At 38.9% G+C, this 72089-nt stretch overlaps 2 protein-coding genes and 1 long non-coding RNA gene across 4 annotated transcripts in view; all 3 read left to right on the top strand.

Annotated features, from left to right (window-relative positions):
- LOC144454151 (kinesin-like protein KIF15) overlaps positions 1-1236 on the top strand; it is a 4197-nt gene extending 2961 nt beyond the window's left edge. The window contains exon 4 of the mRNA XM_078150141.1: positions 1075-1236. Within this exon, the coding sequence (XP_078006267.1) occupies positions 1075-1220 (146 nt within the window). The 3' untranslated portion in view covers positions 1221-1236. The remainder of the gene's footprint in view (positions 1-1074) is intronic.
- Positions 1237-17559: 16323 nt separating this feature from the next.
- On the top strand, positions 17560-35269 carry LOC110203305 (uncharacterized). Its single transcript, XR_013487393.1, has 11 exons — positions 17560-17661; positions 18396-18518; positions 21633-22401; positions 23078-23596; positions 28864-28970; positions 29575-29650; positions 31427-31464; positions 32377-32445; positions 33592-33757; positions 34037-34168; positions 34538-35269. It is a non-coding gene; the product is annotated as an uncharacterized LOC110203305 (long non-coding RNA).
- Positions 35270-42178: 6909 nt separating this feature from the next.
- Positions 42179-47660, top strand: LOC110203306 (uncharacterized). Of its 2 annotated transcripts, XM_020979764.1 has the most exons (3): positions 42179-42476; positions 43494-43604; positions 45596-47660. In XM_020979764.1, the coding sequence occupies exons 1-3, from the start codon at positions 42287-42289 to the stop codon at positions 45979-45981; spliced, it is 687 nt and encodes a 228-aa protein (XP_020835423.1). In that variant the 5' UTR covers positions 42179-42286; the 3' UTR covers positions 45982-47660. The 2 variants fall into 2 exon arrangements, with proteins under 2 accessions (XP_020835423.1, XP_020835424.1); XM_020979765.1 differs by lacking the exon at positions 43494-43604.
- The last annotated feature ends 24429 nt before the right edge of the window (positions 47661-72089 follow it).

The raw sequence follows: 72089 nt of genomic DNA, 5'->3' as shown, positions 1-72089 counted from the left end.
GACCATCCTAGATTAGACTGATGAGCCAGTTAGCTGGATGACAGTGTGCAGACATGACCTTCCCAGCACTTGTCCTTTTGTTGTCAGGCTTAAAACAGCCCAACCCCTTTGGGCATTCCTCAGAATAACCTGTTAAGTAGCTATCTGCTATGAAATTGCTTAAGCTTTTTTTGAATTATATGTGTATTTTCTTGCTTGTAGCATCCCCTCAGATAACAAGTTCCATAGGTTTATTTCCACACTAGATGGTGGTAATTTATATTAAAACTATTTCTTTCGACCCTTAAAAGATATCCTTTAATGTTCTAGAGTTTGATTGAAGTTTGAATTTACTTTTTAATGATGAGATTTTATGAGAAATTCTAATATTTTTAATCTTATTCCACAAATCCTGTGTACCCTTGATCATTTTAAGTTCTCTTTGTAGACTTTTGTAAATCCATGCTAAGGTACAGGTCAAAATCACACACAGTATTTCAGCTAAATACAAACTGCGCTTTTGTGAACGTCATAAATATTTTGTTTCCAGTGACCTTTCTTGTCCTGTATTTTGTTGGCCTTAAAAGCACATTGGACAAATTGGGGAATGTAATAACCCATAGCTCCTGTTTGAAGCTTGCTGATAAATGCTTTTGACCCATACTTTAAATCGAAGTGCTTCCAACACTGATCCCTGGGTGACAAATTTTGTTAATAGTTCTCCGTTCAGAGGAATGCCTATTTAGCTATGTTTTTTGTTCCCTATCTGAGGTGATGTCATCTAGCCATGACCAAGTATTTCCCATCCTATGTCATCTCAGCTTGTATTGCCTGTTACTTTTAAACACATTGGGTATATTCTGGGCCTCCAATTAGATTATAAACTCCTCAGTCAGAAATGTGCTTTCTGATTTTACCTCTCCCCCCTCATGCTTCCACTTCAGCACAGGATGTATAATGCCCAGTATGCTACAGTTAGGGAGTGATCGATACATTTTGTTGGCTGGATGGCCGACGGAAGTATTGAAAATGTTGTATATTGACCAACAGTTTAGTAGTTAAGAGTTTCTGTGCTTTTGCTCTGTTGTTACTCAGGTAAGCAAGGACATCCTCTGATGACTTCCTCAGAGTCGAGCACGTTGGCCTCTGTCGAGAAGCTAAGAACACAGCTGGTACAAACGCTGGGTGAATTGAGTACTTCAAAGCAAGAGTATGAGGGATTCAAAGAGCCCTCCAAGTAAGGGGTACCTCTAAACAAACCATGTTGCCGCACCTCCAGCCAATGGATTTTTAATAAGGAGTCCCTTCTTCTAATACTGATGTATGTCAGCAATTTTAATGTCGACTCCTTTGGACTTAAGATCATGTATCTGAGTGTTAATCATGTTCACCAGCAAGCAGCCGTGGCCACGGTTTTATGTCTTACCAGATATAAATGGACTGACTAATTTCTAACTTTCACTCTACAGAATAGGCCAGCCCAGTCTTTACAAGTCTGATGAATGCATTAGCAATTATACTGTTCTTGAATTTAAGATTTTAAACCTTTATATGGTCCTAAAATGCTATTTATATAAAGTGTTATATTTTTAATTTTAAAAAAATGTTGAATTTGTATGTTAAAATCAACTTGTTTCAATTATTTTCAATCATTTCAACTATAGAAACTGTAGATTTTCAGACTTAGGACCTAATTCCATTTTGTAAAGGAAAACTGTGACTAAAAAAATTAATCAGCACAGAGCCAATTTTATTTCTTTTCTTCTCGTTGGTCATAGAAACCACAATAAAATAAACATGTTAATATTTTGGTGATATATAAACAGGAAGAAGCAGCTGGAACTGGAGTCGGAGCTTCAATCTTTACGCAAAGCACACCAGAGCCTGGAAGCATCTTAGAGGCCACCAGAGTGTCCATGCGCCAGCAAGTGTCTCAGCTGAATAAGGCAGGGGCAGGGTTGGGAGAGCAGGAGCTGCTGAAGTCACCCTTTCATCCTCAGTCACTCAGTGCCTCGTCCTCCTGGCTACATCGCTAATCTACAACCACTCACCGCATGCGTTCATTCCAGCCTGGTCAGTGCACTGACTCTCTCTGGTTGTGTGCCTTTCCAGAGACTAAGTATTATTTCAAACTATTTTTTAGTTGTTCCCAAGTAGAATGTAAGCTCCTTCAGGTCAGGCATCGGTTCCTATTTTTCTAAATTCTTGGTGCCCAGCACAATGGCTAACAACACCTGGTAGGTCCTTGTCGAATGCTTTTTGAATTGAAATCAGTTCACATCACATTATGCACAAGAAAGTGGCCTTGCTAAAGTCTTTCTAAAATATAGCCCTAAAATTTTGAATGTGGGAGATGTGAGTGACTAGTGTAGCCACAGACAGAAATTGCAAAGGAAAAAGAAACATGAATTGAGTTAAGTCTTGAGCATGTTGAGCTCAAGAGGAAAGTCAAGATCACAAGCATCAATGGGTATCGGTCATGTGTAAGAGTTGGCCATTGAAGCCATGGGAAGAGAAAAGAAGGGTTAAAGGCAAAAATTTTTGGGACACCTGTCCAGAGGGGTCGATGAAAGGAGATCACCTTAGAAGACCAAGGAGGATTGGTCAGACGGGAAGAGGACAAACAGAAGGAAACAGAGACCCTAAGACAAAAGGCAGGCTTCCAAAGTGTGGGTGATGGTTGACAGTGTCACTGCAAAGAGGTCGAGAAGGAGGAAGAAAAGGCCAATGATTTTCAAGACTTGCCACACACACTGTCTATAAATCAAGTTTTTTTTCTTAGAGCCTACTCTAGCCCAAGAAATTTAGAGTATGATTTCTTGCCTTCATCTGATGTACCTCACCATGAGACATACATCTCTCCTCACACGGTTTTAAATAATTATATTAAAATCTACTAATGTTACATTTTATAATCATTTTTGCAACAGCTAACTACTCCAACAAAGACTTATCAGCTTCGGTCTCAATTAGTACCTCCACTAAGTCCTGAAATCTTGGGTGCTAATATCAATGAGCCAGTTCCTCCAGAGATAAATGAACAAGCTGGTGAAGCCATTTCTGAGGAGCTCAAAGTAGTTCAGGTAACTTGTTGCCAAAAGAAAGGAGATTAATGCTGTTCCCTGTTTTATTCCTTTCTTTATCTTGAATCTTAGCTGTTTAATTTCCTACAGTATTAAAATCGATTTTGTATTTAAAGGTTATCTTAAATGTGGTGTAATTAGAAGGTAGTGGTTATGCAGTTTCCCATAAAGGGATTGCTTTGGCTCTTAGTTTTAATAAAAACTTAAGGTTTGCTGGTATCTATTTGCTTATACTCTAATAACTTGAATCTAAAATCAATTGCCACAGAAACTTTTAGATGTTGTTCCCTTCCTGTTCCAGAGAAGGAACTTCTAGAAAACTCTATAGATTAATCCAAAGTTTTAATTAGTAGTTTTTTAAATTGATGTTTTGCCAAGTTAACAGATGCTGAAAAAGTCTAACAGTGATCCTGAAACACATTGGAGTTTTCCTGCCACGAGGTGGACCTTTGCCTCCATTGGGCTTTTTAGTAGATTTTTGTGGCATTTGAGGTTGTGCCTGGCACAACAAAGGAGTATTTATTAATACCATGTGCAGAGCTCCAAACTACACACCAGTAGAAAAAGGAGGGCCACTCCTGCTCTTGGGGAGCTCACACTGTAATTTGGATGACAGCATGTATAGAAAGGGTCAGCTGAGGAACAGGTGATAAGTCACAGAGGACCAAGGCTAAGGGTAAGGCCTTGGCTGCCATGTTACATAGTTGGTCCCTGCAACGATGGAAAAGGGGGAGTGGAGGAGCAGCTGAGTGGTGCAGTGGATAGAGCACCACCAGCCCTGGATTCAGGAGGACCTGAGTTCAAATCTAGCCTCAGACACATAACACTTACTAGCTGTGTGACTCTGGGCAAGTCACTTAACCCCAATGCCTAGCCCAAAAAAAGGGGGGGGGAGTGGGCTAAGTGGGGCTCTGAGTTTACCTCTGGTGAGGAGGAGCTAGGGGGTGGTGTCAGCATCCAGGCAGAGAGAGCTGAGCAGTGGAAACTAGGGAGAGAAAGGCTTCCATGTAGGGTTGGTACCTGTTGGGCCCTTGGATGTCCCTTTGGGATCTGGGCAGTTCATAGGTATCCCTCCAGGCCTGCTCTTGCCGAGGGTAATAGGAAAGAAGGAAGAAAACAAGCACTTATTAAGCACCTACTGTGTGCCAGGTACTGTGCTAAGTGCTTTACAAATATTATCTCATTTGATCCTTAAACAACACTGAGAAGTAGGTGCTGCTATTATCATCCCCATTTTACAGATGAGGAAAGTGAAGCAGACAGCAGTGAAGTCACATGCCCAGAGTCACCCAGCTAGTAAATGTCTGAGACTGGATTTGAACTTTGAAGGCTTTCTGACTCCAGGCCCTGTGTTCTGTGCACTATGATGCCACCTAGCCGCCTGGTCATAGTAGTGCCACCATTTGTGTTCATTGTAAAAATACCTTCATCTCTGAGTGGACCTTTTGTCACTTTTTCAGGAACAGCTGACTGTTCTTCAGACAAAGCTGGATGAAGAAGAAAGTAAAAATATGAAGCTTCAGTATATTGATAAATTAGAGCATCATTCCACACAAACACAGGAGGTACAACAGTGTAGAAAACAGATTCTAACATAAGAATGTCAAGTAAGAAAGAATATCATGCCTGACTTAGGTACTAAAGGAGAAAACAAAGAAATAGACATCTGAAATTTTATGAAATAAATATCTGGCTACTAGAATGAATTCTAACTTACTGCAAATTATCAGATAATGCTAATGATTTTTGCCCCCCATCTTTTTTCCATAAATATTCAAGACAAGAAAAATGTGAATCATTGGTAATTCAAACGTAATTAACATCCAGATTTTTTCTTATTACTCAGAAGACCTTAAAAAATGACTCTTTAAATAATGAATTACCTTAGATATGGTTTGATATGCCTTTCTTCGCTTTTTAACTTTGATCCTTTTTTCTAAGCTCTTCTCTTCAGAAAAAACTGATTGGCACAAACAGCAGCAGGGCTATCTCACACAGCTGAATTCCCTTGAAAAACAGCTTCAAGATGCTCACGGCAAGAATGAGTGTGAGTGTCCATAATTTGGTGCTTGGTGAAGCTGGCCTTCTTTTATATGGTATCCTTCAGGTCTTGTGAGTTTTTGTCTCTTGCTACTGGGAATAATACTCTTCGTGGTCTGTTTGTGGTTTTTGCTGAGGCTGGATTACTTATATTTTGATTGTAGCAAGTGTAGTAATCATAGTACATCCTTTGAAGCAATTTTCACAAATATTTATAACATTTAAAGAAAATAACATTGTCACAATTTAAAATGTTTATGCTGCCTTGGAAAGTGCCAATTGTGTGTAAATTCTTGAGTCTTTTACTTCTTTCTTCCTGTGCTTGCATCTGCAATATCATTGATGTGAGTACTCCCTCCAGTGGCACAGAGTGTTACCTGTCTGTGCTTTCTTGTCCTATGGCTCGTCCACATTATCTTGTGGGTCTTGAAGGGCTTCCATCCAACATATTGGCAGCTGCCCTTGAGCTCTCTTGACATGGCATGGATACCAGGAGAGCAAGTGGGCACTTATCAGTTACTCCTCATTTTCACTAAAAAGCCATCTCACCCCTTTTGCTGTTTATAAATCTCCCTGATAATATCCTTTACACCATTTCTTTGGTGCAGTTCCTTTTTGGTCATGTGTTAGAGCCTACCCATTCCTGCCATGTGCCTCTGCATTGTTCTTTGGGCGATCCAAAGGTTAATTTGGGTAATTCCATGACTCACAGCCATACAGCTCACTGAAAGAAGGTCCATATTAAAAAAAAAAAAAGATGAACCTTTGTTTCAGGGAGAAGCTTGGGATTATTAAAATTTTCCAAATGCAAATCAAACCTACTATCTCCTTTTCATTTCTGGGCCTAGTTAAGTTTTCAATTGAATTTTTAAAAAATCAAGTGTTTTATTTTTTTCACCTCCTGTCTGTCCCTCCCTGTGGAAGGGGGAAAAAGCCCAACCCTTACAAGAAATATATGTATCAAACAAAACAAATTCCTATATTGGATACTTCCAGAAATTTGTTTCTCTTTCTGCACGTTAGTCCAGGGTCTTCATTATGGGTCCTCTGAAATCTTGATTGCTGTATTGGTCAGAGCTCTTAAGTCTACATAATTGTTCATTTTTACAGTGTTGATGTTACAGTATGAAATCATTCTCCTGATTTTGCTCAGTTCACTCTTTGTCACTCCATACAAATCTTTCCAGCTTTCACTGAAAATCTTTTTTCATTTCTTACAGAATAATATTTCATTATATTCACATTGTCATTGTTGTTTAGTCATGTCCTCCAACTCTTCATGACCCCATTTGGGGTTTTCTTGGCAAAGATACTGGAGTGGTTTTCCATTTCCTTCTCCAGCTCATTTTACAGATAAGGAAATTAAGGCAAACATAATTAAGTGACTTGCCCAGTGTCAAACAGCTAATAAGTGTCCTAAGGCTGGATTTGAACTCAGGAACATGAATCTTCTTGACTACAGGCAGGATGCTCTATCCATTGCACCACCTGGCTGCCCTACAGTCATATACCTTAGATTATTCAGCCATTCTGTAGTTGATGGACATCCCACATCTTTGTCATAAGAAGCTGCTCTAAATATTTTTGTACATTCAGAACCTTTTCTTTCTTTGAGCTCCTGGGATCACAGGCCTAGTAGTGGTCTTGCTGCATCAAAGGGTATGCACAATTTGGTAACTCTGGAGACAGTTCCAAACCACTCACCAGAATAGCCAGTGGGGCATCAGTGTGTGTACTTTCCTGTAGTGCTTTGTCATTTCTGTTTTTTTGTCAGCCATCCCAACTTTCTTCATTTTCCATGTATCATATCTCTTCCAAGGTTTATGCATGTCTTAGTCTGGACACTAGGCCTTCTTTTTCAGCCTAGTTTTTCCTGTACAGATAGTTTGACTGAACTCATTTGTTATGTGGTTGTGGACCTCATTTAGGAGGTACTTGGAAGGCCCAGAACTGGTCAAATCCGAGAGTATGAAGGACGTCACCTGATGCCTGCAACAATTCCCATGTGATCCTCAGGGCTCCAGTTTGTCATGGCCAAACCAGGCTTCAGGAAAGTCAGCTTGTATTGGAGTGGGTAGAGAGGTGAGACTGGAGACCAATAGATTTGGAGTCTGAAGGACCTGAGTTTGATTCAGGATTTCATCATTTACTGTGGCTGTGACATTTGTCAGGTCCATAACCTCTCTGATCCTCAGTTTCTTCAAGAGAAAGTGATAACAGATGCTTATACTGTGTCCCTCATAGAATTGGCATTAGGGCCAGATGAGTGATATTGGATGCGTGCTGTTTTCTAATTACTCCCTTCCACATACTCTGTGATCCATGGATTTTGGCCTCCCTGCCATTTCTCTCGCAAGATAACTCCATCTCCCAGTTCCCTCCATTATCACTGGCTAGGCCTCATTTCTAGAATGCTCTCCTTTCTCATTTCTGCCTCTTGACTTCAAGTCTCAGTTCAAATCCAGCTTTATGTAAGAAACCTTTCCTGATCCCCCTTGATTTCAGTGCCTGCCTTCTGAGCCTGTCCTCAGTTTATCCTGTCCATACCTTATCTGTACAGGGTTGTTTGCTTGCTGCCTCTCCCATCAGACTTTGAGCTTTTGGAGAGCAGGGGCTGTTTTCTATTTTTGTAGTCCCAGTGCTTAGCACAGTGGTACATAGTAAGTTCTTAATAAATGCTAATAAAACACGTAGGCTTTATCTCTTTAAAAATAAACAGTATTTACAAAAGAAATCCTGCATAAAATCACAGGCCCAGAAGTAGAGGAAGAGGAATATTTGGAATTCTCAAGTGTACTAGGTTATTAATGGCTTAATTATCCAATTTCTTGACTTCAAATTCAGCAAAGACAATACTTACAGAAGGTTTTGTTTTGCTTTGCTGACATCCTGATTTGTGGCATGATGAGTTAAATTTGAGTTCATTTTATTACTTCAAGAATATGTGATTTTCATGGGAGACATATGGTTGCTTCCTCTACCAAAGGAGATCAAAAGCTCTTCACACCATAGTATGTGGTAGTAGTTGACACACCCTTGATGAGTCCCTCTGACATTCTGCTAGTTCTCAGATTATAGGCACACAGTCAGGATTGTGTAGCACCTTATGAGTTTATATTCCACTGGTACTGTCTTGGAGAATCCATGGGTCTTTAAAAACACCTTTCTCGGGGATCTCTGCTTTGCCCTGATTCAGGAATCTCTACCTCCTGACTTCCCCTGGTTTCCTTCAAATCCAGCTCAAATCCCACTTTCTATAAGAAGACTTTTCTTTGAAATTATCTTCACTTTTTTCTCGTTTGCACATAGTTGTTTACATGTTTTTGTCTATATCCCTAGGCTTAATGAGTGCCTTAGTAGGCACTTAATAAATGCTGATTGACCATTGGCTGTCACATCCATGCCACACTGTAGCATCAAAATAGATTTTTTAGTAGACATAAATTCACTTATCTTAAAAAAATTAATATTGTTTTTCAGTCATGACAAGTGAAATACGTGACCTGCATATAGCTCTTCAGTCTGCAGATACGGAGCTGATTTCAGTGAAATTGGAATACAGTTCATTAAGGGAAAATCAGGAAAAGGAGCTCAGTCAACTTTCCCAAAAACACCTGGATGTACAGCTCCAGCTGGATAATGTCAGGTAGTGCATTCTTATTATGGATAAAGTTGCCTGATAATTCACATGACTGATTATCCAGAGTTTATCATATAGATTGTGTATCAAATAGAGTTTTGTCTATAAATGACTTGAACATTAACTTCAAGTTGTTCATGTCATAGCTTACTGTCATAAGCAGTGTTTTCTGTCTTGTCATTGTCTCTTACATCCACTCCCTGTCTTACTTTGAAGAAATAACACAAGTACCAATGCTTTGAGCCAACTTGGGGTGGAAAGATGCCTGGTTTTAGAGTATGAAAGGCCTAGATTTGATTTGCAGCTCTTGCACTTCCTGCCTGGGTGCTCTTGGAACCTCTGTGAAATGGGGAGACTCTCACTGCGTGACATTGGAATAAGGTGGCATTTCTGACTTGGCAGAGTACTCAGTGTAAATCCAAGAGTATGTTTCTCATTCATCAAGCTCTTCTTTTTCACCAACTCTGTTCTAGGTACTGTACCTGAAAAGTAGAGGCAATGGGAGAGTAGGTACCTTTGACCTGGAAAGGCAGATGGGAGCAGGCTGAGAAGGGCTTTAAAAGCCAAGCAGAGGAATGTGTATTTTATTCTAGAGGCAAAAGGAAGTTGCTGGAGCTTCCTGAGAAGCAGGGGGCGATGTGGTCAAAGCTGTGCTTTAGGGGAAAGATGTCAGTCTGGCAGCTGTGTGGAGGATCCATTGGAAAGTGGAGAAACTGGAAGCAGGAAGACCCAGTAAGACCTGGTGTTACAATAGTCCGTGTGAAAGACCTAAACTAGAACGGTGATTCTATGGGCAAAGGGAAGGAAAAGGATGGGAGATGTATTGTGGGACAGAATTTATTTGTGATCGTTTTGCATTTTGTTGGGTTGGTATTTTCCCTCCCCCACAGATGCCACATATATAAATTAAACCTAGTACCTGGCTACCTTCTGTGGCCTTTTATACCCCTTATTCATTGTACATATTTTGCTTAAAGAAACATAAAGGGAATTTTATTTTGATAACTGTAAATCTGGGCTTATCACTGAATGGAACAGGTCTGATTTTTTTTTTTAAAGAGATATAACAGTTATGTTTAGTTTATTTACACCACAGTGGATTTAATACACTTAAAGCAAAATTTGCTTCACTTTTTAAAGTGTGTCCTATTCACTGTTAGAGGCCTATCGTAAATCAGTGCATTCCCATAGAACTCAAATCAGAGCATTCTTATGATGACACTCACTGGAAATCCAATAGAACCTGAAAAAAATGTTCACACACAACTAAGCAGTGAGGTAGAAAGTGCAAGTTTTATCGCCATTTTACAGTTTGGGAAACATGCTGAGAGGTTAGACAATGTGCACCAATTTACTCAGTGAGTATCTGTCAGAGGTGGAACTCCTCAAACCCAGGTTCCTGGTTCTTAGTCCTGTACACTTTTAGTATGAAAAAATGTATACAATCGCCACTCTCCATAAGCTGAAGAATAGTGAAGATTCCTTGGAGTTTTCTAATATTTAAAGACAATACCAACCACCACATCCTTTCTTCCTTGTGTGTACTGAATTTGATGTCAGAGGCTCTGGGATGAGTCCTGGCTCTGTCACCTAATATACCAGTGTGAACTTGGCTCTGTAAAAGACTCTAGAAGGGTTGGGCTAAGCTCATCAGTTGCTCAGGTCCTTTCCTACTCTGTATCTATGATCCTGTTATGCCGGCAGAGTAAAAAGCATGCAGAATTTGGAAGACCTATATCTGAATGAATGCTCACTTTTCCACTTCCTACTGGAGTGGCCTTGGGGCAAGCCCCTTACCTCTCTGTGCCTTGGTTTCCTCTTCTGTAAAATGAGGATCAAGTGGACCTCCAAGGTCCTTTCAAATTCTAAGTCTGTGATCCTGTGACCTATGACTTCTGTTCCATCTTATCAGCCTAAATGCAGATGAGTTCTCCTTTAAGAGTGCATTGGATGCTGGAGCTTACTCTTAGGTTTAAATCAAACAAACATTGTATTAATGATTTTGATTAAGTATCATCTATCTTCTTGCTGTAACTCTTAAGCAGAGTACACAACACAATTTAAAGCAACCTTTGCTTGATGACTCAGGATCATATTATGGAAATCAGTTGTGATACTATGCCATAACACAGTAATATCCTCACGGCCTATTGCGATTCACAAGCTTCTTCGCTCCTATGTTAAATGACCCCATAGTGTTGTGCTTTTTAAAATGGCGTCTGCTTTTTTTGTCTGCTCTTTTTGTAATTTTTTCATCACCATCTCTATTTATCTTTCAGGTGTCACTTCATGCTATTGTCATTTTGTTTTTCTTTAGCAGAACTCTCCTTTTTTTTTCTTCTAATGTTCATTGTTAGAATAAGTCAGAAAAAAAAAATCAAACCACAGCCTTATTAGAAACATATCAGAACAAGGAGGTTCTGAATGAAGAAGCGAAGGGCTCTGTGGGGAAATTTGGGATTGTATCTTGGTTGGTTAAAGGCTGTTTTAAGCTAAGGGAACTCCAGATAAGTGAGTAAATGAAACCATTGTTCCAGTGTATTAATTTTGAGTAACAAAAAATCTTTTGTTTCACCCAGGACTCTCTTTTAAGTAGTGAGCTTAGTATGCTTAATGATTTAATTTTAAAAACAGAATTTTTTTTTTTACAAACCTAGTTATTTTGTAAAGCAAGTCCTACCTGTAATGAAACCACACTGGAGACTGCCTAGGAGGTAGTGAAGAAGCTGGCTTTCTCAGCTAACCTCCTTGCTCATCCTCTTCCTGGGATGCAGTGGAAATAGCTTTCTCTCAAAATGAGTCAAGCTGTCTCCTCTCAAATCTTCCTGGCACAGTAATTGAATGGAGTTGAGATAGTTTTAAAATTGTAATTCAAATGAAATTATTAGGTGCCTTCCAACTTGAATTGTGTTTGCTGTGGAGCAATTACATTGCAATTAAATTAAACTCCCCTAAGTAATCTGAGTAACTAAAATACATCGAATGTCCCTATTTAACATTGTCAAAATATTTTCACAATGAAGGCTAGAGCATGAAAAGATACTTGAAACAAAAGCCTGCCTGCAGGACTCCTACGATAACCTTCAGGAAGTGATGAAGTTTGAGACAAGTGGGCTTTCCAAGGAGCTCCAGGATAGCCAAGAAGCAAATGAGATGCTGCAAGCCAAACTCGGAGTAAGGCTTGTGCTTTTGTTTTTCATTATGGCCTCTGATGACGAGATCACAGTCTCTAATGCTCAGCCTCATTCACACTTCTCCCTTGTCCTTGAATGGTATTGCCAGTTTGGCTTTTAGACTAACTTGACAACTAGTTATCCCAACCAGGGTTGATGTTGAATGAACCATGGGCCATACTTCTACTCAAGGAAAGATCATTCATTCCCTTTTATTGCCCTCTAGCAGCTCAGAGAGAGGTCAGAGAGCATTGCAGACACTTGCTAAAAAGTGCTTACCTATCTTAGCCTCTGTTTTCACCCCATCCCAGATCCCTTCCCTCAGGACGTGGGTATTCATAGCACACTACAGGGGGTTTGAGTTAGAAGGATATTCCATGCATCTTGGAATTTCAGAGACACTAGGGAGTACAGATTGGGAGAGATAAGGAAACCTAATAGCTGTCTTATTTGCAATAGGAAGGACCTGTTATCTTTTTACTCATGGGGTTTATTGGCATAGAAATTAAAAATAAAATATTTTATCTGTTAGACTTTTTTTCTGTTTTAGGAAAGGGGAAATGTTGACTGATGACTAAGAAATTTGATGTATACCAAAGGCATTAGTAGCAGTTTTAGTAAACCTTTGAAATCTGAAAAAAAAATGCACTTATTAACTGAAGAGTGTTATTAAAGTTAAGTCTCGTCAACTTACAGTTTTACTGAAGCATCCCCTCCAAAATGTTCAAAGCTGAAGCCTTGCCTTGTGCTAAGGTTCTTAAGGGTAAATCATCTTAGAGATCTCTTCTAGATGATAGTGATGGTTGTAGCTACTATATTCATTTAGGGGTCATTAAGCATTGCCATACACACAAATGCCATGGTTTTGTGTTTTGGTGGGTTTTTTTGTTTGTTTTTTAAACTAAATTCTTACAACAAATTTAAATTCTATGTAAAATTGCCTTGGAAGATTTGGAAAATGAATAGAACTGTTACTGTTGTATGGAAAGATTTGTCAAGTTGTGCTGTATATTTTTAACTGCCATTAAGAAGGTAACATGATGACTGAGTTGAAAATGGACCTAAGATGGCCTTCTAAATAAGGTTCTCATGTGCTGATTTCTTGCTCTCTCATCTTTGAAGTGCTTGAATGCGTGATGGTTTCAAGGAAAGGAAAACATGGTGCATACATGTATTGTCTTTGTTATGTCTTCCTGCTTACAGGGGTTAGACTTGTCTGTTAATAACTATAATTTAACAAATGTTTGTTAGGGACCTAGTGTGTGTCAGGCCCTGGGGGTGCAAAGATTGAAATGAGAGAGGCCTTGCCCTAAAAGACCTGAGGGTCTGTTGATAGTATAGCAACATGTCCATGAAGGATTAAAATACAAACTATATACGAGGTGGTTTCCTCAAGGAAAGCACTAGCGCCTTTGGGACTTGGAATAGACTTCCTATAGGCAATAGCATTTTAGATGAGCTTTGAAGGAATTCTGGGGTCCTAAAGTGGAGGGGAGGAGGAAGTGCATTCCACACATTGGGATTAGCCAGTGTGAAGGCACAAAGGCAGAAGATGGAATATTTGGTCGTGTGCTGCCAAAAAGCCTGTTTAATTCTAACATGGAGAATGTGAAGGGGAGCTTGAAAAAGTGGCTGGAGCCAGCTGATTTAGGGCTTTAAAAGCCAAACAGGGGTTTATCATTTATCCTAGAAACACTATGGAGCCCTGAGAGCTTCCTGAGCCGCAGAGTCAGAATTGTGCATTGGGAATATCAGTTTGACAGTTGTGTGGAGTGCAGTGCATTAAGGAAGGGAGAGTTGAAAGGCAAATAGAGACACAGATGAGCCTTAGCAGCTGATTAGATAGGAGAGTTGAAGATAAGGAAAGTCAAGTCCTGCTCCAAAGTCACAGGCTTGACTGACTGGGAAGATGGTGGTATCTTCAACAAAAAATAGGACAGTTAAGAAGAGGGGCAGTTTTGTTGGAGAAGATAAGTTCTAGTTTGGTCCTGGTGAGTTTGAGATGCCTACAGAACTTCAGTTAGAGATGTCCAATAGGCAGTCAATGCTACAAGACTGAGTTTAGGAAAGACTGTAGCTGGGTGTATAAATCTAAATTTAAGTTACTGAAATTTTCTTGAACTGAGGGACTAGATTTCATATAACATGTGACCGTTTTGATCATTTTATATCCTAGCTTGAAAACCTTCAGTGGCCCCATGGCTTAGACACCACCCATAGTGGCCCGTTGCTTATGAAAATAGTATCTGTTTTCTGTAACTAGACAGTTTTGGGTCTCCACTCTCAGGCCAGCTCACTCCCACCTTGAACTTTATTTTCCAAAGCTTCTTTTAGCAGCAGCCAGACTGCTTTACTCATTGTTTCTCAAATGGGGCATAGTGTTGCTCACACCATCTTCTTCCTATCTGGAAGTCCTTTCTTCCCACCTTCCACCATTTACCTGAATCCCTCGCCTGTGTTCAATGCCCATCTGAAGTCCCACTCAATAAAAAATATCTTATATCTGTTTTCCTCCTTGTCTAACATAGTTTTAACTTTGTACATGACAGGCGCCAGAAAATGAATAGGTGTTATTGGTATTAGTATGCCTATAATTAAACTTTATAAACTGTGTTCTTTAGAATGTGTTGGAGCTCTTAGAAACAGAAAAAGAGCGTAATAACAAGTTGATATCGCAGTTAGAAGAAGACAAAGAAAGTAATTCCAAGTGAGTACTGTTTAGTATTTTTTCTTCAGAATTATAGAATATTTTAAATTTAATACCTTTATTAAATTTTTATTTCTGATATTACATTGCAAACAATAGCTTTTTAAAAGTTTTCCAAATAAATATTAGGTCCTTTTTGTTAAATATTTAAAGTTTGAATAAACTTAATTTGTTAAATATTTGCCGTTTAGTCATTGTTGTTATCTTTCATTAAAAAGAAATTAAAAATTAAAAACCACGACCAAGATAAATAATTAGCTTCCAAGTATTCTAAGCTTCTCTAAAGTAATCAAAATGAATTTTAGGAAATTAAAAACAATTGTTATTAAAATGTCTATCTCTAACCCCACATCTTTATATGACCTGATATAAATTATGTCGTATTGTGTTAATGGGGATGTAACTTAAAATTAGCTCTTTAAGTCTTGATTGCTTAGATTCATAGAATATTTGTTTGAAGTGAGTCACCTATGAAATATATTTCTTCTCTTTCAGGAAATTCTTAGAAGTTCTTGATTCAGTACAACAGGAGAAACAGAAAGAGATTGCTAAGTGTGAGCAGCAGGTAACTAGCATATTATACCAATACTGGCAGTTTTGTAGTTCTTAATAGGGTTGTTGGGAGGACATTTTAGAAGTTTGGAAATGAAAATTTCTAGTCATTTGTTCTACTTTATTAAATTAGCTTCCTACCTTCAGTGATTGAGAGATACTGTGTAATGTGTGGCAGTGGTCTCTTAGATGGAATCCCCTCTGCACATTTGTCTGATCACAGCTGGGTCTCTGAACCCATATTCACTGTTTTATTTTCAGTTAACTTTGTAAAATAGATCTGAGTTCTAGAAAATATTGTTTGTATCTTTAAAATAGAATACAGTTGTGATGCTGTGTCTCCAGAGGAATATTTAAATTCTGAAAAGAACCCAGCTTTTCTCTCTTACTCCCCAGACAGTAAAAATAGAGAGACTAGAGCAGAGCTTGTTGGCAGCTGAGAAGACCATCGCCTCTCTGGAAAAGACTAAGGCTGCTGACCAAGTAAGAAGGTGGAAGGTTTTCTTACTCCATGAAAGTTGAAGGTGAATTTGTGTCCTGGTGAAATGCAAACCAGGGCCCTGTTTCCTCTTTTTCTAAAGTTTGACAAGTATTGAAACACTGCTACTTTATTTAGTATTCAGTAAAACAGGGACATGGAGTGGCTTTAGAAGGGGATGGAAGGAATCCAGTGTCTTCTGTCTACTTATGTCGAATAACGCGGTTGTTTGCTTGTCCTCTTCATCATCAGACCGTGAGCTTCTCAAGGATAGGAACTATCTTTTGCCTCTTTATATCCCTAAGCGCTTAGCAAAGCACCTAGCGCATAGTAGGCACTTAATACATGTTTGTTGACTAACTGTCACTTCATATGCTGTTAATAATGAGGATGTGATACCTTCCCTAATTTATGACGTGTTGAATGGCTACAGTTTAGTAGCTAAGAAACCAAAACAGAGAAAGAAAAAAAGCATAGACCAAAGTGCCTGGTTATTTCATTAGTTATGGCAGGGTGTACCTCCTTTCCTAATAACCTTTATTTTGTTCAGACTTTCAGCTTCTTGTTTTTATATGCTGAGAAACCATACAACTAAGCTTATTAAGAATTCTCTTTTAGATAAGAGTGGTCTTTAGAGCATATTTGATCTTAATGAGTAAAGTATGAGGGCCTTGTTATAATCATCAGAGATCATTTTCACAGCATTTGGTGATGTGTTCTAGAGGGATATGGTTGCTGGAAATCGCGATTATTGAGGCAATTCTCTAGTTCTGGCAATGGCCTCCAAACTGATGTGTTTTTCTCAAGAGTCTCCCTACTCCAACCCATCTCTCATCCTGCTGCTAAAGTGACTTTGCTTAAGTGTAGAATTGAAAAATGTCACACTTTTACTCCGTAAATTCCAGTGGCTCCGTCTTGCCCCAGAATCAAATATAAACACTTCTGTTCAGTTTTTAAAGCGTTTCACAGCCTTTTCCCAACATTTCTAGCCTCACTGTTAATTACTTCCCCTCCTTCATTGTGAATTCCAGCCCCATTAGCCTTCTCTGCTCCTCGAACACAGCACTCTCTCTGCCATGCATGCTTGGAACACACCACCTCAAAGAATCCCTCTTTTCCTTTAAGGCAAAGCCCAGGATGGCTTTACCATTGAACCCTTTCCTCAACCCCTCAACTGCTGGTATCCTCCCTCTTCCAACCACCTCATATTTCTACTTTGTGCTTATTCTTTAGTTTTTCTGGATACACATACATATGTACTTGTCAACCCTGCTAAAACATGCACTGCTTGGGAATAAGAATTATTTTATTTATTGTATTTGTATCCCCTGTGCCTGACGGATAGCAGGCACTTCATAAATGGTTGTTGATTAATTAATTGACAGAAGAAAATATTAGATATTCTATGTCTCCTCAAAACTGCCACCCTAGGTGTTGTGTTTTGAGGCCTGAGAGTAGTCAGTTTCCCAACCAGCACCTGCAGGTCATATGGCTTTACTCCTTTAAGCCAGTTTCACTGTTGTTGTGAGATCCCAGGGAGACTGACGGAGGAAGCAGTTTCCAAGGTTAGCTGTTCTCTTTACATCCAAGGATCAACATCTTGAATTGTACTAATAATGAAGTTGTCAGTGAGAGAAGTAGACAAATGCACTGGCTTTGGTGGTTGGGTAAGCTCTCCTGGTCTGTACAGTCTCTCACATCTAAGGAACTTCTATGAAACTTTACAGATCCCTTGGTACACAGCAGGGCACAATAGTGTGGAGCATAAGTGAGGTATAGATTAGAGTTGTCTCCTTTTAAATGAAAATGGACAAGCAAACCAGACTAGGAGTTCCTGGTCATTACCATTAACAAGTAATGATTAATTCATTTTCATAAAATGATATTTTTCTATGCTTTTTAGGAAGCTGTAACTGATCTCATGAGTCAGATCCAGGACCTGAAAGCATCTGTTAGTCAAGAAAAATGGAAATATAGATATGTTAACAAGAGAACTAGAGGACATAACAGTAAGTTCTATTGCTAACAAGACATTATCATTATGTAAAGTTGAATTGGATTTTTTCACTATGATTCTGTGCATAGAAAATTACCACTTATTATTTTCCATTATTTCCCTTATATTTCTTTGATAGTTCTATAACATCATTCATTCTTATAGCCTCTGTCCCCAGCAGTCTTCTCATCCTCTGCATTTCTTACCTGTTTCTTAACCAAAACTTTTTATCCATGGTTAACAATTAAACTTCACAAAGATCTGTAATTAAGATTTGGATTGCCATATTATGTGTCTCAAACAAGTAAGCTAGGAGAAAGCTGTAGCCATAGCCATCATATGGTAAAAATGAGAAACGGCCCTGTTGCAGGGTATGTAAATGGTATATAAGATAAAATAGACAAGATAACAGTATGTAGGTGTTGGCATTTAAGTACAGTAAAAGCCTCATTTGTAATCTGATTTCAGGAAAAGTTTACACCTGCATTGGCCTCCTATTTCCCCCTCTGTTGACTCTTCTGGGGTCTCTTCGTACCTGTGATGATTTGTATCACATTGCCTACTTGCCTTCAGTACGGAATGTCCCATTCTCTCACCACGTGTCTGTGAATTGTAAAGTTTTCTCTGTTTTCTAGATATATGGTGATCTAATGTCATCAGGCTGGGGTTTTATTACATGCTAAAATAACATTTTAATTTGCCTTGTGTTCAAATAAATAGCTTTTCTGATAACATTTTGTTCTTCAGTGCAAATATAACTCTACCTTGACTGAAAAAGATGACTGCAAGGCAGATCTAAAGAAACAAGAAGAACAGATTATGGAACTGAAACAAGCCCTTAATTTGAGAAAATTGTCTGGTGATAAGGAGGTAAATTTTTATATGTTGTGTTTGATTGCATGGGAATTGAATATCTTATGGTTAATTTATAATCTCAAACAAGAGAAGCAAGATGTCCTAGTGAGCAAAGATGTGGCCTCAGAGTCAGAAGACCCAGTCTCTTCTTGCACGTTTAATTGTGTGGCTCTAGACCAGTGGTTCCCAAAGTGGGCCCCTCCACCCCCACCCATGAACTGCTCTAGGGGAGCAGTAGTAGCCTCGGGTGCAATTGTACACTTAATCTGAGACCTCTTTCCTAGTTTGTAAGATTTCCAGGGGGGTGCTGAGTCATTTTTTTAAAGGGCCAGTAGGCCAAATAAGCTTGGGAACCTCAGCTCTAGACTGAGTTTGGAGGATAAACAAAAAAGAAGTCTCAAAGAGGACTTTTAAGTTCTCAAGTTTTTATGACTGGATAAGTAGAAATGGAGAAATAAGAAGGAAAATGGATTGGAAGAGGAAAATAAATAATTTAGCTTTTGTTGTTTAATTGTCTTTTAATAGGTTGTCTGAATGAATATGTGCCATAGGCAGCAGAAGACATGAATTGGAAGTTAGGACAAGAGGTTAGGCTGGAGATTAGATTTGGGGAAATGTTTGATAAAGGTGATGGATAGAGAAAGCCAAAACCTTTAAGGGGAGAAGAGTCTAGGAAGAGCTAGAAGTGACAGAGCCATGACAGTCATAGGCCCAGCAGGGAATAATTTCATGGAGGGAGTGATCAAAGCTTTTAAGATTTGCAAAGTGCTTTCTGTCATTTAATCTCATAACGACTCTCTGAGGGTGATGCTGTCATTATCCCCCTTTTACAGATGAGGAAACTGAGGCTGAGAGAGGATGTGCCTTGTTCAGGGTTGCACATCAAGTGAGTGTCTGAGGCCAGGTTTGAACCAGGTCTTTGTGCCTCGAGCACTCCATGACCTATATCACCTAAGACTTAGATTTGACTAGAAAGAGGCCATGATTGGGATTAGGTAAATTTCAGTGTCATGGTGAGGTCAGAAGCCAGAGGGCAAGTAGTTTTAAGGAGGCAGTAAGGAAAGAGAGTATGTTTAAATCACTCAAGGAATTTGGCCAAGGAGTCGGGACTGTTGTGTCAGACTTACAGGAAGGCAGATGTTGATAATGCAAGGCAAATGGAGACTGAGCGCTTGGAGAGTTGGAAGAGGTGGCACTAGGATCAAATAAGGTTTGGTGACTTGGGGCAGAGGGGGTATTTTGGTTTGTGGAGTAGGGTTGACAAAGAAGAGGTGACATGTGTAGAAATATGTACAAAGTGACATATGTACAAAAACATTTATAGCAACTCTTTTGTGGTGGCAAAGAATTGGAAACCAAGAGGATGCCCATCAATTGAGGAATAGCTGAACAAGCTGTGGTATATGGTTATGGTGGAATGCTATTGTTCCATAAGAAATGACAAGGGGGGTGGTTTCAGAAAACCTGGAAAGACTCGTGATCTGATGCAAAGTGAAGTGAGCTGAGCCACTAGAACATTGTACATAATAACAGCAGTAGCATAATGATAATCAACTGTGGAAGACTTAGCCACTCTGATCAAGGCAATGATCTGAGATGATTCCAAAAGGACCCATTCTTTTTTCACTCTCTCTCTTTCTTTTTCTAGTTGATTTAGTGGGGAGGGGTTGTTTGTTTTTGCAACATGACTAATACGGAAATTTTTTTTAAGAGTAGTATTGATTTTTTCATACGAATAAAAAAGCAGCATTCTTCCTTTAGGCATCCTGGAATCCATACTAGTTTCTGAGTTGCCTTGAGGTCATCTTCAGGTCCTTATCTCCGGCATAGCTGATAATTGCATTCTATTCTGTCATATCCTTTTTCTTCTGATTTTTTTTATTTCTGGGATTTTTGTTGTTTGTTTTCTTTTTAAACTCAAATAACATATAAAAGAGATAGCCTAATAAAAAAGAGCATTGCATTCAATCAGAGCAACTGAGGTCTAGCCCTGGTTATACTTCTTGTTAACTGTATGACCTTGAACAAGTAACTTCTCTTCAGACCTCAGTTTCTCCATGAGTAAACGGAGAGGCTAGGATAGATGATACCTTAATTCTAAACTCTACGCTCTACAGCTGAGGATACACTCGAAATGAGTCACTTGAGAGTGCGCTCTTGAAAATGGGGACCTTGTTTTTGTCTGACTTTGTTACCTCAACTCTTAGCACAGTGCCGTGCATGTAGTAAGCATTCACTCCATACATATTGACTGTCTGAAGTGCCTTAAGTAATGCCAAGAAAATGAAAATGTTCCTTGATTTTAGGTAGGAGAGAGTTGTACTGGATTTTAAGCAAACATTCCTTCTGTACTACCTCAGACCTATGAAACTTGGCTCTTTTGACCCTGGGTTCCAGAGCAGATTGCCATTTTGGAAGGCAATTTGGCCTCACTAGGTGGGTTCATGCATCCTCACAGAAGGAGAAAAGCCCCAAATTAAGTGCCGCCCAGTCATTTTGGAGTTCAAGCTCCTGTCAGAGCCCTTGATCACATTTTTTTAAAGGAGAGCTTTAAAAAATGAGAAAGCAGAGGTACAGCTGGTGACATCACTTGGCCCACCCTAGGTGCTCCTTGTCCTGCCATTGCTTCTCTAGACATTAACCTGCAAGAATTAGGCATTCCTTCTCTTCTCCATTAGCTTAGTTTTGGTTTTGTGACTGTGGCTTTAAAACTTTTTTTAAAGTTGATAATTAATATTTTTTTAAAAGAAACTGAATGCTGTGTAATTATATTAACCAGTCTTGTCTATGAGGAAGAGATGAGAAAACACAGATGCAGGGCTATGGGTATGGGACATTGTATATACTACCAGATTCAATCTATGTATTGTTTAGTTTTTCCTCTTTCTTTTTTATTCTCTGTTACATGGGGTAGCACTCCGACAACGGAAGTGGGGAGGGATGTATTAAGAAATAAAATGGTTTTAAAATGAAAGACAGCAATTAAAAATTAAAGAAAAGTTTAGGGTGACATTTAATTTTAGCTTTTTGAATTGAATATATAAAGTAATGATTATTGAATCCTCATCATGTTTTCATAAATAACATTGCATTTTTTCTTTGGGGTTGGGGACTATCGTATTCTAACAGAGAGAGACAAGTTGTGTGAAGATCTGGTTCTAGCCACTGACCAGCTAGACAAATTAACAGAAGCCTCTAAGCAGCATTCTGTGTTGCTTAAGTCTGCCCAGAAAGAGCTTGCCAAGAAAGAAGCTTTCATCCAAGAACTTCAGGAGCAGGTAGACTTAGATTGAGGCTATCACTATAAGAATTCGAAATGAACTAATCATTTAAATTTGGCTCATCCACATAAGCCTCAGGGACATGCTAGCCTTTTAGATAATTTGCAGAAAATTATTAAATGAAATTGGAGAATGTTGAATTTTGAATCTTTGGGAACATAGCTGTCTTCTAATATAAAGACAAATTTGTTCTCACTAAAAATAGGTTATTAGAAATGCATCACATATCTCAATGAGTAGATAAAAGGTTTAGTGGATGGTAACAAGGTTAAGGGGGGAAAAAACATTATTTCAGTTAACATTGTGATTGGAATAAGCCATGTGGTAGGAGCAGCAACTCTAGTAGGATTTTGGACTTTTGAGGGAAAATGTGGGTATTTGATATTTTGTTCTATTTCAAATTGTGAAATGTTCAAACCAGAAGAATTTTCACATCCTCTGAAAAGCTTGCATTTTCTTTGTGGACATGAATCCTGTATTATTTTCAAAGTTAACATTTTATTTTGTTTTCATAGCTAAGCCAGAAAGTTGAAGAACTGGAACAACAGAAGAATGCATATAGTTTGAAAATGAGATACCTAGAATGTATGATGGATTCTGCTTCTGTGTTTCCACAGGTACTTTTAGAACAACAGGTCTGTTTCCAAGCAGAGATACCAGCTTCAGACATATCAAAGTGCCCATTTGAAAATTATAGCGAGGGGGCAGCTAGAAGGCTCACTGGCCCTGGATTCAGGAAGACCTGCATTCAAATATGGCTTCAGACGCATAGCACTCAGAAGCTTTGTGACCCTGGGCAAGTTACTTAACCCCATTGCCTAGCCAAAAAAAAAAAATTATAGCTAGAAAATATCTTTTTAAAGTGTCTAAATACAATTAAGAGACAGTACAGAAAAGTGCTGGCTGGATTCAGAGACAACCTCGGTATGAAATCCTGCTTCCTGACAGTCGGCTATGTGCTAGTGGGAAAGTCACTTAACCTCCTTCACCTTTAGTTTCTTCATCTGTAAAGTGAGAGTAGTAATACCTGTAGAAATTGCTTGCAGGGTTGATATGAGGCTAAAATGAAATAATGTTTATAAAATGTTTCACAAACTTTGAAATAACATATATCATTAGTAATGGAGGTATTCTTTCTGTGTGTACCTTTTGGCTGATAGAACAAACTCTAGATTTTTGAGTGGAAGACAATAACCAATAAGCATTTTCAGATACGTGGTGCTAATGTAGTTAAAATTAAATTTTTGTTAAAATCACTAAAACGAAGAATTAAAAGTCTACTATATCTTGCAGAGTCCTACAACTCCATCTAGTTTTCAGACAAATCTGGCAAAGCTCCTAGAAACACAAGAACAAGAAATACAAGACAGAAGAGCTTCCACCATCTCCTTACAGCATCTTGTAACAAAATTGAATGAAGAAAGAGATGTCAAAAACATTGAAATCCTTAGAATGAAGGAACTTGTCCTTTCCTGTTAAACAGCACGTGGGCCATTCATGGAGGGCAGAAGAGCAATTTGATTTTCTATAGTGCTTCATATTTACAACCCTGTGAGGGTTTGAGTATCACCCCAAGAAGGTGATGATGCTTTTCCTGTGTCAAGAATGGGGTGCTGATTGTATCAACTACTATGAAGATGAGAACTCAGAAAGGGCCTTGTGATTGGGAAATGTGGAGGTACCCAGTGACTCTGCAGAGAGCAGTTTCCATAGAACAATGGAGGCAAAAGCCAGATTGCAAGAAGTTGAGTTGGTAGTGAATTAGGAAAGTCTGGATACCAGCTCCAGGGGCTAACTGGATTAAGAGAAAAGGTTTGTTTTTAGAATATTGGAGACCTGAGCATCCCTGTAGGCAAGGGACTAGAAGAGACTAAAGATGTGGTTGGGGCCTGGTTGTGGTTGTTTGAATAAGATGCCAAAGGGAGGCAGTCGGAGCAAGGATTTGAGCTTTGGCAAGGAAGAGACCCACTCATTCCCTGGAGTGAGAGAGAAAGAGGCAAGAATGGGAACAGGCCTAAAGTTTTAAGATAGCGAAGAGGGGAGTTGGGGGAGCTTGCGCTAGATGCTTCTTTTGATAAAATAGGCAAGATCATCTAGTAAGAGAGATGATCTTAAAAGGTTTGGAATAAAAATTTTAGAGGATGATTGAGCAGTGATAAATGCCCAAGTTATATATGTTTGCTGGGTGTGCAGAGGATTCCTTGGCTTCCTGTAGCAGTCCAGTAGCATTCTGCTTGTCAAAATTAAAAGTAAAAAAGGTTATTGGGCTATTGATAATGAAATATTCATAAGAAATGAAAATACATCGAGACTAGTGGTTCATGGTATTAATGGTCTGTGTTATAAAATGTGTCATTTTTGGGTGCCCCTTAAGAATTGAGGCTGGGAAGGGACAGCTAGGTGGCACAGTGGATACAGCACCAGCCCTGGAGTCAGGAGGACCTGAGTTCAAATGTGGCCTCAGACACTCGACACTTACTAGCTATGTGACCCCGGGCAAGTCACCTAACCCCATTGCCTAGCCAAAAAAGAATTGACAGTGGGGTGAAGATGATAGGTTTGAGAAAATGTAGAATACCATAATGCTTTTTGTTATTTTTTTCGGTTCCACGAACATTCGTTAAGTGCCTCCTGTGAGCAAGATACTGTGCTAACTCTAGGGAATAAAAAGATAAGAAACAACAAAATCCCTGCCCTTAAGGAGCTTACAATCGAAGCAGATGAGTGAGAGCAGTTAAATGAGACCCTGCCTTGGGTCACGATGAATTGTCTGTGAGAGGCAGCAGGGCATGTGGACAAAGGGCAGCCTTGGAGTCCCACCTCTGAAACGTAACCTGTCAGTACCCCCGGCAGTTTTTTAGAACTATAAATTGCAAAGCAGTTGCCAATATGCCTTGCTAAAGAGAGTTTCCTTGTTGAAGTTCTCTGTCCCAGTGAAATAACAAGTAAGGCCTGAAGAAAAAAGGGAAGGTAATTCTTTATGCACCTGTTCAATGTTGCTTTGTTCTCAAGTTGTTTCAACTAGCTAGAATGGGGAATGGGTCTAACGCTTATTTTATATTTTCCCATGATGTTCAAAATTACATATTTGGCTCTCAGGAATGGATTATTAATTAATTTATCAGATGTTCCTGTAAACAGAAGTAAAAATCTGTGCTGAAAGGCATGGTTCTTTTTATTACCATTTATTTTTAATATTTTTTTCTTCTTGAATTTTGTGTTCCAGGCTCTCTCCCTCCCTCCCACACCCTCCCCATCCACTGAGAAGACAGCAATATGATACCAGTTACACACTGAAATCATGCAAAACATATTTCCAAAAAAAAAGCAAGCAAAATTTTTAAAGTGATAAAAGTGTACCTCAGTTTGCACTCGGAGTTCATCATTTTTCTCTGTGGAGGTGGATGGCATTATTCTCTCTGAGACCTTTGGAATTGTCTTGGATCATTGTACTGATCAGAGTAGCCAAGTCTTTCACAGTTGATCACCATTGCCACGTTGCTGTTATTGTGCACCATGATCTCCTGGTTCTTCTCACTTCACTTTTTGCATCAGTTCATACAGGTCTTACCACATTTTTCTATAGCCACCTCCCTCTTCATTTCTTATGAAGCAGAATAGTACTCCATCACAATCATATGCTACAACTTATTCAGCCATTCCCCAATTGATTCCCCTCCTCTTGATTTCCAATTTTTTGCCACCAAAAAAGAGCTGCTATAAATATTTTTGTATATACATAGGTCCTTTTCCTTTTTCGGTAATCTCTTTGGGATACAGATAGTCATGGTATTGCTGGGTCAAAAGGGTATTCAGGCCCTTTGGGCATGGTTCCAAATTGTTCTCCAGAATAGTTGACCCAGTTCCCTACTCCACTTCATTAGTGTACCTGTTTTCCCTCATCCCCTCCAGCATTTGTCATTTCTAATAGGTGTGAGGTGGTGCCTCAAAGTTTTTTTACTTTGCCTTTAATCAGTAGTGACTTAGAGCATATAGATAGTTTTGATTTCTTCTTCCAAAAACTACCTGTTCATATCCTCTGATCATTTATCAATTGGGACATGGCTCTTATTTTTATGAATTTAACACAGTTGTATACTCAGTATATATCTGAGAAATGAGGTCTTTATCAGAGAAACTTGCTGTAAAAATTTTTAATATTACTAAACTGTCTATGGTACCTTTTAACAAAATGTAGTTTCCCTGATTATTTTAATTAGGGCTGTTTTTGCTTTTGCTTTGTCTGAGATTATGATTGCTACCCCTGCCTTTTTTTTTTTTCACTTCAGCTGAAGCTTATTAGCTTCTGCTCCAGCCCTTTATTTTAGCTCTCTATGTATCTTTGTGTTTCAGGTGTGTCTCTTGTAAACTTCATTGTTGGATTCTGGTTTCTGATCCATTATGCTATTAGTTTCTGTTTGATGAGTGAGCTCATCCCATTCATATTTACAGGTTTGATTGCTGTGTATTTCCATCTGTCTCATTCCCTCTATCCCAAACAAATCCTTTGTTTTGTCTTCTTTCTTTCTCTTTATCCTGTCCCTCCTCGACACTCTTTTGCTTCTAACCACTGCCTCCCTTAATCCAGCCTCACTTTTATCGTCCCTCACTCCTTTCTCTTATCCCCTTCCCTTCCTTTTTTCCTGTTGAACAAGTTACATTTCTATACACAATCCTGTGCACGTGCGCATGTGTCCACATGCATGCATGTGTGTGCACATGCTTGCACATGTGTGTAGTGTTTTCCCTCTTTGAACCAATTATAATAAAAGTGAGGTTTGTGCATTGCCTGCCACCACTACCACCACTCTCCCATTCTTCCCTCCATTGTAAAAGTTCTTCTTTGCATGCCTCTTTTCTGTGAGAAGATTTTCCCCATTCTGCCTCTCCCTTCCCCCTTCTCCCAGTATATCCCTCTTTCTCACCATCTCATTTTTATTGACAATCATTCCAACATAATCAGCTCACACCCATGCCCTCTATGTAAACTCCCTTTAATTGCCCTAATAATGATAAAATTCTTAGGAGTTACATTTATTATCTTCCCATGTAAGAAGGTAAACAGTTTAACTTTATTGACCCTCTTATGATTACTCTTTCATGTTTACATTTTTATGCTTCTCTTGAGTCTTCTATTTGAATGTCAGATTTCCTCCTCGGCTCTGGTCTTTTCACCAGGAATGCTTCGAAGTCCTCTGTTTCGTTAAGTATTTATTTTTTTTCCTCTGAAGGATTATATTTAGTTTTGCTGATAAGTTATTCTTGGTTCTAATCTTAGCACTTTTACCTCCCAGAATATATTCTTATTTATGTGTTTGTTTGTTCATTTATTTATTTATTTGTTTGTTTTAGGCAATTGGGGTTAAGTGACTTGCCCAGGGTCACACAGCTAGTAAGTGTCAAGTGTTTGGTCTGAGGCTGGGTTTGAACTCGGGTCCTCCTGACTTCAGGGTTGGTGCTCTATCCACTGTGCTACCTAGCTGCCCTTCTCCCAGAATATATTCTCAACCCTCTGCTAAATCTAATGTGATCCTGACTGTGGCTGCATAACGTTTGAATTGTTCCTTTCAGGCTGCTTTTGAAGCATTTTCTCTTTGACTAGGGAGCTCTGGAATTTGGCTATAGTATTCCTGGGAATTTTCATTTTGGGTTCTCTTCCAGGAAGCGATTAGTGGATTCCTTCAATTTCTATTCTACCCTCAAAAGATATTGTGGTAGTTTTCCTTGATAATTTCTCAAAATATAATGTCCAGGCTCTTTCTTTGGTCACAGCTTTCCAGTAGTCCAGTAATTTTTAAATTATCTCTCCTTGATTTATTTTCCATGTCACTTGTTTTTCCGATGAGATATTTCATGTTTTCTTCTAATTTTTCATTCTTTTGACTGTTTTATTTTTTCTTGATGTCTCATAGAGTCATTAGTTTCCACTTGCACAATTCTAATTTTTAAGGAATTGTTTTCTTCAGTGAATTTTTGTACCTCCTTTTCTGTTTGACCTATTCTGCTTTTTAAAGAGTTGTTTTCTTTGTTGAATTTTTATGCCTCTTTTGCCATTAGGTTAAGTTTTGTTTTTTAAGGTATTTTCTTTGGTATCTTTCTGTGCCTCTTTTACCAAGCCATTAATTCTCTTAAGTTTCTTGCATCCCTCATTCTTTTTCCCAACTTTTCCTCTATCACTCTTAGCCTGTTCTTTAACTCTTCCAGGAATTCTTGTTGGGCTTGGGCCAATTAGCAGTTTTCTTTGAGGTTTTTTGGTAGCTGTTTTCACACTGTTACCTTCTTCTAAGTTTCTGTCTTGGTCTTCCCTGCCACCATAGTAACTTTTTATGGTCAAATTCTTTCTAAATTACTTGATCATTTTCCAGCCTATTTCCTGATTCGGAACTTTATAAAGTTGGGCCCTGCTGCTTGTTGAGGGATAGGAGACATTGTCCTAAGTGTCAGGATTTTTCGTGCTGCTGTTTTCAGAGTTTGTGCTGGGGTTCTGCAAGTTTTTGGTGCTTCCAAAATGGTGTGATCCTGGGAGAGGTATGGTCACTGCTCTTGCTGTGACCTTTACCAAGGAAGGGTCCCTAGTCTCCTGCAGCTGCACATGCTGGTGCTTCTCTTAGCTTTGGCATTGTAAGCAGAACCACTGCTCCTTTGTAACTGACCATCAGCTCTCCTCTGCCCTGGAACTGCAGCCTAGAACTGCATATGGGCAATAGTTACCGATTAATGTCAGTTGTGCCCAGTGCCAGCAAAGGATCCCTTGTAATCTCTTTCTGATCAGTCCTCCAACCCTTTACTGTCTCTGGGCTGCGAGCTTCTGAAGCTACTGCTGCTTCAGTCGCATGTGTAAGCTCTGGACAGACCTCCATCCAGGTGTTACAGACTTCTCTTGCCTGCCTACCTCTTAAGTTTTCTCAGGCCATGAAAATATTTCATCCCAACTTTTTGTTGGCTCTGCCACTCCAAAATTTGATTTGAGGCATTATTTTAAAGTTATTTGACGGTCACTGTTGGGAGAGTTCTCCTGGGTAGCTACACCTAACGTGCCATCTTGGCTTCGCCTGAAAGGTGTGTTTATATATCTCTAGGAGCAGTTATGTGAATTAGAAAACACACGCTTAGAACTTCAGCAATTAACAGAGACCAATCAAAGCCTGCAAAGCCAACTTGATGATGTTAAGCAAAAGAAAGGCAGGTAAGAAAAAGCATATAAAACCTCTAGTCTACTTGCTTGCTGCCTGTGCTTATTTAAAGAATGAAGGTTTTTTTTTTTACAGGAAACTTTAATTCTCTTGCCTATGAGCAGTAGTTGATAAGGTTTAGCAGTTTCCAAAATTATTTTAGTGAGTGCTTTCTTGGTGGTACTTGGAAATTATTGAAACATATTTACTGTTAGTATGAGTTTTAAATTTAGTTATTAATATGTGACAGTATAATGTATTAAGTAGAGGAGCTGGCTTTGGAGTCAGGAACACATGAATTCCAGTTCTTCCCCTTTGTATACATGTTGTATGACCATAGACCAATCACTTAACCTCTCAGTGTGCTGGCAACTTGGTTAGACTACAAGTCACAGATGAGTTGTTCATCTGCCTTTATGAGGAATTTTGAATACCAGAGAATCCCCACACCAACCATGGGTCAAGATTTTCTCTCTCCCCCACCCCCAATCCCACCACCCATAAAATTGTTAATGATGGTCTTAATGATTGACTGCCATGCAATTTTGATTTTGGGAAGTATATAAAATTATACTTTGTAAATTTTTTTCAGTATTTTTTGTTGTTTTCTTTATATAGTGATCAAGAATATCCAGATATTCATCAGCTAAAAAAAGAACAAGAAAAGGCAATTGCTGAAGAAAGACTCGCTAAGGTATATTCCTGGTCTTTTTAAGACAGAGGGAAAAAAAAATCCAAAATCTCCTTTCTCATTTAGGTAAACATTTTTGGTGTTTTCACTTAGTGTTAGAAAGTTATTCTTCCTGCATATTAAATTACCAAATGCTAACTCTTAAAAAAAAGCCTTTGATGAACTCCATTTTCATTCCACCCACACCTGGTCTCTAATATTAACTGCAGAAATATGGGACAATAGCAGAGAGAGCTGGAAATGACTTCTTGTGGAAGAAGCATAGTGGATCCTAATAGTATGTTATATAGTACAATCCTAACAGCATGATGTAGAATAAAACCCAATCCAGTCTTAAACAGCAGTAATATAGATACATAAAATTACTTCAGTAATAGACAGTAAGATCCAGAATGAAGTAGGGCATTATCTTGCCATATTCTACTCTGCTGTGACCTCACTGGGGATGTTATGTCTGCTTGTGGAACCCACATTTCATAAGGGACAAATATAAAGTAGAGGGCATCCAGAGGAAGACAGCTAGGATATGGACTTGAAGCCATGCCATCATGCAAGGATCAGCTGAAGGAACTACAGATATTCAGCCTGGAGAAGAGAAGCACAAGGAGAGAGAGGTGGAGCACAGTTAGCAGTCTTCAAAGATTTGAATGATGTCATGTAAAGGAGCTGATTCTTGTCCTAGAGGGTACAGTGTAGAAGAGCAAAGCTTACAGGGGCAGACCTGTCTCAACCTACTTAGAGGTGCCCCCAGATGAAATGGCCTACCTCATGGACAGCAAAGGGATAACCCCTGAAGACCTTCAGACGAGGCTGGATGGATGGCTTTTGGGGTTGTTTTTTGTTTGTTTGTTTGGTTTGGTTTGTTTTGGCTAGGCAATGGGGTTAAGTGACTTGCCCAGGGTCACACAGCTAGTAAGTGTTATGTGTCTGAGGCTGGATTTGAACTCGGGTCCTCCTGAATCCAGTGCCGGTGCTCTATTCCATTGCACCACCTAGCTGCCCTGGATGGCCTTTTGTTGGGAAAGTATTATTGGCACAACTCATAATATGTCCAAGAGGTGGACTAGTGGGCTTGAAGCCATTTCCCTTTCCTTATCTATAATTTTATGGTTATGATTAAAATATCTTCTTTTTCTTGGTACTACTTTTTAGATATGATATAGTAGTAATTTCAGGCCATTTAAAATTTGGGTGTTGTCTTGATTATAAACAAGCCACTAACATTCACAATGATCACAACAATAAAAGAGGGTTGTTGGACATGTTGCATGAGATTCTTTTTGAAGTATAGGTTGGACTAGATAGCCACAGAGAGCTCTTTCAACTCTACATTCTGTGAGTTCCAAGTTTTTGAAGTGAAAATTTACTATTTCTTTTGGAATCATTCAAGAATTGAATATTTTTTAAGCATTTAATACATGCAAGGTCCTGTGCTAAGCACTAAGACTACAAAGAAAAGCAAAACCAGCTCCTTCCTTCAGGAGCCCCTGTTCTCATGGGGGAGACAAGTTGCAACCAGGGCATGATCAGAAAGAGAAGGGAGCAAATAGAATAAGGAAATGATCATTAAATTACTTGCTATTTTTCATCTTCCTGTAGGTAAATAGCATTGTTAATTTTAGTATGCCCTCAGTATATGATAGCATGTAACAGCGCAAAGACTGTTGGTTTCATTTTCACTATTGGGGACAAGTTAGACTGTCTTTTTCAAAAAAATTTATTTTAAACAAATCTTTAGAAACTTAACCAAAGTAATGTTTCCATTTTGGTCTTCTACAGGATAAAGCAGTAGAAGAAATGCTGAAAATGAAAGCAGAGTAAGTTAAATATTATTTCATGTTTTTAAATTTTAATTCTTCTAAATCTTGGCTTATTTTCATTCTCCAGGCTTATTTTCATTCTCCAATCATAAAGGAGGAAGCATTTGTTAGGTTAATAACGTTTGGCACTACTGCAACTTTTTTGTGTAATAAAATCTCAGATTTTATAACATAAAATAACTTCCTAAATGACTAAAGAGGATTATTGCATAATTATACATGTGTAGTTACATATTTATGTTACATATATATTTTATGTAATATTCTTGTACAATAATACCACAGCAGTATATACCAATGTGTGTGTGTGGGGGGGGGGGTTTCCTGTTTTTACTAGTCAGAAAGACTACAAATTCAATATCCAATTAGTCAAAAACAGAAAAATTGTTGATCAGTGTTTTAAAAGCTTGAGGAAGTATTGTATCTTCATTCACTTGCTTTTTGTATTCAGAAAAATTGAAGTCAAACTGTTGCTAAAGTTGACTTATCAATGTTGGTAATAAAGATGATTTTTTGATTCTAAAGGAATACTTTTCGTCAGCTATCAAATGCCTTTCTGTAGCCCTTGTGTCTTAACCTCCTTTTCACTCCTGCCCCCTCACCTGTTCCTGTGCCTTCAAATTACATTATAAATTAGGTTACTATTGGAAAGGTTTCCTGTAGACCAGAGGTGTCAGACATGCAGCACACCAGAACCTGATGAAAATGTAATTGGGGAATATTTAACCAAGTAAAAGACTACATTTAAACATAGATAATGTTTATATGTGGTTTTCTAATTCAATATACAGCCCAAAGGGATCCGTATGTATGATCTGGTGACTCCCATTTCTGTTTGAGTGTGACACCCCTTCTCTAGAGCACCCATGGCCTCGGTGGTGTGTGAATTCTCATTATCTTCAATTATAGTTTCACAGAATTCCAGTTTTTGTGTATCCTGGCCAGCATTCAGTACTAAGACTTCTCTGGCTGCTATGGGTAAGATAAATTTGGGGGAGGGAGGAAGCCTGAACTTCTTCAGCAAGTGCCCCTAGAATGTCCTTTTGTAGACTAGAATGCACTCACTCCTACTTGGCATTAAGTGATTTACTTCTTTGGGCCTTCATTTCCTAACCTGGACTAGAGGATGTCTAAGGCTTGAAATCCTGTGATTTAGAACATATTAGCACAAAATGTATAGAATAACTGTCTGCTGGTCTACACCTTTCTTAAATGCCAGCAGAGCTATTTATTATTTAACCTGACAGAACGAAAAATCCTATGCATCCAATGAGAAAGTCTAGCTCTGTGTTTTATATGGCTTACAGAATTACTGTGAGCAGCAGAGCCTAAAAGAACCATGGACCAGCTTTCTCCTGCCCCAGGTCTCATTTTGAATATTGTCTGCCTCATAGAAATTGGCCCTTTTTTTTTGTTCAGGGCATTGACAGTATTGCACCACTTGTAACAGTGGAGATGGTGGGGTTTTGCTTCTCTGTGTTGTTTCTGACTAGACTGACACCACATGGGATTTCTGTTGCCAATTAGAAATCCTCTTGTGTCCAGCAAGGGATAAACTCAAAGATCAGGTAAACAAGTTAATGTGGCCACTAAACATTTTATGTTTTACAGGTTAGGGGTGATTTTTGCTATTAAAAAAAGGAACTTGTACTAATAAAGCCTACTTATCTTGGTGTGGACTGATGGAGTGAGCATTTATGAGGTGCTTACAGTGCACATGGAGGTGATAGTGGATTACTGGAGAATATTCCAGTAGAATATTGTAAACTCTCACTTCTTCCAAGCCTTAAAAGCTCAGTCAGGCCTAGGCCTAGTCATTAACTCTGATTAAGGACCAGTCCAGCTGCATGTATCCAGGTCATCAGCAGATCTTTGAACGATCATAATGATATTTTTTTCAGCCATGACAGTTCATGAATATATTTTATTAAGTTATATATAGAGGAGTTACCAATGAGATCCCAGATGCCTGAAGTAAGCAAGGATTTTCCACGTACATTCCTTGTGATTGGCTCAATATAAACCTCTTCGAGGTTTAGACCTTCGAGAGGAACTCACACATGTGAAGACCGTTTAATGTTTCTAACATCACACCTACCCATAAAATCACATTTGTCTCTTTAGATTGAAAGAAGTCAAAGATGCCCTTACAGGGAAAGAGATAGACTGGCTTAAAATGATAGAAGAAGTGGAGTGAACAAGAGCTCTGGAATCAAAAGCCTTCTGGGAGAAGGAGCAGTTGAGATCCAAGCTGGAAGAACTCTATGAAGAAAAGAACAGAATCTTACAGGTTTGAGTTTGTTTGCTTCGGTGTTGTCTGGACCACTTGTATTCGTAGAACTAATCTGTGCAAAAGTCTCTGTTTATTATGTTCATTTTTCTATGCTTAGAAATTGCTGCAGCACTTGTAATAAATCAAGCCTCATGATTAGAGAGGACCTTACCCTTATTTTGTGCATCAGGTGTATGTGCTCTGCTGTCTTCTGCCAGTGAAATGAGACTCGGGGTACTCTAGAAGCAGAAATAACAGGACAAAAATCACTTCTCATGTTTGCTGCTTTCACTGCAGGAGACTAGCATACTAAGAAAGCAAGTGGAGTTTCTTGTGGAAGAAAATGGAAAACTAGTAGGTCACACAGATCCAAAGCAGAAGATTCAGTACCTGGTGAAACTGAAGAAAGACAATGCTCGCCTCACTGAGGTATGTTTGAATGTTGAAATGATTAATACACTGATTTTCATAAGTGTTTAAAATTGATCAGAATTCTGTTATTGAACTGACATAGACTAAAAAAATTCACTCACTTCAAGGCATTTAAAAATATGTTAAGTTTCATTATTATTATTATTATTATTGCCATACTGTACAACAAATATGCCTCCTGTCTAATTTATTTAGGTATCATAACTTTATTAGGTATCATAGCTTTTAACTTTAGTTGTACTAACAAGTAGTTTAAAAAACTAGAAGTTTTGGTGATCCTAATTTAATATTTTGAATTTAATGATGCCAGAAATGTATGTAATTCTATGAAAATTAGAGCTTTATTTTTTGTTCTCTTCTTTCTAGGAAGTTAAAAAATTACGTGTCGAAAATGTCTACTTAAAAGGAAGCAGAAAATAGGACTTTTGCGGGACTTGACTAGAATCTCGACAAAAGTCAGTGCTGGTTGAGGAGTCTGTTTCCTTTGCCATTAAAAAAATGGAAGTAGCAGCTCAAAGTCTAATGGAGCATTTTGTCTCCCTATAATGAACAGCCTTCTGATGTCATTCCAATTCCCACAGCTCAAGGTTCCTGGAAAAGACCTTCCCACTGAAAATGCTAAAGACAATTGGTTCATTCCTTTGGTTTGTTTGTTTGTTTGTGTTTTGTTGTGTTCTGTTCTGTTTTGAAAATAAAACATGGAGGGGGTGGAGCCAAGATGGTGGGAGTGAAAGCACTGACTTGCTTGAGCTGTCCTCCAAACCCCTCCAAATACTCATAAAAAATGGCTCCAAACAAATTCTGAAGCAGCAGAACCCACAAAAAGACAGAGTGAAACAAATTTCCAGCCCAAGACAACCTGGGTGATTGATCAGAAAGGTGTATCGCACCGGGCTGGGAGCACGCAGTGTGGGCACGCAGGCCGCAGCGAACCTGGAGCTGGCCTCAGAGGACTGAATCATGGACAGCTGTGGAGGTTTCCAGACTCCTCAATCCACGAATGCCAAAGACAACTTAGAAGGTCAGTGGGAAAAGTCTGTTTCTGTCTGTGCTGTGACAGGAAGGTGGGGTTTCAGCTCCATTCCCCAACAGTGTGGCCCGGGGGGGGGGGGGGCAGCTGCTTCCCAAGCTTCTGACCCACAGACTAAGGGGGAATCCAGTGGCTGATCAGAGAGGGACTGCAGGGATCTCTTTGCCAGTGCTGAGGCAGGAATCTCTTGCTTTGCCCGTGTGTGGTTCTGGGTCACAGTTCCAGGCAGCGGTGCTGGGGTTAGGAGGAACACTGGCGTGGTGGAACTTGGAGTGGCTGTGGAAAGGAACCCTTCCTCACAGTTACAGAACAGAAAGAAATACTTGTGGTCACAGGCCAGGAAAGGAGTAAACACCTCGCCCCTTATCATACCACCTTGGTAGAACTGAAAATTTACAGGTCCCTACAAGTATCTCTGAAAACAGCTATACAAACCCCTGAAGCTTGGGACAATACATTCTCCACACTGGAAGCAGACTCTTACCTTAACAAAGAGTTTAAAACTCAAGTAATTGGCCAGGATCATGAGCAAGCAGTGCAAAAAGAGTCAGACCATAGAATCTTACTTTGGTGAAAAAGAAGATCAAAATATACAACCAGAAGAAGACAATAAAGTCAAAGCTCCTACATCCAAAGCCTCCAAGAAAAATGTGAATCAGTCCAGGCCTTGGAAGAGCTCAAAAGGGATTTTGAGAAGCAAGTAAGGGAAGTAGAGGAAAAACTATGAAGAGAAATGAGAGTGATACAAGAAAATCATGAAAAACAAGTCAACAGCTTACTAAAGGAGACCCAAAAAAATACTGAAGAAAATAACACCTTAAAAAATAGCCTAACCCAAATGGCCAAAAAAGGTCCGAAAAGCCAATGAGGAGAAGAATGCCCTAAAAAGTAAAATTGGCCAAATGGAAAAGGAAGTCCAAAAGCTTACTGAAGAAAATACTTCCTTAAAAATTAGGATAGAGCAATTGGAAGATAGTGACATCACAGTAGAACAAATCCAAAAGAATGAAAAATTAGAAAACAATGTGAAATATCTCATTGGAAAAACAACTGACCTGGAAAATAGATCCAGGAGAGAGAATTTAAAAATTATTGGACTATCTGAAAGCCATGATCAAAAAAAGAGCCTAGACATCATCTTTCAAGAAATTATCAAGGAAAACTGCCCTGATATTTTAGAACCAGAGGGCAAAAAGGAAATTGAAAGAATCCACATATTTCCTCCTGAAAGAGATCCCCAAAGGAAAACTCCTAGGAATATTACAGCCAAATTCCAGAGTTCCCAGGTCAAGGAGAAAATATTACAAGCTGCCAGAAGGAAACAGTTCAAGTACTGTGGAAACACAATCAGGATAACACAAGATTTAGCAGCTTCTACATTAAAGGACTGCAGGGCATGAAATATAATATTCCGGAGGGCAAAGGACAGAGGAATACAACCAAGAATCATCTACCCAGCAAAACTGAGTATAATCCTTCAGGGGAAAAAAATGGTCATTCAGTGAAATAGAGGACTTTCAAGCATTCTTGATGAAAAGACCAGAGCTGAATAGAAAATTTGACTTTCAAATACAGGACTCAAGTGGAACATGAAGAGGTAAACAGGAAAGAAAAATCATAAGAGACTTGTTAAGATTGAACTGTTTACATTCCTGCATGGAAAGATGATATTTATAACTCATGAGACCTTTGTATTAAGGTAGTTGGAGGAAAAAAATTATGTATATATAGATAGAAAGAGGGCACAGGGTGAGTTGAAGATTAAGGGGTCATATCTGGAAAACAAAATTAAGGGATGAGAGAGGATTATACTCAGAGAAGAAGAAAGGGAGAGGTAGAATGGGGTAAACTGTCTCACAAAAAAGAAAAGTCTCTTACAGTGGAGGGGAAACAGGAAGGTAGGAGGGAATGAGTGAATCTTGTTCTCATAGGATTTGACTTAAGGAGGGAATAACATACACATTCAATTGGGTATGGAAATTCTGTCTTATCCTACAGGAAAATAAGGGGAGAAGGGGACAAGAGAGTTGGGGGGGAATGATAGAGAGGAGGGCAGATTGGGAAAGGGGGTAATCAGAAGTAAATGCTTCTGAGGAGGGATGGGGTCAAAAGAAAGAATAGAATAAATGGGAGGACAGGATGGGGTTAAGGGAAATAGAGTTGGTTTTTCACAACATGTCTACTATGGATGTGTTTTGCATAACTACACATGTACAACCTGTATTGAGTTGCTTGCCTTTTCAGTGAGGGTGGGTGGGGAGGGAGGAAGAGAGAGGGTTTGAAGCCTAAAGTTTGAAAAACATATGTTTAGAAAGAAGGTGTTTTCACATGCTACTTCAAAGTGGGAAGTGCAGGAAGTGGGGTGCAGAGGTCTATCCTGCCCTGCAGGAAGGTGAAGGGAGAGGGGTATAGGGGAAAAGGGGAGAGAGATGGAGGAGAGGACAGACTGGGGGAGGGGATGTTTGGAGTGCATGCCGTCTTGGGGTGGGGGGAGGGGGGAGATGGGGTGAAAATTTGGAATTCAAAGACTTGTGGGAGTGAATGTTGAGAACTAAAAATAAATAAATTTATATAAAAAAAAGAAAAATTTTTAAAAATAATTTAAACATAAAATAAATGAATGAATAAAGAAAGGAAGGAAGGCCTGTAACCATGGTTTATGTGGGGATTCTGGTGCTGCCATTGCTCTTCGTTTTTCCTGGAGGCTCCCAATATGTGGCTTGTAGGAGTCACTCTCAGTGTGCCTCAGTGTTATTGAGCTTTATTTCTTGCCATTATTCTTCTCTGCTCTTTTCTATAGTATTTGTTTTATGAATGTTCATAAGCAGCTTTTCTAATTACTTTCTTTAGCATCATATTCTGTTTTTAGAGACTCCTTTGGTGTTACTGGGCACATTTGCCATTATTGTAAAATTTGACAAGATATTTAATACTGTGTGGTCTGTTGAGCAGAAAATACTTGTTCTAGCACTATGTACTAGAAAAGTATATCTGCTAGAACATAATAAGATATTGGAAATGTTTGTACTTTTCTCAGTTATCTGAGAATAAAATAGTTTGCATCACTCTCATTTCTCTTCCCAGTTTTCCCTCTACTTCTCTTACTTGCTTCTCAAAATCCCTTTTGAGCTCTTTCAAGGCCTGGGACTGATTCATATTTTGTTGGAGGCTTTGGATGTAGGAGCTTTGATTTTGTTGTCTTCTTCTGGTTGTATGTTTTGATCTTCTTTTGTCACCAAAGTAAGATTCTATGGTCTAACTCTTTTTGCTCTGCTTGCTCATGATCTTGGCCAATTACTTGAGTTTTAAACTCTTTGTTAAGGTAAGAGTCTGCTTCCAGTGTGGAGAATGTATTGTCCCAAGCTTCGGGGGTTTGTACAGCTGTTTTCAGAGATACTTGTAGGGACCTGTAAATTTTCAGTTCTTCCAAGGGGTGCACGGGGACAAGTATATCTACCTTTAGCACCTGAAGAAAAGAATGATGAAATATTTCTTTAAAGGATACCAGTGAATTCCTCATTTGTTTGTTTTATGTGTTTTAGTTGATAACTGTTCTGAAATCTCAGGTTAGAATTGAAAATAAAGTTTGTATCAAGGGATTTTGTAAGGATTTCATCGTTATGCTTCTTATTTCTCAAGCACACACAGTTTCCATGGCTGGGAATAATTACAAGATGCATGTAAGCTCGATATTTAGCACCATACACAGGTGATTTCACAGGGATCTATGTCTTGCCCTCATCTTGCACCTGAACATCAGCTCCCTTTTGAACGTTTTGAACTAGAAGTCCCCCAAGCATCTCAAACTCAGCATATTAAAAAGAGAAATCATCCTACCCCACTACAAACCCACCCTTTTTCCAACCCTCTGTTTCTGTCAAGGGCAGCACCCTTTTCCTTGATGCCTCCCTCCCACCCAATGTATCCAGTCATTTGCCAATCTTTTCATTTCCTCCTCTTCAGTATCTCTCACATTCCTCCCTTTCTATTCAAATAGCAATCAGCTGATTGGTCTACCTGTGTTAGGTCTCTTTGCTCTTCCTATAACTCTTTAAAGTGATTTTCCTAAAGCCGACTTCTGGCCATGTCACAGCCCTATTTGTTCCCTGTTGCCTCTAGAATCAAATATAATTTCCTGACATTCAATGATTTTTCAAAACCTGGCTTCAACATTTGCAGCCATAATACAAACTACAGTCAGTTCTGCTGTAATAGACATAGACATTCCTAAAAATCACATTCCACAATAGAAAACAAAGCTTAAAGGAAAAGTGGAGTTAGGGACCATATTCCAATACTTTGTGAGTGACACATAAAAAGCAGGAACCTAATAAAAGCAGTAGCACAGTCTTAGATGTGTTAAATAGTTAAGAAATACCTAAATTTTATAATATGTAGTAAGGCTGTCGCAGGTTGCTGCTTACCTGCATCCTGGTTCTCAAGGGGGCCTCAGTGGGCACAGTTGGTGTGTGTGGGAGAGAACAGCAGCCCTAGGGCTGCAACTCCAGGATGCCTTGGAGGAGGGGAAGGTCAGCCCAGTCCTCTGCCACCCGCAACTCCACTTCACCAGAAAATATCCAATAAGTAGGGTTCTTAGCCTTGAAAAACACCCAAAGTTTGCTTGTAAAGTGGTGTCAGAAGGGTTGTAACTTGTGTTACTGTGGAGTGGTAGAAAGAAGTGTATCAGTAACCTCAGCTGTGAATGGGTGTGGCTCATTGTCATTTTGTTTGCCTCTTTTTATATTTCCCCGCACTTAAGTTGGTGCTTAGCACATAGTAGGTGCTGATATTTATTGACTGTATAAGTAAATGAGAAATTTGAATTATGCTCAAATTGTGCCCTGATGGAAGATGGGGGAGTAAGAAGTAAGTTACTCTCACCCTCCCTTATTGACCTCTGAAAGCCCAGAAAACATCCCCAGGAAAAACCCTAGAAAAGCTGAACCAGCAGTCTTGTAGCCCAGGAAGCTTGGGGGATTAATGAGGGAAAGGTTCCTCTCACTCTGGGGGAGGGGGAGCAGCACAGAATGGGAGGCATCCCAGCAAGCTAGTGAAAAGCCCCACCTCAGCATACCAGGGGGAGATCCTAAACCCCAGGGTGGTGGAGCAGGCCAGCACACTAGGATCCCAAATTGCCTCAGTACAGGCAAGGGAACTTTCTAAAATATATCGAGAACTAAGTCAAATTTATAAGAGTAAAAGTCATTCCCCAATTGAGAAATGGTCAAAGGATATGAACAGGCAATTTTTAGAGGAAGATATTAAAGCTATCTATAGTCATATGAAAAAATGCTCTAAATCACTATTGACTACAGAAATGCAAATCAAAACATCTCTGAGGTACCACATCACACCTATCAGATTGGCCAACCTGACAAAACAGGAAAATGATAAATGTTGGAGAAGATGTGGAAAATTGGAACACGAATGCATTGTTGGTGGAGTTGGTTGATCTCATCCAACCATTCTGGAGAGCAATTTGGAACTATGCCCAAAGGGCTACAAAACTCTGCATACCCTTTGACCCAGCAATAGCACTTCTAGGGCTGCATCCCAAAGAGATCATACAAATGGGAAAAGGACCCACATGTAAAAAAATATTGATAGCAGCTCTTTCTGTGGGGGCCAAGAATTAGAAATTGAGGGGCTGCCCATCAATTGGGGAATGGCTGAACAAGCTGTGGTATATGAATGTAATGGAATACTATTGTGCTATAAGAAATGATGAGCAAGCAGACTACAAGAAAAACCTGGAAAGACTTGTATGGACTGATGCTGAGTGATGTGAGCAGAACCAAGAGAACGTTGTACACAGTAACGGCCACGTTATTAGATGACTAACTTTGATAGATTTAGCTCTTCTCAACAAGGCAGGGATCTAAAACATCTCCAAAAGTCTCATGATGAAAAATGCTATCCACATCCAGAGAAAGAACTATGGAGTTGGAATGCAGATCGAAGCATACCATTTGCTCTTTTTTCTTCTTCTGTTTTGTTTTGTTTCTTCTTTCTTGTGGTTCCTCCTATTGGTTCTAATTCTTTACAACATGACTAATATGAAAATTTTTTAAATTGTGCTCTGATGTATCGCCTGTGTTTTTGTCTTTTCAAAACAAGTGTTGTGGCAGAACTGACTTCCTTCCCCATTGCCTTCAGATTGGAAATCCTACAGGCCTAGAATATCTTAATGCTTCACCTGCACATCATGGAATCCCTGATTTCCTTCAAGATTTTGTCCAAGCAACACCTGAATAAAGCATTTACTGATTTTCTGCACCCTTCTCCTGCCAACTGCTACTACCACCCTTCCCAAAATTATGTTGCACATAGAGACAGAAAGATTAGGGTTCAAATTCTTCCTCAGACACAGCTTTTTAGCAAGTCCCTTCACGTCCACCAAAGGGGTTAGCAACTTTTCTAAAATGGCAATTGTATATTTATTAATTCACATATGAAGTAATCACCTGTGTGCCAATTCAGTTTATCAGTAGCTGTAGTAGACGGTGGGATCAAGAAAGGCATTATGGAGGGTCAGATTGTGAAGGACATTTGGGACTAATAGTAGGAGAACATCTAGTTTGATGTAGGAGCAATAAGGAGCCTGTGAAGCATTTGCAGGTGGTTAAGTGCTCAGACCTGTCTTAGCAATATGGTTTGGGCAGCTAAAGAGGATGAATGAGGAGGAAAAGACTGTCTAGTCGGACTAAGACTCAAAACCAAACAGAAGCCTGCTGGGCATAGTGCCTGGAGTGGTTGTTGATTAAGGCTCCCCACAGCATAGGTCCTGAGTCCAGCCCTGAGGCTGCCTCTCCTCACAGGAGCAGCCCCCCTGCCTCCTCCTTCACACCCAAGCCCAGAGCCTCAGGGGCGGGGCGGGAGGAGGAGCCTGGCTCCTAGGAGGGTGGGCTCACCAGAGCTCCTCACTGTGCTGCAGGAGTCACGTGAAGCAGGCAGCCTATGGCGGCGTGGGGGGCTTGCTTGCCGCAGAAGGCTGAGCACTGGCAGGGAACCGGGCAAAGGCTCCGGCACAAGCCCCGCTGGCGCTCCTGCTCCCGCTCCCGCTCCCGGTGCCCGCGCCAGCGGCGATGGCGGCACTTCTGGGGCCCAGCGCCCTGGCTCAGCTCCGCTGGGGCTCGGCCTTCTGGTCCATCGCGGCCGGAGGCTTGGGCGCCTTCGCGGCCGCCTTTGCCAAGCTGGCCCTGAAGCCGACCGACGTTGTGGGGCCCGGAGGAAAAGGAGCAGGAGCTCCCTTACCCGCCCGCCACGCAGGCCTGGGTAAGAGCCGGAGCCGGGCCGGCAGGCAGGCAGGCAGGGCCGGTGGGTGGGCGCCTAGAAGTGCTGGGCTGTGGAGAGCAGGGGAGCCCGCTGTCCAGGGTGCTGCCCGGGAAGGGTGGAGGGAGGTGCCCCCTGCAGAGCAGATGGCTTATGGTGCAAGGTGTCTGGGGAGAGGGGTCCGCGGCTGAAGAAGAGGCCGGGGAGAACCCTTTTGCATCACTCCTTCAGAATGGAATTGCTGGGTGGGGAGGGGGCGGGGGCTGAGCCCTCTGCAGTGCATGCCCCCATCCAAGTAGAACTGGGACTACCTCTGGGGCCCTAGCAGAATTGGATGGGGGTTGGGCAGAGCCCTCTACAGAATCGCAGAATTGCTTCTGGGGAGGAAGCGGGGCTGACGCCCCTCTAGTGCTTTCTCGGAGTAGAACTGCCTGGGTAGAGGGGCAGATCCCTCCGTATTTCCCCCTTGGAGTATGGCTGAGAGTGGGAGGCATATCACTCTGAACTCTTCCTAGTAGAAAAACTGGACTTTTGTGTGGGAGAGGTTTGTGGAAGGAAAGGTGACTTTGTCCATGCAAATTACTGCAGAATCTTGTGTCTGAGATAGAATGTCAGCTCCTCCTTACTACATTCCCTCCCAAGATCAAAGATTCTGCAGTAGAATCACGGTATTGACCCAGTAATAGCACTTCTAGGGCTATATCCCCAAAAGATCATACAAATGGGAAAAGGACCCACATGTACAAAAATATTTATAGCAGCTGTTTTTGTCGAGGAAAAGAATTGGAAATTGAGAGGAATGGCTGAACAAGCTGTGGTATATGAATATAATGGAATACTATTGTGCTGTAAGAAATGATGAACAGGCTGACTTCAGAAAAACCTGAAAGGAATGTAGTCCCTGCCACCAGTAGAATAATAACTATGGATATTTACATAGCTATTTAAGGTTTGCAAAACAACTTACATTATCTCATTTGCAGTTCTGATTTGTGTGATAGTGTTGTGTTTATGCCTTAGTCTCCTATGAGGCCTTCAGCTCCCTGAGGCTGGACGCTAATACCTTGCTTCTCAGTGGTGTATCTTGCCCATCCTGTCCTGCTGGATACCTAAGAGTTCTCTGGACCCGGTGTAAGTGTCTGAATAGAAGTGCCCATTCTTAGGGTCTTGGGACTTAGAACAAGGGATTTCAGAGACCCTCTTATTTTACGTCAGTGTCTCATTGGTAAAAATGTTCTAAAAACACCTGTAAGGTTCTGCAGTTGACCGTGATGTTCCGGCTGATGGCCTTTTCCTTGATGATTGTCAGCAACTCCCTCATGTGGGCCTTCTTTTTCAAAGTGCTAAGTATTTCGTCTTCTGCCACGGGTGTCGCTGACAATGACTGCTTCTAACATCATTGCCTAGGTAAGTGACCAGAGCCTATGGAGTGGGGCCTGTACAAAGCCCTTAATTTCCTTGAGCTCCATTTCTTGGTCTGTGAAATATAAAACAAGGAGGTGGCAGGGGGTAATGTACAGAGGAGAGGGCCAGTCCTGGAGCCAGGAAGTAGTTAGACCTGGAAGGAATGGTAAGGGTCATTTAGTCCAACCTCCTCATTTTATGAAGCAAGGGAGACCCAGAGAAGAGAAAGGAAGGGAAAGGGCTGGTAGGAGATCACAAATTCAGATCCTGCCCTTTGTCATAGACTAGCTGTGTGACTAAGGGCAAATCATTTAACCTCAGTTTCAGCAGTGACTTCCCAAGACTGTTCTGGATGAAGTATTATTATGCATCAGAAGAGGAAATTTCTAGACTGAGACCTTCCCATACCAATGGAATCACAGATTTGGATTAAGAAAAAAACGAAATGGTACATGATTGTTGAGATGCAGTCAGACTTACAAGGTTTTATAACTTCTCTGAGGATTGCTGATTTCTACCCATCAATGTGGGCATACTACCCACTGATGCATATCTTAAGTCCTGTCCCCTTTAGCAGGCTGTTCCATGAGCTCCTTGAGAACATTTACTAATGGTGTTTTGGGGTTCATTTGTTTTGTTTCGCCTTTCTTCGGATCCCAAGTGCTTAGCACCATGCAGTAGGTGCTCAAGAAATGCTTCTTGACTTGGCTTGAACTGTTATGAAAACAATCCCTGGTCTCGTGGCCAGCTACACTTAGGCCTTACCCACGTGAGGAGGTATTTGTGTGACTAACATGAGGCTCTGCAGACCTAGTGAGGCTGGTCCTTGGATGGGAACTCACGTGACCTTCCTTTCCAGCTTGGGAGAACCTACAGGTCTTTGAGAACCCAGAGGGTCTGATGGAGCAATTAGCACGGCTGCCCACAAGGGGGCCTGAAAAATAGAATGAAATTGTGGCTAAACCACTTCATTGATTGCACAGTCTAGCAGAGAACACAGCTGCATCATTGGGAATTCTGCTTCTGAGACTTGGGAGCATGTATGAAAGTGCTAGTACTGACCATATATTTGACTCATCGCTCATTCTCAGTAGGACAGAATGAAACTGAAGGTGCAGAGAAAGAAACTGAGGCAGTTATGGTAGTAACTTGACTTACACATGCAGTAGAAAGGGCCCGGCACCTGGGTTTGAATCTCAGTTCTGCCACTACTTGTGTGGCTGTGGGAGAGTCACTTAGTTTCTCTTGGGCCTCAGTCTCTTATCTGTAAAATGAAACGATGAGACTAAGTAACAGCTGAAGTCCCTTTGGACTTTAGATCCATGATCCTGTGTCCCCATTTCCCAGTGCTACCTGGCATCACACTCAATACCTAAGCGAACCTTTGCCAACTATGAGCTGCATGTAAAGCAACATTCATCCTCTATTTCCCAGGGCTCAGCCTGTGATGAGTAGCAAGGAGAGGGTGTACTGTTTGCCCAAAGAGTCTTCTGGTGGGTTAGAAAAGCAAAGACAGGGGATAGAAGATGGAGCCTCAGGGCTCCCATGGTATGAAATCACCTTGGGTTAACAAAACCCACTTCCATAGCAGGCCGCAAACTAGCTCACAAGGAATCGTCTGCACTGAGACCAGTTTGTCTGGGCTGCCGAAGAAGAGGAACCAAATCAATGTGTTTTCCATTCATGTTTTCCCTCCTCTGTGTCCTCTGCCCCTTTAGGCCTTCCTGGGTTACCTGTTGTATGGAGAATACTGTGCAGTGATGTGGTGGGCCAGGGTCATCATGATCTTCTGTGGACTGGCACTGATGCACACAAGCTTGTCCGCCAAGGAGGAGCTCAAGGAAAAGAAGAACCAGTAGGGGCAGACCTGAGGGCAAAGGTTCCTCGTGCTGTTGTTGGCCCTTCAGAATCCCAAGCCTCGAGAAGGCCACTGAGTTCTGGGGGAGCAGTTTTGTCCTGTTGCTGCTGTTTTGTTTTTTTTAAATTCCTATCTAGGGAAGAAACCAATGCTAGACACCATCTGATTGATTCGTGCTTTAAGGATCTCTTCAGGCAGGGCGTGCTCGTGTCACTAGGCCTCTGGCAAGTGGATTTGTGCTTCTGACTCAGCTGAGAAACTCTGCTAGATGTCTAGAAATCCCAGGGAGAAAGAAAGCAGTGTTCTGGCTGGAGCTGATGTTCAGATCGATCTGCTCCTTGGGCCCAAGGGACAGATGCCAGGAAGAGGCTTTGCCTCTGGTGAGTGTTTCTCTTTGCGGTATTACCTAGACAGAATGGAGAAGGCTGACGTTGGGATTGACCCTAGGCCTGAGTCTTTCTTGCTCTCTCTGTGGAGCTCCAGTGATGCCAGTAGTATGTTTATCACAAACCATAAATCTTAATTTAATGAGGATTTACATTTAAGGTCTGTTGGTACTGATTTGTGCCATTAACAATTACTAAGCACCTAGGCTAGACAAGGCCCAGGACACCAAACTAGCGAGACAATGCCATTCCCTGCCCTCGAGGGATATGCGTTGTGTTTGAGAGGGGACAAAGAAGAAAGTGATAAAAGCTACCACCCCCAAAAAAGGAAAAAAGGGAGGGAAGGGTTCAAAGCAAAGGAAAAACCTAAGACCAGAGTTTCTTAATTTTTTGGGGGACATGGGCCCTTTTGGCAGGCTGGTGAAATGGAACCCTTCTCAGAATAAGATTTTTAAAATAATCAATCAAAATACATAGGACTACCAAGGAAACGCAATTGGAATGCAGTTATAAAAAACAAGCAAACAAACAAATACATGGATACCCAGTTTAAGAACCCTTAATTTAAGACAATGTGCCATAAGGAATTTAAGGAGGGTGCCCAGGTTAAGACCCGCTGGTCTAAGACTATGTGCCATAAGAAATTTGAGAAGGAAGAAGTCCCTTTCAGCTGGGGAAGGATCAGAGAATCCTTCACAGAGGAAGTGGTTACTGAGCTGGGTCATAGAGAGGATTTCAGAAAGAAGAAATGTGGAGGAAATGAGTTGTAGGTAGAGAAAAGAGCCTTGGCAAATGGAAGAGGAGAGTGAGGGGCAGCTGGTTGTCTAGATTATGTGGGGGTAGACTTCATGACAGAAGGTAGTAAGAAAGAAGGCTAGATAGGGATGAATGGGATGCCCCAGTGAAGATTCCTCAGTGTAATTAAGGTTTGGGATAAGGCTGAGTGGGATAAGGGGTTCCATGAAGATTTCTCAGAAGAATAAATAGAAATTGTATTGTGACACAAGGCAGGCACAGCAGCCTGACAGGCCTAAGTTTTAGTTTACTAGAAATCACCTGAGTTATGGGAGTCTAGCCCCAAGTACTCCCCCTTTCTATGCCATTGTTATTTCAGCAGTTAAAGTTTGCCAAGCCTGAAACTCCTGAAACCCCCCACCTCTGTATTTTGTTGATACACCTGTTGCTATACTTTAGTCATGGTGACCTTGCTACACAGCACAGTGTCTAGCTTGACTGCACATCTTTAATTGCTTTTTTGGTAATATTTCAACAAACTAAGGGCTAAATATGGATATCTATAATTTGTAACTAAGATATGCATACTGTTTGTTGTTGTTTGTTCCTATGGTAGAGTTTCATGTTGAGATTGGGAACCAAAACATTGGCCAGTTGGTGGGAGGGGGCTTTACCCATTAGGGCTATTTAATCAGGTCCTTTGCTCCTGTACTCTGTCTCCTCTCATCAGGGCATCCTGGTGGAGGCATACCCAAATCTTGAGATTTGAAATAATAATAAATTAACTTTCTGTTTCTCCTTGGATACCTCTGTGTTTTTTTTAAATTTTAGTGGCATCCCACACAGGGAGGTGGAAGCCAAGTCTATAAAGGACCCTAAAATGCCAGAAGCATCTGCTACAGGGTCTCCTAACCCACAAGTATGTATTTATTAACTCTTACTATGTGCCAACCACAGTACTAAGTATTGACGATACCAAGACAAAAAATGAACAATCCCAACTTGTTAGACAAAAATAGATATGATTGTAGACTGTATAAAGTGCTTCAATACAAATCTATACAAAGTAGTTAGGGATTTGACTCCCTATCACCCCTCCACTTCCAGGGTCGACAGCCTCCTGAGGAGAATCAAAATTTGCTCTTAATTCTTCTGTAGCACTTGCATTTCTGAGATTAATTTGAATGCCCCCAAAGTATACTAGGGAGGTCTGCACAGTCTGGCTGCCATCTTCATCTTCAGCTATGAAAGAACAAAGTCACCCCAAGAAGGAAAGCAAAAGCAGGGAGATGGTTCAGAGAACCATGGCATGTGATTATAATGGATATTCAAAGAATAATTGAAATGTTCAGTAAAACTTAGTTGTTTAGAAAAAAACTACAGTTGATAAACATACACTTGACAGCACTGTGGGGCTTCCGCAGCTCACTGGTGAGTCCCTGGCCAGGATCCCCATTTTCTGAAGAGCCCCAACCATGCTTGTGCTTGCTTCATGCTCAGCTCTCTCTCCCACCTGCCCCACCTGCTTAGCAGCCTCACCCCAGCTTGATTGCCGAAATCCCCCCCAGCCCCCTTTATGTGTTGTATTCCTGTGTCAGGATGTAAGCTCCTTGAGAGGAGGAACTGAATTGTTTGCTTATATTTGTATAGTATAGTGTCTAGCATGTAAGTGCTCAATAAATCTAGCAAGCAAAAAGAGTTGTCATTGTGTTTTTAAAGCAAGAACTAAAATGTTCTTATTGGGAAAAGGAAATTTATAACAAAAGCAAAAGACATTTAGAGATTGTTTCATATGTCTCAATGCCTAAACTTCAAAAGAAAAGAGCATGATTCCCATTCATATAACATATGACACAAACATATAATAATTGGACTGGAAGAATGCCCCTTGTATGAGATTAGAATAATTTATTATAGTGTTAGAACTTGTCAAATCATGTTGTTAATACCAAGGGTTTCAGTCCTGCCTCTGACACATTATTAACACTGAGAAGTGGATTAATTTCTCTGAATTTCCTCAACTCCAAAATGAAAGGAACTTCTTCATTTTAGGTAGGCACTACCTCCCTCAAGGATGTCACAAGTAATGAAGAATATAATAATCTGGAACATATAAGCTCATAACATTAGAAGGAAAGAGGGATTCCATCTGGTTTGCAGCCTCAGAGAAGATACAGCCTTATGAGCTGAACTTCGAAGGACCAAAATGGTGGACATTGGTGTGGGGAGAGGGAAGTGGGGGCTGTTCCCACCATAGGGAAATGGCACACACTAAAACACTGAAACTGAAAGTACAGCAAATCTTCTAGTGAGATCTACATGGCCACTTGGGGCTATTTATTGTAGAGGGCATGTGTGGGTTGAACAAGATGACCTCTGATCCACCTTCCAACAATGGGATTCTGACATCTAACCATACATTGTGCAATGCCTGAGCACAGGCTGGTCAGCCATATCTTTGGGAATCCTAGTCAACCCAGGAAAGCTTGTTTGAAGAGGAGGGAGAGAGGGAGGAAGGGAGGGGGGATAGGCATTTAGGTAGATCTACTATGTGCCAGGCACTGTGCTAAGTGCTTTACAAAGATTATTTCTTGGCTCTGTTGGAGCCTTGACTAAATATTGATACACTAATAACTTAAGGCACTCTATTTAGGAAAATGGTAGTGGGCAAGGGACATGGGAGGTGGGGGACAGAGGGCAAAACTTGAACTTCCTCTTTCCTCAAAAAGCAGAAACATGGTTCTAGTCTGGTCCATGGCTTGGGAGAAACCATCTTGGAGCCTGAGAAACAAATTCCTCACATTATCTGTGTACTGAGGTGGTTATCTAAGTCAGGACATATACCAAAGTGAATGGCCCCACAACTGAGCTGTGGTAGAATTGTCCCCAAAGCATGAAAAATTGGAGAAGCTAAGACCCTTGCTTTAAAAGTAACCCAGGGATGGCAAGTGGTTGAAGCTCTGTGAGCCTTGGTCACCTCAACTGTAAAATGAGGGTGTAGGACCCAAGATTCTATCCAGCTCTATATCTGAGAACTTCTTGGAGAAGGAGAATGGGGGACCTGGGGAAAGGGAGAAGGTACTGATAGCAGATGCTTTAACAACCCCCAAGAGACACCAGGCCCAATTGCAGGGGAGAGTAGCAAGAGTTGCTTGAGCACAAGGGGAGGAAAGCAGGGCCTGTGGGCCTGCAACAGGAGTTGGTGGGACCTATGAGACATTCCAGAGGCCAGAGATAGAAAGGTCCCATATGTAGCAAAATATTCATGGCAGCGCTTTTTGTCATAGCAAAGAAATGGAAACGAAGTAGATGTCCATCATTTGGGGAATGGCTGAACAAGTTGTTGCACATGAACCTAATGGTGTAAGAACCTATGGTGTAAGAAATAACAAATGTGAAGAATTCAGAGAAGCATGGAAAGACTTCTATGAACTGATGCAGAACCAGGAAGTCAATATACACAATGATTACAGCAACTTAAGTGGAAAGAAAAGAGGGAAAGAATGAAAGAAAGAAAAAGAAAGGAAAGGAAAAATAGAAAAAACAACACTGTATAATTACGAAGACTAAGAAATTTACCATTGGAGAAGATTTGAGAAAATGGACCTCCTTCCTTTCATTTCAAAGTGAGGGGACTATGGGTGTCAAAATATTCATATATATATATATATATATATACACACACACACACACATATACACATATATGTATATATACATATATATATACACATATGTGTATATATATATATATATATATAAAATTTTTGCTTAATATTTTGATTTTACTGAACTGCTTTTTTTTCTTTTTTCTTCCTTTTTTCTTTTGTTTCAAGGGAATGCTCACTGAGCAGGGGAGGGAGAAGAGATATACTCACAAATGAAAGTGATTTATAAAGAAGATATAAATAAAAATGTCTTGAAAATGAATTCAAGTAGCACTTGGCTACCAAGCCAAAGCAAACACTATACTTCTCTCCCCCAATCAGCACAGGGGAATCCAACATTTATTAAGCATCTATTGTATATAATGTACTTTGCTAGGATCTGGGAGACCCACAGATCCTGAACATGTTTTTAAAAGTTTAAGGTGCTATTGATATAGTCTGATAGTTTAAGAAGGGCAACTAGGTGATGCGGTGGACAGAATACTTGGCCTGGAATCAAGAGGACCTGAGTTCAAATCTGGCCTCAGACACATAACACTCACTAGCTTTGTGACCCTGGGCAAGTCACTTAACCCTACTTGCCTCAGTTTCTTCATCTGTAAAATGAACTGAAGAAGGAAGCGACAAACCACTCCAGTGTCTTTGCCAAGAAAACCCCAAATGGGATCAAGAAGAGTTGGAAGACACCACTGAACAACATCAAGATAGTTTTAGAAAAGCTGTCTGAGTGAAATGAAGCCAGGAATTTATTTCTGGCCCTTGGGATAGATTTCCTCTATTATCATCTTTCCTTTTCTTCAAGAATTGCTAAATTATACATGTACAAGTCATGCAAAAATTCAAAAAAAATTTAAAAGAGAAAAAAAAGAATTGCTAAAAAGGGAGGCAGCTAGATGGTGCATTAGATAGAGCTCTGGCCTTGGACTCAGGAGGACCAGAGTTCAAATCCAGCCTCAGACACTTGACACTTATTAGCTATGTGACCCTGGGCAAGTTACTTAACCCCTATTGCCTCACTAAAAAAAAAAAAAAGGAAAAAAATTGCTGAAAGGAATTATGTTGGAGGAGTCAAAATTCAAACAGGAGAGGAGGAAGATGGGAGCCAGCTTGCTGTCCAGGACATTGACCATCCTTGGGTTTGGGGGTGGGGGAGCTGACCATTCAAAAATAGTCATAGCAGTTTTATTCACAATAGGTATACAAAGAAAGGTAAACACAGTGCCTGGCCTCCAGATGCCTTCCTTGCTTCTGAGAGATGTGGTCCTGATAAATGAGTAAATTATTTACTTAGGAGATCAATATTTGTCTACATTAGATTCAATTTTACTGTTGGCTTTAGATTTGGCAGTTGGGCTTCTGGGAGGTAGGTGTTATTATTTTCCCCATTTTATAGATAAGGAAACTGAGGCAAACAGAGGTTAAACACAGCTAGGAAGTGTCTGGGTTGAATTTGAACTCAGGTTTCAGCTCCACTGGGCTTGGTCCAAAGGTCATTCCAGTCTCTGCAAAATCTAGATGCTGGGACTTTAGGATGCCTAGAGGCTCCCAGAGACTTGCTCTCTTGACCTTTCAAAACACAATTTCAGAGGTCTCCAATCTCTTCATCTAAAACAGAACAGAACAAACACCAAGGGAAAGGACCAAGGCTCATTTAAGGGCACCATCTGTTGGCCTCAGTGGGGAGGGCTCAACTTCCCCTCTATCTCTGGGGATAGCCTCTTCCCATTCATCACTCTATCTCACCAGACACCATCAGTGAAGGAGTCAAACCAAGAACAGAACAGCCAGACAGAATGAATAATGGAGGTTTTGCTCATGATTGCTTTTGAAGTCAATCCCAGTTTTGGCTACATAGCCAATCAGAAAGGCTTCTCCTAACCATGTGTTTAGTGGTCCAGAACCAGTTACCAAATGTCTCCATATTTTCAAGTCTTTCCGAGGTATTTCCATAACTCTCTTGGAAGCAGGCTCCCCAGGCTCTCCTGCATGGGGAGATGTTGTCTGGGAAGTTCTGTGCTTCTTACATTAAAAAATACAATTTTGGTAAAGTGATGAGGAGGCACTAGCAGCTGGGGAGTCCAAAGAGACTTCACGTAGAAGGTAGTGCTCAAGGTGAGCTTAGAAGAAGACTAAGAATTACAAGGGAGTGAGGTAAGGAGGAAACAAATAATACCATCTATATATATATTTGAAAAATGAACATATTTGTGTATGAGAAATGCCATTTATTCATTATACAGAAGATACGTTTGCTTATTTAAGAGTTGCATATGGATTCCATACTCCTTGCACCACCTCCATGGCCCATGGGCTAGGAACTTGTGTACCTGTCCATTGGCCTCTCTTCTGCCCCACAGTGCTCAGCAAGGGGGAGTACAGTAGGTACTCGATATTTTTTTAAATGCCTGAGGAAAAGACACTTGTATCCACATTTAAATAATTAGTAACAGAGTGTGAAAAAGGGGCTCTGGTAGAGTTGTCTCCAAAATGGGGGCTAACTAGGGCATGATCCCAAGGGAGATGGGGTTTAACCTCAAGAGATGTGTGACTAACCAGTCAGAGTGGGTAGGTGGATCATAGCCTGTCTTGTTAATGCTAGCCATTCAAGAGTTTTGTTCCCAACACAACCACATCTACCCTTCACCCACTATAGCTCAGCACCTCACCCCTCAAATTTACCCCATCTTACTGCTTCACAAGCTCCCAGCTCTTCTACTTCTGTCCCTGATATCAGCCCATTGGGGCAGCTATAATCTAACCCCCACCATCACCTGGAAAATGTTCTCTGCCCTTCCCCCACTATATCCCTACCAACATATATGTCAGGGGAGAAATTACTGCTAAGGCGCCCAATTAGCAAAGTTTAGACACGATTGCCCTTGTGGCTGGGGAAGAGAGGGTACTTACCCTTAAGTAACCAGGAAAGGTCTCTGCCTTTCCTTTCTACCAGGAAAGGTAGACTGCTAGGGTAGAATGCCATCTACAATGTCAGATGGGTTCACTGTCTGGTGGTTTTGCTTAATTGTTTTGATTTGTTACAAGATAGGGCTCAGTGTAGAGGTTGGGAAGGGAAGGGAAGGGAAGTTGTTTCCAGAAGTGACAACTATAGGTCATCAGGAAGGAGGGCTTTAATTAGGGAAAGGATTTCAAGTCTGGAGCAAATTCTTCTTGAGGGTCAGTCGCATGGCTGGTATATTTACTAGCCCCTCTGAATCAAAATAATAAAGGGATCAGATCTGAAAACATCGTGCCCATTTGTGTGTGTGTGTGTGTGTGTGTTAATCCCCATAAACATAAGTTGAGGAGAGAGAGAGAGAGAGAGAGAGAGAGAGAGAGAGAGAGAGAGACAGAGACAGAGAGACAGAGAGACAGAAAGAGAGAAAGAAAAAGAGAGAAACAGAGAGACACACAGAGACACACAGAAAGAGAGAAAGAGATCATCATACAATATTGCTGTTACTTTATATATGCATAATGTTATCCTGGTTCTGCTCACTTCACTTTGAATCAGTTCATATAAGTCTTTCCAGGTTTTTCTGAATCTGCCTTTCATCCTTTCTATAGCACAGTAATATTTTATTACAATCATGTACCACAACTTGTATATATGATATGATATTGTATATATGGTATATGATAATCTCTCTGGAGAGGAGAAGAAAGGAAAAGAGAAAAGAGAAGTGGAGAGGAGAGGAGAGAGGAGGAGAGGAGAGGGGAGCAGAGGGCTGAAATCTAAGGTGGGGGGCTGCCTTAGATTGCCTCTTGGACAATTATGGAATGAACAAATTACAGCATATGAATGTAGGGGAGTATTATTGTACTATAAGAAATGATGAAGATTATGTTCTCAGGGAATCCTGACTTCGAATGAGGCAACCAGGGGAACAATATATACAAGGACAGAAGCATTGTTTAAAAAAAACAACCAACCAACCAACATCTTCTAAAGATTTAAGAACTTTGATACAATGACCAGCCATGTCTTTTGAAAACCTATGATGAAAGCGTGTTACCCAACTCTTGTCAGAGCAGCAATGGGCACAGTATTTTGCCTCACTATGCTTGTTTGTTACAAGAGTTTTTCATTCTCTTTTTCTAGATTTTTAATTGCAAAATGGAGGGGGTGGGAAGAGTGGTGCGGAGTTGGTTAAAAAATAAAAAGAAGAAAAACAAACCCAAGGTTAGCAGATGCAGCTCCCTGTCTGTCTCACTGTAATTTTCTCACCTTTGTTCTATAACCAGTCCATCATCTCTTCCTATCCTTTATTCCCTTGATCTATAATCTTTTACTCATTCTTCAAAGTTCTTCTCCAAAACAAAATCAAAATGGCCCCTAGTTCTTAATGATCTGTGTTCTTGAAGAGGACAGAGAAAGCCTAGATGCTGAAATTATCTGAAAATGAAGAAACCTCATTTTCAATTCTGAGGCTCTCTCTGCTTCCTCTTTTGTATAAATGAGAGCATCTGACTTGATAATAGCTTTAAGGTTCTTTTCCACTCTGGTGAAGAGAACCCAGAGACGAGAGTAGAGACCTGGGACCCATGACTGACTCTGCAAGTTACTCTGCAAGGATTAGAACCAATTACTTACTCTCTCAGAGCCTCACTTTTATATTAATAAGACGATAAATGGTTTTTTAAAAAATCTCCTAGACTTTCCTCTGAAAAATTGACAAGGAATTGACAAGCTCTCTTAACAGACTCTCTTCCCCAGCATCAAGTTTTTCCTATTACCTTTGAGCAGATGATTGCATGGGGCAGCTCCTAAAGCTGGGAAAACCTGATGTGTTTTGAGTAAACAGCTGCTGGGAAGCCTAGGCAAACTCATCATTGATCAGCCCTTTTGCTTCTTCCCAATTAAGTTGGAGATGAGCATCTTGGAAACCTGTATGTTTCTACTGAACAGAAGTTAACTTGAACAGCAACAAAAAATAAATAAATAAATAAAACAAAACAAAAACAAACAAACAAACACACACACAAAAAAAAACAGGAAAAGCCCAGTGACTGTGTCCAGAGCTATGTCTGTTTGGGTGTGTCTATGAGTAATGGTTTCTCACCAACCTCACTTCTCCTATTTTTGCCCTTTTCAGTAGTTATTATAATAATAGTAATAATAACTGACACATATCATGCTTTAAAGTTTGCCGAGTGCTTTCTAGACATCCTCTCAACTGAACCTCACAACAATGATGTGAGAAAGACACTATTATCCATATTTTACTGATGAAGAAACAGGTTCAGAAAGGTCAACTTCACCAAGGTCACACAGGTATCAAGTGACCAAACTAGAGTTTGAACTCTTGTCCCATGAACTCCAAGTTCAGCACTGTGCCCCCTATACCATGCTCCTCCTAATTGACACAGTCTATGTCACATCATCTGTTATTGTACTTGTCCCATCTCCCCAACACTCTTTTAGAGAACCTCACTGAAGTAGAGAAATCACTAGGGTGAAGGTGACCAAGGCCTTAGAATTCAGAGGGTGCTGGTAGCAGCTACACTCCTTTGACAGCCTAGAAATATGTGCATCATTACATTTAGTTAGCAAGAATAATTAGTTAAAATAGGACATTATTAATTCCCCAATTGATAAATGGTCAAAGGATATGAACAGGCAGTTTTCAGATGAAGAAATCAAAGCTGTCTATAGTCATGTAAAAAAATGGTCTAAATCACTATTGATTAGAGAAATGCAAACTAAAACAACTCTGAGGTACCACCTCACACCTATCAGATTGGCTAATATAACAGAAAATAAAAATAAAAATATCAGAGGGGATGTGGGAAAATTGGGACACTAATGCACTGTTAGTGGAGTTGTAAACTGATCCAATCATTCTGGAGAGCAATTTGGAACTATACCCAAAAGGTTATAAAACTGTGCATACCTTAGCTCTGTGATCCTGCCTCACCAAAAAGCAAAAAAAAAAAAAAAGCCTTGTGCATACCCTCTGGTCCAGCAAAACCATTACTAGGTTTGTATCCCGAAAAAATAAAAAGGGGGGGGGGGGAAGGACCTATTTGTATAAAAATATTTATAGCAGCTCTTTTTGTGGTGGCAAAGAATTGTAAATTGAGGGGGTGCCCATTAATTGGGAATGGCTGAACAAGTTGCAGTATATGATTGCAGTGGAATATTACTGTGCTATAAGAAATGATTAGCAGGATGATTTCAGAAGAAAAAAAACATAGAAAGATTTAAATGAACTACTGCAAAGCAAAGTGAGGAGAACTAGGAGAATACCGTACATATTAACAGCAATATTGTGCAATGATCGTCTGTGAATGACTCAGCTCTTCTCAGCAATACAATGGTCCAAGATAATTCCAAAAGACTCATGATGAAAAATGCTATCCACCTCCAGACAAAGAATTGGTGGGAGTCTGAATGCAACTCAAAGCAAACTATTTTTCATTTTCTGTATTTTTTTTTATGTTTCTTTTTCCTTTCAGTCCATCTTCTTTCATGGCATGAATAATATAGTAATATATTTTCCACGATTGAACACATATAACCTATGTCAAATTGTTTACCCTCTCAGGGAGAAAAAAGAAGAGAGAGGGCAAGAGAAAATTTGGAACTCGAAGGTTTTTTTTAAAAAATGAATATTAAAAATTGTCTTTACATGTAACTAAGGAAAAAATAAAATATTATTTAAAGAAATAGGACTCCATCGGATGGGGATTTCTCCCCCACCTTATAGTCATACCCTAGGTGGGCTACTCTAAGACTTCACCAATTCTACTCTTTTTCCCCAAACCACCCCATCCCACCCCTTGATTGCCCTAGCAGCTCTAGGTATGGGCCATGCCATATCACTTCCACTTCTGGGAGCCAAGATGGCTGAGTAAAAAGGTAGTCACTCTCACTCTCCCTTATCAACCTCTGAAAACCCAGAAAATATCACCCCAGAAAAAAACCCTAGAATAGCTGAACTAGAAGAAAGACGGGGAACACCAGTGCAGCAGTCCAGCAAACAGGTCTACCAGTGCCTCAGCAAAAATAAGGGATGCAGAACTACAAGGGTCTCCAGGCAGATAAGTACCCTGAAGCATTCATCTAAAAGGAGCTGAAGAAATCAACCTAAAGTCTTCCTAAAGCCCCGCCCTTGCTGGTTCCAGCCCAAAACCAGGTGAGCTGTTAGAGCCCTGCAGCCCCCAAATGTCAACCAGGAAGAGATCCTGAAGCCCAGGTGGTAGAGCAGGCAAACACCAACACCTGGATCTCCGAGTGCCATAGTAAGGGTGGGGGAACTGGTGGAGGCCAGCTTGGAAAACTACCAGGTGCCCACAAAGGAATATCCCAGTGCATTAGCAGAAATGGGGGAGGCAGCATTGCAAGGGGCCCCAGGCAGATAAACACCCTGCACCACCTATCTAAAAGGAGCTGAAGAAAGCTAAAGGAAAGGAAAAGCAGGCAACCTAGAATTGCCTGAAAGTTCCAGCCTTGCTGATTCCAGCCCAACATGAGGTAAGCTGCCAGAACCCTACAGCCTCCAATTGCCAACATAAGAGGCCCCAGCACACAAAGCCAGTGACCAAGACCTAGGCTCCCAACACAAGAAGCTTGGGTCAGTGCTCTCTGTTCCCCAGCAGGAGAGCTCAATCTCTTTAAAGGCCAGGGAATAAAGAAACACCATGAGCAAAAAAGAAACATGCCATAGACTCATATTATGAGAAGAGTGAAGATCAAGACAGAAATTCTGAAGAGGACAACATTGTCAACAAACCCACATCTGCAACATCAAAAGGAATATGAACTGGTCTGAAGCCCAAAAAGCCTTCTTAGAAGAGCTCAAGAAGGATTTTAAAAGTCAAATGAGAGAGGTAGAAGAGTCCTTAAAAATACAATTGGCCAATTGGAAAAAAAGTACACTGAAGAAAACAAGTCCCTAAAAAACACAATTGGCCAATTGAAGAAGGAAGTACAAAAACTAACAGAAGAAAACAATCTGTTAAAAACTAGAATTGGACAAATGGAAACTAATGACTATGAGAGAGCAAGAATCAGTCAAACAGAAACAAAAAAATGAAAAAAAGATGAAAAATAAAATACCTCATCGGTAAAACAACCACCTGGAAAATCGATTCAGGAGAGACAATTTAAAAATTATTGGACTACCTGAAAATCATGATGAAAAAAAGAGCCTGGACAGTATCTTTCAGGAAATCATAAAGGAAAACTGCCCTGAAGTCCTAGAACCAGAAGGTAAAATAACCATAGAAAGAATACACCGCTCACCACCTGAAAGAGATCCCAAATTGAAGACACCAAGGAATATAATAGCAAAATTCCAAAATTACCAGATGAAAGAGAAGGTGCTGCAAGCAGCCAGAAAGAAACAATTTAAATATCATGGAACCACAGTAGGATTACACAGGACCTTGCAGCTTCTACATTAAAAGACGCAGGGCATGGAACATGATATTCCATAAGGCAAAGGAGCTTGGATTGCAGCCAAGGATCAACTACCCAGCAAAAATGAGCATGATTTTTCAAGGGAGGAGATGGATATTCAACAAATAGGAGACTTCCAAACTTCCTGATAAAAAGACCAGAGCTCAACAAAAAATTTGATCTTCAAGTACAAGATCAAGAAAGACATAAAAAGGTAAATGGGACAGAAAGATACAATATGTTGTTAATAAGGGGGTGTTTACATCCCTACAAGGGAAGATGACACTTGCAACTCTTGAGAACTGTATTGTTATTACACCATGTTAAAGGAGTATACATAAAGGGGGGATATTAGTTGACTTTGATGTAATGATAAAAAAAAATCTAATCAAGTGGGTTAAATGGATCCAAATAAGTGGATTAATCTGATCTTAGAAAATGTACTGAGAAAGGAGGAGGCAGACAAGGGTAAATTACATTACAGGAAAAGACACAAAATCCTATTACAGCAGAGGGAAAGAAGGGGGGGTGAGCATTGTTTGAACCTTACTCTCATCAGATTTGGCTCAAGAAGGGAACAACATAATCAGTTAGGTATAGAAATCTAACTTGCCCTACAGGCAGTAGGAGGGAAAAGGGGAAAGAAAAGGGAGGGAGGGAACAAGCAGTAAGGGTAAAGGGAAAGAAAAGGGAAAGGGACAATAGCAGGGAGGAGGGACTGAAGGAGGTGGTCAAAAAACAAATAGGGGGGGAAAGGAGAAAGGAGAAAGAAAAGCATAAACAGGGGGAAAAGGATGGAGAAAAAGACAGATAGTAATCATAACTGTGAATGTGAATGGGATGAACTCTCCCATAAAATGGAAGCAGATAGCAGAATGGATTAAAAACCATAATCCTACAATATGTTGTTTACAGGAAACACATTTGAAAAAGAGTGACACATACAGGGTAAAGGTAAAAGGCTGGAGCAGAATATATTATGCTTCAGCTGAAGTAAAAAAAGCAGGGGTAGCAATCCTGATCTCAGACAAAGCAAGAGCAAAAATAGATCTAATCAAAAGAGATAAGGAAGGAAACTACATCCTGCTAAAAGGCACCATAGACAATGAAGTAATATCATTACTAAACATATATGCACCAAATGGTATAGCATCCAAATTCTTAGAGGAAAGTTCAGGGAGTTACAGGAAGAAATAGACAGCAAAACTATACTAGTGGGGGACCTCAACCTCCCCCTCTCACTAGATAAATCTAACCACAAATAAACAAGAAAGAAGTTAAGGAGGTGAATAGAACATTAGAAAAGTTAGGTATGATAGACCTCTGGAGAAAACTGAATGGGATAGAAAGGAATATACTTTTTTCTGGCAGTACATGGCATACACAAAAATTGACCACTAGGGCATAAAAACCTCACAATCCAATGCAGAAAGGCAGAAATATTAAATGCATCCTTTTCAGATCATGATGCAATAAAAATTATATGTAATAAAGGGCCATGGAAAGATAGACTAAAAAATAATTGGAAACTAAATAATCTAATCCTAAAAAATGATTGGGTCAAACAACAAATCATAGAAACAATCAATAATTTCATTCAAGAGAATGACAATAATGAGACAACATACCAAAACTTATGGGATGCAGTGAAAGCAGTTCTTAGGGGAAGTTTTATATCTCTAAATGCTTACATAAATAAAATAGAAAAAGAGGAGATCAATGAATTGGGCATACAACTAAAAAAACTAGAAAAAGAACAAATTAAAAATCCTCAACTAAACACCAAATTAGAAATATTGAAAACCAAAGGAAAAATTAATAAAATTGAAATTAAGAAAACTATTGAACTAATAAATAAAACTAAGAGCTGGTTTTATGAAAAAACCAATAAAATAGATAAACCTTTGGTTAATTTAATTTAAAAAAAAAGAAGAAAACCAAATTACTAGTATCAAGAATGAAAAGGGTGAAGCTACCACCAAGGAAGAGGAAATTAAAACAATAATTAGGAATTATTTTGCCCAACTATATGCCAAAAATTTGACAATCTTAGTGAAATGGATACATATTTACAAAAATATAAATTGCCCAGATTAACAGAAGTGGAAGTAAAATATTTAAATACTCCATCTCAGAAAAAGAAATTGAACAAGCAATTGATGAACTCCATAGGAAAATCCCATCTTTTTTTTAATCCTATGTAGGGCCATTATAATTTTGAGTTACAATTCCACTTTTCTAATTCAACTAAAGAGATATCTTTTAGTCATTCTGTCTCATGTAGTAAGTTTCACTATCTCTACATAGTACTAGAGAAAGAATACAAGGAATGATACCAACTTCTGAGCAAATCCCACCCTTTTAATCCCATGTTGGGCCATAGCAATGTTGAGTTACACTTCCACTTTTCTAATTTGACTAAAGAGATATCTTTTAGTTACACTGTCTCATGAATTAAGTTTCATTGTCTCTACATATTACAAAAGAAATATAACAAGTAATGTTAACAACTTCTGACAAAATCCAATCCTTTTAATCCTATTGTTGGGCCACAGCAATGGTGAGTTACTATTTTACTTTTCTAATTCAAATAAAGAGATATCTTTTAGTTATTCTATCTTATGCATTAAGTTTCAAAGTCTCTACATATTATTATAGAAAGAATATGAGGAATTTTACCAACTTCTCAGCAAATCCCATCCTTTTAATCCTGTGTTGGGCCATAGCAATGTTGAGTTACAATTTCACTTTTCTAATTCAGCTACAGAGATATCTTTTAGTTATTCTGTCTCATGCATTAAGCTTTACTGTGTCTACATATTAAAATACAGAGAATACAAGGAATGTTAAAAAAAACTTCTGAGAAAATCCCATGCTTTTAATCTTTTGTTGGGCTATAGCAATGTTGAGTTACTATTTCACTCTTTTAATTCAACTAAAGAGATGTCTGTTAGTTATTCTATCTTGTCCATTAAGTTTCACAGTCTCCACATATTACAATAGAAAGAATGCAAGGAATGTTACCAACTTCTGAGCAAATTCCTTCCTTTTAATACTCTGTTGGGCCATAGCAATGTTGAGTTACAATTCCACTATTCTACTTCAACTAAAGACATACCTTTTAGTTATTCTATCTCATGTATTAAGTTTCACTGTCCTCATGTATTGCAACAGAAAGCATACAAGGAATATTAACAACTTCTCATAAATTCCCATCCTTTTAATTCTATGTTGGGCCCTGGCAATGTTGAGTTACAACTCCTATTTTCTAATTCAGCTGAAGAGATATCTTTTAGTTATTCTATCTCATGGATTAAGATTCACTGTCTCTACGTATTACAGTAGAAAGAATACTAGGAATCTTAACAACTTGTGAGAAAATCCCATTCTTTTAATCCTATGTTGGGCCATAGAAATGTTTAGTTACAATTTCACTTTACTAATTCAAATAAAGAGAAATCTTTTAGATATTCTATCTCATCCATTAAGTTTCAAAGTCTCTACATATTACTAGAGAAAGAAAAAGAGGTGTGTTACCAACATCTGAGCAAATCCCATCCATTTAATCCTGTGTTTGGCTGCTACAATGTTGAGTTACAAGATCACTTTTCTAATTCAACTAAAGAAATATCTTTTAGTAACTCTATTGCATCCATTAAGCTTCACTGTCTCTACATATTATAATAGAGAGAATACGAGGAATGTTAAGTCCTGGGAAAATCCCATCCTTTTAATCCTGTATAAGGCCATAGCAATGTTGAGTCACAATTCCAGTTTTCTAATTCAACTAAAGAGATATCTTAGTTATGGTGACTCATGCATTAAGCTTCACAGTGCCTACATATTACAATCGAAAGAATACAAAGAGTGTTACCAACTCCAGAAGAAATCCCATCCTTTTAAACCTGTGTTGGCCCATGGTGATGTTGACTTACAATTTCACTTTTTTAATTCAACTAAAGAGATATCTTTTAGTTATTCTATCTCTTGCATTAAGATTCACAGTTTCTACATATTACAATAGAAAGAACACAAGGAATGTTAAGAACTTCTCAGAAAATCCCATTCTCTTAATCCTATGTTAGGCCATAGCAATATTGAGTTACAATTCTACTTTTCTAATTCAACTGAAGAGATATCTTTTAGTTATTCTGTCTCATGCATTAAGATTCACAGTCTGTACATGTTGCTATAGAAGAATAAAATGAATGTTACCAACTTCTGAGCAAATGCCAACCTTTTAGTCCTTTTTTGGGCCGTAGAAATGTTTAGTTACAATTTCACTTTACTAATTCAAATAAAGAGAAATCTTTTTGTTATTCTATCTCATGCATTAAGCTTTACTGTGTCTACATATTAAAATACAGAGAATACTAGGAATGTTAACAAATTCTGAGAAAATCCCATCCTTTTAATCTTATGTTGGGCCATAACAATGTCAAGTTACAATATAAATTTTCTAATGTAACTACAGAGATATCTTTTAGTTGTTCTATCTCATGCATTAAGCTTCACTGTGTCTACATATTAAAATAGAAAGAATACCAGGAATATTAACAGCTTCAGAAAAACCCAACCTTTTAATCCTTTAGTGGGCATAGCAATGTTGTGTTACAATTCTACTTTTTTAATTCACCTAAAGAGATATCTTTTAGTTATTCTATTTCATGCATTAAGCTTCACTGTCTCTACATATTACAATACAAAGGATACAAGGAATGTTAAAAAGTTCTGTGAAAATATCATCCTTTTAATCCTATATTGGGCCATAGCAATGTTGAGTTAAAATTCCACTTTTCTTTTTTTTTAATTATTTTTAAATTTTTTTAAATATAAATTTATTTTTAGTTTTCAATATTTACTTCCAAAAGATTTTGAATTCCAAATTTTCACCCAATCTGACTCCTCCCACCACCCCAACACGGCATGCATTCTGAATATCCCTTCCCCTAGTCTGTCCTCTCTTCTATGTCTCCCCCCTTCTCTTATCCCCTTCCCCTTCTATTTTCCTGTAGGGCATTTCATGTGTTTCTTATTTCCCAGTAGCATGTGAAAACATTTTTTTAAACATATGTTTTTAAAACTTTAGTTTTTGAATTTTCTGCCTTCCTCCCTCCCCACCCACCCTCATTGAAAAGGCAACCAAGTCATTACAGGTTATGGGCCATACCAATGTTGAGTTACAATTCCACTTTCTATTTCTTATTGTAATATGTAGAGACACTGAAGATTAATGCATGAGATAGAATAAATGAAAGATATCTCTAGTTGATTTAGAAAAGTGGAATTGTAACTCAACACAGCTATGGACCAACATAGGATTAAAGGATGGGATTTTCTCAGAAGTTGTTAACATATCTTGTATTATTTTTATTGCAATATGTAGAGACAGTGAAGCTTCATACATGAGTTTGATAACTAAAGATATCTCTTAAGTTGAATTATAAAAGTGGACTTGTAACTCAATATTGCTCTGGCCCAACATAGGATTAAAACAGTGGAATTTTCTCAGAAGTTGTCAATATTCCTTGTATTCTTTCTGTTGTAATATGTACAGACAGTGAAGCTTAATGCAAGAGATAGAATAACTAAAAGATATCTCTTTAGTTGAATTAGAAAACTGGAATTGTAACTCAACATTGCTATGGTCCAATGCAGGATTAAAAGAATGAGATTTTCTCAGAAGTTGTTAACTTTGCTTGCATTCTTTCTATTGTAATATGTAGAGATCATGAAGCTTAATGCATGAGTTGAATAACTAAAAGATATCCATTTAGTTGAATGAGAAAAGTGGAACTGTAACTCAACACCACAATGGGCACTCTTATATTAACTGTACACTGCTAGAGACAAACATAGCATTGTAAGGATGGGATTTTTTCAGCAGTAGGTAACATTCCTTGTATTCTTTCTATTGCAATAAGTAGAGACTGTGAATTTAAGTGCATGAGGTAGACTAACTACAAGATATCTCTTTTGTTGAATTAGAAAAGTGGAATTGTAACTCAACACTCCTATGGTAAACCTTATATTAACTGCACAATACTATAGATGACCATAGGATCACAAGGATGGGCTTTTCTAAACAGTTGTCAACATTCCTTGGATTCTTTTTATTGTAATATGTAGAGATTGTGAAACTAAGTGCATGATATATTATAACAAAAAGATATCTTTTTAGTTGAATTTAAAAAGTGGAATGGTAACTCAACACTGTAATGGCCAAACAGGAAAAAAAGGATGGGATTATCTCAGCCACTGTTAAAGTTGCATGTATTCTTTTTTTTTTATAGAGATGGTGAAGCTTAATGCATGACATAGGATAACTAATAGATAGCTCTTTAGTTGAAATAGAAGAGTGGAAATGTAACTCAACATTGCTATGGCCCAGCATAGGATTAAAAGGATGATCTTTTCTCAGAAGTTGTTAACACTCCTTTTATTCTCTCTATTGTAATATGTAGAGACAGTGAAGCTTAATGCAAGAGATAGAATAACTAAAAGATATCTCTTTAGTTGAATTAGAAAAGTAGAATTGTAACTTAACATTGCTATGGCCCGCCATAGGATTAAAAGGTTGCATTTTTCTGAAGCTGTTAACATTCCTGGTATTCTTTTCTATTTTAATATGTAGATACAGTGAAGCTTAATGCATGAGACAGAATAACGAAAAGATATCTCTTTAGTTGAGTTAGAAAAGTGGAATTGTAACTCAACATTGCTATGGCCTAACACGGGATTAAAAGGATGGGATTTTCTCAGAAGCTGGTAACATTTCTTGTATTCTTTCTATTTTAATATGTAGACACATTGAAGCTTAATGCATGAGATGGAATAACTAAAAGATATCTCCTTAGTTGAATTAGAAAAATGGAATTCTAACTCAACATTGCTAAGTCCCAACATAGGATTAAAAAGATGGGATTTGCTCAGAAGTTCTTAACATTCCTTGTATTCTCTCTATTTTAATATGTAGACACAGTAAAGCTTAATGCATGAGATAGAATAACTAAAAGATATCTCTTTAGTTGAATGAGAAAACTGGAATTGTAACTCAACATTCCTATACCGACTCTTATATTAACTGAATACTAATATGGACAAACATAGGATCGTAAGAATGGCATTTTCTCAGCATTTCTTTACAATTCTGGAATGCTTTACAATGTAATACATAGACACTGTGAAGCTTTATACGTGTGATGTTAAACCTAAGAGATTTCTTAGTATTGGATCTGGAAAAGTATAAATATAAGTGAATCCATCTACGGCCTAACATAGATTCAAAAGGATGGGATTTTCTCAGCAGTGGTTACCATTCCTTGGATTCTTTCTATTGCCATATGTAGAGACTGTGAAGCTGAGTGCATGAGATAGAGTAACTAAAAGATACTGCTTTAGTTGATTTAGAAAGGTGGAATTGTAACTCAACACTGCAATGGCCAAACATAGGATCAAAAGGATGGAATTTTCTCAGCCATTGTTAACACTGCATGGATTATTTCTATTGTTATATGTAGAGACTGTCAAGCTTATTGCATGAGATAGAATAACTTAAAGATATCTCTGTAGTTGAATTAGAAAAGTGGAATTGTAACTCAAAACTGCTGTGGTGAATTTGACATTAACTACACAATACTATTGACAAACATAGGACCATAAGGATGGAATTTTCTCAGTAGTTGTTTACAATTGTAGGATTCTTTGCAATGTAACACTGAGAGACTGTGAAGGTTTATACATGTGATGTTAAACCAAGGAGATTTATCTCTATTAGAACTGGAAAAGTAGAAATGTAAGTGAAACCCTCTATGGCCTAACAGGATCTAAAGGATTGGATTTTCTCAGCAGTTGTTAACATTCCTTGGATTCTTTCTATTGTAATGTGTAGAGATTGCTGAGCTTAATGCATAAGATAGTATAACCCAAAAATATCTCTTAGATGAATTGGAAAAGGGGAATTGTAATTTAACATTCCTATGTCCAATCTTATGTGACCTACACAATACTATAGACAAATATAGGATCCTAAGGATGGGATTTTCCAAGCAGTTATTAACATTCCTTGGATTATTCCTATTATAATATGTAGAGATTGTGAAACTAAGTGCATGATATAGAATAACTAAAAGATGTCTCTTTAGTTGAATTAAAAAAGTGGAATGGTAACTCAACACTGCAATGGCCAAACATAGGACTGAAAGGATGGGATTTTCTCTGCAGTTGTTAATATTACTTCGATTCCTTCCATTATAATATATAGAGACCATGAAGCTTAATGCATGAGATAGAATAACTAAAATCTATCTCTTTAGTTGAATTAGGAAAGTGGAATTGTAACTCAACACTCCTATGGCCAATCTTATATTAATTAACAATACTATAGATGAACATAGGAGGGTAAGAATGGGATTTTCTCAGCAGTTGTTTGCAACTCCAGAATTCTTTGAATTGTAATATGTAGAGACTGTTAGGCTTTATACATGTGGTGTTAAGCCTAAAAGATTTTTCTATATTAGATGTGGAAAAGTGTAATTATAACTGAAGTCTACTTCAGCCTAACATTGGATCAAAAGGATGGGACTTTCTCAGCAGTTGTTAACATTCCTTGCATTCTTTCTATTTTAATATGTGCAGTCTGTGAAGCTTAATGCATAACAATGAATAACTACAAGATATCTCTTTCGTTTAATTAGAAAACTTGAATTCTAATTCAACACTGCTATGGCCAAGCACAGGATTGAAAGAATGGGATTTTTTCAGCAGTTGTTAACATTCCATGAATTCTTTCTATTGAAATATGTAGAGACTGTGAAACATAATGCATGAGACAGAATAACTAAAAGATACCTCTTTAGTTGAATTAGAAAAGTGGAATTGAAACTCAACATGGCTATGGCCAAACATGGGATGGAAATCATTGGATTTTCTCAGCAGTTGTTAACATTCCTTGCATTCTTTCTATTGCAATATGGACACTGTGAAGCTTAATGCATGAGACAGAATAACTAAAAAATCTCTCTTTAGTTGAATTAGAAAAGTGGAATTGAAACTCAACATGGCTATGGCCAAACTTATATTAACTGAACAATACTATAGACAAATATAGGATCATAAGGATATGATTTTCTCAGCAGCTTTTTACAACTCAAGGATTCTTTGAATTGTAATACGTAGAAATGGTGAAGCTTTATACATGTGCTGTTAAGCCTAAGAGATTCCTCTATATTAGAACTGGAGAAGGTTAATTGTGACTGAGGCCCACTACAGCCTTTCACAGGATTGAAAGGATGGGATTTTCTCAGCAGTGGTTAACATTCCCTCGATTCTTTCTAATGTAATATGTAGAGACTGTTAATCTTAATGCATAAGATAGAATAACTAAAAGATATCTCTTTAGCTGAATTAGAAAAGTAGAATTGTAACTCCACACTGCTATCAACAAACATAGGATTGAAAGGTTGGGATTTTCTGAGCAGTTTTTAACATTCCTTGGATTCTTTCTAATGTAATATGTAGAGACTGTTAAGCTTAATGCATGAGATAGAATAACTGAAAGATATCTCTTTAGTTGAATTAGAAAAGTGTGTTTGTAACTCAACACTCCTATGGCCAATCTTATATTGACTGAACACTACTGTAGACAAACAGAGGATCATAAGGACGGGATTTTCTCAGGAGTTGTTTACAACTATAGGATTCTTTGAATTGTAATAAGTAGAAACTCTGAAGCTTTACACATGTGATGTTCAACCTAAGAGATTTCTCTTTTTAGAACTGGAAAATTGTAATTGTAACTGAAGTCTACTATGGCCTAACATAGGAACAAAAGGATGGGATTTTCTCAGTAGTTGTTAACATTCCTTTGATTCTTTCTATTGTAATATTTGGAGACTGTGAAGCTTAATGCATGTAAAAGAATATCTTTCTTTTTATTTTATTAGTTTATTTTGATTTATCAACAATCACTTCCATATGCTTTTGAGTTTAAAATTTTTCTGCCCCTTCCTCTCCACCACTCTCCCCAAGACAGCGCACAATCTGATATAGGCTATACATTTACATTCCTATTAAACATGTTTTCACATTAGTGAAGTTGTAAGTAAAAGTTAAAGCCAATAGCAGGAACCATCAGAAAGAGGAAACAAAACTCAACAGAAGAAGGAAAAAAATGATAGTGATTCAACTCCCATAGTTCTTTCTTTGGATGTGGATATCATTTTCCCTCATGGGGCCTCTGGAGATGTCTTAGATCCTTGTATTGCTGAGAAGGGTAAAGTTTATCAATATTAGTCATCACACAATATGGCTGTTATTGTGTACAAAGTTCTCTTGGTTCTGCTCACTTCACTCAACATCAGACCATACAAGTCTTTCCAGGTTTTTCTGAAGTCAGTCTGCTCATCATTTCTTATAGCACAATAGTATTCCATTACATTCATATACCACAACTTGCTCAGCCATTCCCCAATTGATGGGCATCCTTTCAATTTCCAATTCTTTGCCACCACAAAAAGAGCTGCTATGAATATTTTTGTACATGTGGGTCCTTTCCCATTGTTGATCTCTTTGGGATATAGCCCTAGAAGTGCTATTGCTGGATCAAAGGGTATGCACATTTTAGCCCTTTGGGCATAGTTCCAAATTGTTCTCCAAAATGGTTGGATCATTTCACAACTCCACCAACAATGTATTAGTGTTCCAATTTTCCCACATCTTCTCCAACATTTATCATTTTCCTGTTTTGTCATGTTGGCCAATCTGATAGGTGTGATGTGGTACCTCAGAGTTGTTTTGATTTGCATTTCTCTAATCAATAACGATTTAGAGCATTTTTTCATATGACTATAGATGGCTTTAATTTCTTCATCTGAGAACTGTCTGTTCATATCCTTTGACCATTTATCAATTGGGAATGGCTTGTTTCTTATAATTTGTCTTAATTCTCTAATATTTTAGAAATGAGGCCTTTATCAGAGAGACTGGTTGTAAAAATTCTTTCCCAATTTTCTACCTTCCTTCTAATCTTAGTTGCATTGGCTTTGTTTGTGCAAAAACTTTTCAATTTAATGTAATCAAAATTATCCATTTTGCTTTTCATAATGTTCTCTATCTCCTGTTTGGTCATGAATTCTTCTGTTCTCCATAGATCTGATAGTAAACTATTCCTTGTTCTCCCAGTTTACAGTATCAGCCTTTATATCTAAGTCTGAACCCATTTTGACTTTATTTTGGTATATGGTGTGAGATTTGGGTCTATGCCTAGTTTCTGCCATACTCTTTTCCAGTTTTCCCAGCAGTTTTTTTCAAAGAGTGGGTTCTTATCCAGAAGCTGGGGTCTTTGGGTTTATCAAATAATAGATTACTATAGTCATTGACTACTGTGTCTTGCATATTTAACCTATTCCACTGATCGCCACTCTATTTCTTAGCCAGTACCAAGCAGTTTTGATGATTGCTGCTTTATAATACAATTTAAGGTCTGGAATTGCTAGGCCACCTTCCCCTGCATTTCTTTTCATTAATTCCTTTGATATTCTGGACCTTTTGTTTCCAAATGAATCTTGTTATTATTTTTTCTAACTCTATAAAATAATTTTTGGTAGTTTGATTGGTATGGCACTGAATAAGTAAATTAGCTTAGGTAGGATTGTCATTTTTATTATATTAGCTCGGCCTACCCATGAGCTACTGATGTTTTTCCAATTATTTGAATCTGATTTTATGTATGTGAAAAGTGTTTTGTAGTTGTGTTCGTAGAGTTCCGGAGGTAGACTCCTAAATATTTTATAATGTCTCTGGTAAGTTTAAATGGAATTTCTCTTTCTATCCCTTGCTGTTGGGCTTTATTGGTAATATTTAGAAATGCTGATGATTTATGTGGGTTTATTTTATAGCCTGCAACTTTGCTAAAGTTGTTTATTATTTCAAGTATTTTTTACTTGATTCTCTAGGATTCTCTAAGTATATCATCATGTCATCTGCAAAGAGTGATAGCTTTGTTTCTTCTTTGCCTATTCTAATGCCTTCAATTTCTTTTTCTTCTCTTATTGCTAAAGCTAATTTCCAGTACAATATTGAATAACAGTGGTGATAATGGACATCCTTGTTTCCCCCGATCTTATTGGAAATGCTTCTAGCCTGTCCCCATTACATATAATGCTTGCTGAAGGTTTTAGATATATGCTGTTTGTTATGTTAAGGAAGACTCCATTTATACCTACGCTTTCTAGTATTTTTAATAAGAATGGGTGTTGTATTTTGTCAAAAGCTTTTTCTGCATCTATTGAGATGATCATGGGGTTTTTGCTCAATGATGCTGATAGTTTTCCTAATATTGTACCAACCCTGTATTCCTGATATAAATCCTACCTGGTCACAGTGTGTCATTCTTGTGATAAGTTGCTGCAATCTTTGCTATATTTTGTTTAAAATTTTTGCATCTATATTCATTAGAGAAATTGGTCTATAATTTTCTTTCTCTGTTTTGACTCTTCCTGGTTTAGGTATCAGCACCATATCTGTATCATAAAAAGAATTTGGTAAGACTCCTTCTTCACCTATTTTTCCAAATAGTCTATATAGTATTGGAATTAATTGTTCTTTAAATGTTTGACAGAATTTCCTTATATATCCATCTGACCCTGGATATTTTTTCCTAGGGAGTTCATCAATGGATTGTTCAATTTCTTTTTCTGAGGTGGGGTTATTTAAGTATTTTACTTCCTCTTCTGTTAATCTGGGCAATTTGTATTTTTGTAAATATGTATCCACTTCACTAAGATTGTCAAATTTGTTGGCATATAGTTGGGCAAAATAATTCCTAATTATTGTTTTAATTTCCTCTTCCTTGGTGGTAACTTCACCTTTTCATTCTTGATACTAGTAATTTGGTTTTCTTCTTTCTTTTTTTAATTAAATTAACCAAAGTTTATCTATTTTATTTTTTCAAAAAACCAGCTCTTAGTTTTATTCATTAGTTCAATAGTTCTCTTAATTTCAATTTTAGTATTATATTACAGACAATATATTTATTAATATGTATTAATATATAATGACATATTTATTATATATAATATGTTTATTAAGACATATTAATAAATATTACTTTTTTATTGTTGTATTAGGGATAACAGAAGGGAGGAGGGGCTGAAGGAGACAGTGG

This window comes from Phascolarctos cinereus, unplaced genomic scaffold (genome assembly GCF_003287225.1).
Source record: "Phascolarctos cinereus isolate Bilbo 61053 unplaced genomic scaffold, phaCin_HiC Scaffold_1;HRSCAF=81, whole genome shotgun sequence".
NCBI lineage: Eukaryota > Metazoa > Chordata > Mammalia > Diprotodontia > Phascolarctidae > Phascolarctos > Phascolarctos cinereus.
The sequence above is the reverse complement of the archived record's forward strand: the minus strand, read 5'-3'. Positions and strand labels throughout refer to the sequence as shown.

Excerpts from the sequence above, each read along its gene's own strand:
- LOC110203306 (XM_020979764.1), top strand. The coding sequence starts at position 42,287 with ATGGCGGCACTTCTGGGGCCCAGCGCCCTGGCTCAGCTCCGCTGGGGC. Across the intron at positions 42,477-43,493 it reads CGCCCGCCACGCAGGCCTGG|TCTCCTATGAGGCCTTCAGC; the intron begins GTAAGAGCCGGA and ends TTTATGCCTTAG. Across the intron at positions 43,605-45,595 it reads AAGAGTTCTCTGGACCCGGT|GCCTTCCTGGGTTACCTGTT; the intron begins GTAAGTGTCTGA and ends CTGCCCCTTTAG.